Source organism: Saccostrea echinata, unplaced genomic scaffold (genome assembly GCF_033153115.1).
Source record: "Saccostrea echinata isolate AGI-Se365-2 ecotype Australia unplaced genomic scaffold, CSIRO_AGI_Sech_v1 ptg000005l, whole genome shotgun sequence".
Lineage (NCBI taxonomy): Eukaryota > Metazoa > Mollusca > Bivalvia > Ostreida > Ostreidae > Saccostrea > Saccostrea echinata.
The window spans coordinates 17,664,511-17,736,599 of NW_026889754.1; the positions used below are offsets into that span (position 1 = coordinate 17,664,511).

General features: G+C 32.8%; 1 protein-coding gene across 1 annotated transcript; it reads right to left on the reverse strand.

Moving 5' to 3' along the window:
• Positions 1 to 20,199: 20,199 nt before the first annotated feature.
• LOC133179747 (receptor-type tyrosine-protein phosphatase mu-like) lies at positions 20,200 to 47,243 on the reverse strand. The gene is made up of 19 exons (XM_061314442.1): positions 47,147 to 47,243; positions 44,772 to 44,903; positions 44,339 to 44,444; positions 41,418 to 41,524; positions 40,096 to 40,205; positions 32,397 to 32,484; positions 31,476 to 31,552; positions 31,098 to 31,134; positions 30,792 to 30,889; positions 30,543 to 30,671; positions 29,872 to 30,014; positions 29,332 to 29,467; positions 29,012 to 29,161; positions 27,426 to 27,525; positions 27,230 to 27,303; positions 26,972 to 27,097; positions 25,707 to 25,831; positions 24,851 to 24,986; positions 20,200 to 20,271 (listed from the first exon to the last, which is right to left on the reverse strand). Exons 1-19 carry the CDS (start codon positions 47,241 to 47,243, stop codon positions 20,200 to 20,202), a joined length of 2,043 nt encoding a protein of 680 aa, XP_061170426.1.
• Between the last annotated feature and the right edge of the window lie 24,846 nt (positions 47,244 to 72,089).

Consider the following 72,089-nt stretch of genomic DNA (forward strand, 5'->3'; position numbering starts at 1 on the left):
ATCATTGAGTCAAATGCTGACTGACATTTTTCATACTAATTGTTAGGCCATTATGTACACACTGAATTGTCGACGGATTTTTCCGTTATTTCCCGATCATGACAAGGAGCACACGGCAGGTGTGGCCGGTAGACATGGGATGCTCACTCCTCCATGGCACCTGATCCCACCTCTGATGTTTTGGAGGTCCGTGTTTGCTCTGCACCTATTTTGTATTGTTTAATGAATACTGCTTGAATACTGTTCGCTATCTCATATATTTCATTCATATCACTGTTGCCATTGAAAAGATAATTTTCAAAGTTTTATCTAGTAAATTTAATTAATTACTAAAGCTTCTCCCATACAAAGCCAGGTTGTGATGGTTATTCTAAGGAGTTGCATATTTTTTTCAACAAGACATGTACTATGGGATAAAATCCATTCTAAAGATAAAATGAAATATTATTAAAGTGCACTGATTCAATAATACGGATTTAGAAATGCTAAGAATTATTTTACAATATGAAACAATAGCTGTTGAAAATTAAAACTTTGAGCAAAATGAGCAAAATTAGCTTGACTGCTTTCTGAGGATTTATTGTTTTTCTCTTTAACGCCTGATCACATGATTCTGATTTTGTGTTTTCATGCCAACTCACTGTCCAATGCCCTGCATCTATTTCTCCCCTCAAAGAGTTGTGGTCCTAGCTGGTCCGTAGGAAGCAATTTCACTTTAGGTTGGGGGGACGGGGGGGGCACAGCAATAGATTTTATTTCAAGTTTGAGGAGGACTATCAACTACCAAAAATTCCTTGAGAAGCAAAATAGAAGGTTATCAGACGTTTTTATTGAGGGGGGGGGGGTCACAAGCATATAGTATCTATGATTTCTATAGTAATCTATATATCAGCAAAATTATCCCCTCCCCCCCCCCCCCCGGTTCCTATGGCCATGCTCAGCCATCACTTTTACCATCTGAAAATGAATTTTCGCACCGTCCTTGATTAGTTGTGAATAATGAATTGTATAAGATTTGTACAAAAACTGTCCCTTTCATCTATTAAATTTCAGACTTCATATTATTGATTCAGTGCTGTCTGTAAAACTTTTTCAAGCTAATGAAGCCTGATTTGGTTTTCGGGAGCAACGACATGTGCACATATACCTTGACATTGTTTTATTTATTTAATTACGATACTTTTTGAAAATCATTTATGTTTGACTCATATTGAATTGTGGGTTAAAATGAATCCCGAATGGTTTCTAGTTTCCTTGATTGTCCTTAAAGATAGGTGCTTATATTTTGGAAAGAAGGATAAAATTTTTTACTGGCTATACTTTATATTGATTTGAATTCCATTCAGCACTGAGTTCATGGCAGTATTCGTATTACTAATATTAGGACTAGTGGTGTAAGGTGTACAAATGAGTTTATTTTGTTTTATTTATTTATACTTTTTACATTTTGATATAAAGCTGCGCATATTATATCTAATACATATTCAAATCCAAAAGCATACAACATGCATCTATTTGAATTCCCAGTTTCAATTTCAGTTCATTCCGCGACAGTTTAGGCTAGTATTTCACTATTTAGGGTAACATTTACTAAAATAACCAAAACAAAATTGACTTCACGGCACAGTTAAGACTACAATAAGGAGGCATCGCCTAATTTATACGGGAAATGCTTACTATGACATCACACAAAAATATATGTTCTTCAACTTACTGCTAAATGAAATGATTTGCTATTTTTAACTGTTAGATAGCTTTAAACTACATCAATATACTGACTATTTCATGTATTTTTGTCGTTGGTTAAATCCCACACAGCAATATATAAACAATTCACTGATTGCAATGCACTTGTCGATTTGGCGTCATATCATAAAATTTGACGCAGTTTGTATGCAGTGAGAGGCGGATCAAGTTATATTGTATACAATGAAAAATGTATTTTGTAATTAAAAAAAAATATTATTTGCAGACATATAAGAGGCCATTAACTTGGATGCGATGTATTTATATACTTCCCGTACATTCCCTAGACAAGCGATACTGCCGTATATTTGTATGCAGATTCATTGAAGGGTAATAGAACGGTCGTAATAAATCGAGATATTGCAAAGGCATATCCTCAATGAATTATGACAACCTTTTACACATAAACTCAAGAGGTATGAAGATATTTGAAAAGTGCTGCGAACCTAATGAAATCTTCCAAATAAATTTATTATATCTATATTTAATGCACTTGACCAGCAAAATATTGAACATAGGGTCTAACAAATGTAATTTTAGCAATTAGAGAATAGAATCTATATAGGTTCGCAGCACTTTTCAAAAACTACAAAGAGTGTAGAAAATAATTATAAATTGAAACTTGCTTATGCCCTTGCATCATTATTTAATGGTATTTATAGATGACCTCAATTATGCAGGTATATTTTCTATATTTTCTAAAATCACGTGACTGCTACATTACGTGACAAGTCTAAATAAGAAATCCAATCGTCCTCAACATGTAGTCATATTACATTTGTCCGATAATAGTAAAGTCCTAAAAAGAATGACCAATCCTTGTAAAGAATGTATTTTCTATCTAAAAAATTCGCCGAAATTTCCATTTGGCACCATAACTGTATTGCGTTATGAATGAAAATCCATTTATTGCACAATGCAGACCTATGATCGTAATGTTTTAGTCATCTTTCCAGTAACTAGGTCAATGACCTCCTTTTCATACTAGTGGTCCCTGAGTATATCTTATTGTTTTACATTATGAACAACATTGTTTTTTAGTTTAAGAAAAACAATAACAAAAGTATTTGGATAGTAAATTTGATGGATATGGAATAGTGTCGTTTGAATAAATAAATAGAAAAAAAAAATGAAAAAAAAATGTCCAATTCAAATTTCTTCTTTTGATTTTCTAAAATTTATCCATTTTTCTTTTTATAACAAAAGCTAAAAATAATAGGAACACTAAGCTACATGTATTAATTCCTCAATTTATTTGTATTGCCATTATTCTTCAAGTATCAAAATTATATGAGGTAATTGATCAAATTCTTGTGAAATATTGTATGGAAAGGTTCTATTTTCTTTTTATTTTCGAGACTGCTATTCAATTATAAAGGAAGAGGAAAAATAAAACAAACATGATTTTAAACACGTTTATTTAAATATTGACGATTATTGGTCGGGTTGTTCGGGCCCCGATTACAACAACCAGCAGGTACATACAACACAAAAGTATATACCTTTACTATTAATAAGCAAAATATGGCCGTTTCAAGATATACCACAAACAGTAATTAACCTTACAATTGTTTAAAAAAAATATGTGAATGAAATATATCTTTACATAAATCTGTCTGCTACACAATTTGTATACCTTTCGTTTTGGATCCAGGACAAAGAGGAGAAATTTGAAAGATTCTAGTCCTGACCTAATTTACATCTAGCTGACCCTACTCAAATATCAGTATCTAAGTTTTCCTCAGAAAAGAACATTTATTCTTAATATTAATAGCTGGGATTTTTTTAAAACAATACATGAGTTTACTGATATAGATATAGCTACAAAGTTGATTTACTTCAGGCACATTCAAAATACAAGTACACAAACACTTTAAGCAACAACAATATTTCCAATCTTAATCTCTAGAAGTAATTATATTCTTATATATATATATATATATATATATATATATATATATATATATATATATATATATATATATATATATATATATATATATATATATATATATATATATATATATATATAATTAAGTTAAACCACATGAGGTTTTTTTTTTATCAGAGAACATCCAATAATTCCCTTGCCCCCTTCCCTTCTCCCCTGCAGAAACTTTCACTTCAAAAATTTTCGGATATTCAACGTATCTTCAGAGGCTGAGTTGATAAACTATGTAAGATATACTAAAATGTTTGAAAAATGTTTGGTTGTAAGGTCTGATTGACACGTTTCACGATTATGTGTTCTGGTACATATATATCTTCGTTACATGCCAAAGATTTAAAAAAAAATCTTGTGAATTGTAAATTATTTCAAAACGTCTTATAAATGTATACCAAAAATTGTGATATTGGCAATTCCAGTGATTTCCAATAGGATTATGGTGTTTATTGCAAAAATACCTTGAAATGTACCCTATTTTGGTGAAGAAATTTGTTAAGGTAGCAATAATTAAATAATGAATTCTTTTGAAAAATAAATATTGAGAAGCTTGTGCTCTGACCTTAAAAAAATGATGATTTGCGACATAATATAATTTTTTTGACCGGACAATCTGGCATAAGGCATTTTAAACTATCTTGATATTATGCTTACTATTCTTTTTAATTTTATAATAGGAGAATGATATCAAGTAATTCATTTTTTTTATTGTCTGAAATAAGATTTCTTAGCTTTGCATATGTAATAAGTATACTTAAAAGGTAATGGATTCTTAGGACAAACTTTTTTTTATTTAGAATAAGAGCTAGCTACGGTGGCACTCCCCTTGTCATTCTTTGATTTATAGAATGGGTCTATTAACAACCATACTTTGATATTCCCATGCTAAAAATAAACAGATTATTTTTTTATGTTTGTTATTTTACTGAACATATAATTACTATTTTATTAATTAACCGTTGAAAATAAAAGCAAACAGAAGTGAATTGCCTGAGCATTGAGCATTACATCACAAAAGTCATTTTTCTTAAATGGTATGGCCACTCATAATACCAAGCAATGCTGCTAGACAAAGAAACATTTTCAGCAACAAATAATTTTTGATAAATAGAAGAAATGAACTCTACAGTATCTTCATTATTGTCACCACCACCATCATCATCATCATAATCATCATCATCAACAACATCATCATCATCAACATCATCATTATCTCTCTCTCTCGAATATTGTTTCTAAATTTGTTGCTTATTTACTTCCTGTTTCTTCTATAAATGGATTTCCAGATAATCCGGGTCTTCCTCGACCGAATCAACCTCGCTATAGGTATTTCTAGATCTGTTGCTTCTTAATGTGGAATCAAAATCACCATGGGTATATCTGATATTTGCCACATTCATTCGATCGTAATCATGTATATTTCCTACCATAAATAAGGTCTTTCTGTTTATATATTTAACTTCACTCTTCCTCCTAGTGTATAAAATTCTCATGCATATAATTATAAGAGTTATAGCAAGAAGTGTCGAGATTCCGGAAATGATGAAAAATAGCGTCTTCCAAAAATCTAAAATACACAAGCATATAAAGGGATTTATAATCATCACTTTTCGACATGAAGTATAATTAATGACTTTTTCGTTTGATGGTCTGCAAATAGTCCAAAGCTTTAATTTAGCTTGACCAAATAAAAGCAGAATCGTGATTACATATTTATACTATCGGATAATCGTTTTTTCTCTACGGGATTCTCTGTTGAGAAATCTACAAGGATGATTTGGCCACAGGGTGCAAAATAAGTTGTTTGGCTGAAATTTGCTTCATCATAGAGAGCGACCCCCTTTCCCCCTTTCCCCACCATATCGCTATACATTGCATTTATTTGCTTCATCAGATGTATTAACCTTACATTTCTTATTCAAAGATGCTTTGATGTCCTCCTTATTTAATAAAAGATATTATATGTAATTCAAATTTTAATATTTTCTACTTGAAGAACAAAGCGAAAAAAAAAAAAACCCTTCGTATTTGTTATGCTAGATTTAACCTTCCTTTCATACACATTATCATTTATAGAACACCAATTACCGCTTTTCATCACTGAAATATGTTAGTACAAGAAAAATCTCTTTATACGTTGCTCGTCAATAAAAGGTCCAATGGTTTTTAATAATTTTCCTAAAGAAACCATTTAACCTACCGAAATGAATACTAGGGTAGCAAAAGGTTATCACACAATTCCACTTGGAGCAGATCAAATCTGGGTTTTATGGAGGAACCATTTTCCTGTTAAATCAGATGAGGAATTTGGTACAGAAGTAGAAAAATCATATTCCTTTCGATATCTTAATATCTCACCACTATGAACTTTCGAGGACCAGATATAACTCTGAAATAATATGACCTTCTACTTGTTGTCACTTTAATAGGGTTTAGTGACCTACAACTGGACCCCACAACCCCTTCCAGACCCACATTAACAAGATAACGAGTATTGTTATAAACAAAAACGTTGACTAAAAATGAAAGTTTGAAAATTTTTATTTGCATGAATATCGGATTAAGATAAAATTTTAAAATAAAATGAACAGTTAATATCCTGAAAAAAAGTCATGATAACTAGACCCTCCTTACCTGCATGTGATACAGATCCATCAGCGGACGAAGTTACTGAAAGAAAATGTAATTCTTAAAAATTATTCTATGACATTTACATAATTGCATGACATTTTTTATAACAAAAAATTTGTTTTGACCAGATGTTCTGAACTCTACCATTCAAACAAAGGGGACCTTCCCATCCAAGTTCACATCCCTGTTCACAGATTCCTTGGATCTTTGAGCAGGATGTACCATTTTTACAATGGCCACAGTCAGATGAACAGTTTGATCCGTACTTGTATTCCAGACATTCTGAAAGTCACAAAAATGTTCTCATAACTTAAGGATGTTTAAATCAAAGATTTTATGTCAGATAAGCTTAATATAAGCTTTTGTGTCAATGTTAAAAAAATCCAGTGACAGCTGCATTTCCAGTTTGAAGGAAGTTTGCCTGAGTTTCTCCACAGGAGTCTATTCTTCTTTTTTAATGATGTTGTCATAAAAAAGCTTTCCATTTTTGGGGGATTTCTTTTTTTTTTTTTATTTTCTTGATATATTAATATGACATATTTGTTGTCTTTCTTAGTTTTATATAAATGAGTTCCTTGTTTTTGTCTTACTTGAAATGGTTAATGAATGTACATAAAGTCGAATTCTTTCAGAAAGGAAACGTATGCAGCTTTTTTTTTTTTTTTTTTTAAATTTCTTATGATATTTCTAGAAATTTAGTTGAAAGCTCAACTAATGTATATGTTAAGAATGGATAGAAAAATAACGAATTATGTTAGCTTAGCAAATGTAAAACACTTAAATTAAACTTTTAAACGCAATCAGGTGATTGTTGAGAAACTGAGTAAATAAACATTTATTGGCATAAAAAACGGATTAGAAGTAATGGACAGGATTTTATTCTTCATTAATTTCTTGTATGATTTTTATACACACTGCCTGAGGATGGTGGAACTTAAATTTCACAGTTTGTACATTTTTTTACGAAAAACAGATAAATGAATCTCTCAATATTTGAAAATCATTGGCCATAAATTGAAGAATCTTGAAACGTCAATGTTCCAACAGATTTACTTGTTTTCTCATCCTCTCCACGTATAATAAGTTAATTAAAACAAATTGATATACCCGATACAGAAATAAATTTTTTACATGTAGGTATATGGTTGAAATTTGTACTGTGGGTTTGGAGAATGAATAAGAAATGTGATCAAAAACACACCCTTTTCACCTCAGGAAACACGACAGGCGAAACTGGATTTTAAAAAATTATTACACCAGTGAAACAGATTCTATAAAATAATTTACCATCACATTTCGAACCACTCCACCCTTCTTCACATCCTTGAGGACAGAGCCCGGTCAATTTGTCACAATGTGTCCTATTTAAACAATTTCCACAGCTTTCCTCACAGAATTCTCCGTAATACCCATTTACACATGCTGTTATGAAAAATAGAGTGATTTTTTTTAGTTTGTATCTTTTTCTTGTTGTCGAAAGAAAAGTCAATTGTTTTCCTTTAGATAATTTTGCAAAGAGTTAATGTATAGGTCGACTCTAATTGTCAAAGTTGATCAAATTGGCAATAAATGTATCCCTTCCCTCAAACGGTTTTTAAAAATAATTTTTTTTTTTATCTTATTCGATTTCTTACAACAATGAGGTTGTTCCATAGAGGTGTTGTTGCACCCATATATACAAGAACCATTGAAAGCGTCGCATTGTCCATTGTGGCATCTTGGATTGCATGATGTACAGTTTTCTCCATAATGTTGGGATGGACATCCTTAAAATAAATTCAGATCAAGCAAACGAGTTAATTCCTTTGGATGACAGTACAAAATGATGAGCAAAATCAACATTGTGTGTCTAGTATGTCTTCACCTGCTTTGTCGTTTTTAAGAAAACATTTTTCGCGTGTTTTTTTTAAAGATTGATATTGATTTAAACTGATTTTACAGAATGTTATCCAAGTCAACATACCTATCACATTAACTTCACATATCTCAATAGTAGCGAATGAAGGTTCATATCCTGTACAACTTGTTTTTAGGGGAGGATCCTTAGAGTTGTACAAAGCTATGCCCTGAGTCACTTTATTGACGGTGATGTTCATAACACGGCTGGGACAGGTTGAATGATCCTGAGTGAACACTCTTTCTCCAACACAATACGGTGGAATAAAGGAAGACTCATTGAACACAAATACCGAGAATCCTGTGTTCCTGTTTATAGCTGAAATTTTAGAATATACAAAATAACATTCCTTCTATATTGATTTTATTCAGTACTTGAAAGAAACACAGATAGTGATTTGATTTATTGCAAACATTTATAGCAGGAGAAATGTTAGGGACGGAGGAGGGTAAATAACGGTGGAAAGTATTCATGCGATCACCATTTTGTTTTCTTATATTTATCAATATCACATTGATTTCTAAAATGCATGTTCATGCAATTCTTCAACCAAATAAAAATATTTCTATGCCTTCAGGTTTTGATATAGCAAGGATGTGTTTTGAGCAATAGTATCCCTTGACCATGCCTTTGACTTTGCCAATCCACCAATAATTTTACATTTATAAAAAAAAACAAATAGTAAAATATTAACATTCAGTGTAATTTTCTTTATGAATTCCATTTCCAATCGACGAAGTTCAAATCTCTAAAACATACGCGAAATCTTGTCACCGAGCGGTAGAATACACAGTAGGAAATATATGCATTTTCAATACTCTTGGAACACCAAAATGTATATTGTTTTGGCTCAATTTAATTAAAAAAAATACCCTCGTAAATTATCGTAAAATTATAACAACTGTGCGTTTAAAATTAATTTGTCATCGTTTTTTCTCGAAATGTTCATTTGCGTTATTTAGCTTTCCAACGTCACAAACGGCTCTTACGTCTATTAAGCACACCAGTTCTAAAAAGGCGATAAATTCATATAAAAGATAAAGGCAACAAACAATTATGAAGAGAGAAAATTTGTGAATGTATAATTATATAATAACGCGCGGTATTCACGACCGACGATATAAAAAAAAATGCAATGCTTAATTAAATCACAATTCTTAAATGACATTTGTATAGGAAAACGAAAAACTTACTTGAATTTCGGAAAAAGATTTCCAAATAAGCTACATTAGACATGAGTTTTAGCGATAATTTCCACCAAGCCTCTCTGTAATGATCCTTAGCAAGGGTTAAGCTACACGTGCTTTCACCACGCTCCTCTTCAAGATATCCGTCAACTGCTTTGTCTGCTAAGTTAGTTACGTAAGAGTGACTCTGTGATGCCACACCGGAATAAGCGTTTTCTTGACTAAGATTTTCTGCAAGGAATTCACACATCTCTTACAATATATTTCATTACAAAGATATAATTTTAGGCTTCTTTTTAAATAATTTATTATTAGCAGGTATTTGATTTATAATATGTTTTATTCATTCATCACATGTAATTCTGAATGCTCAAAAAATAACAAAAATATGCACGAAAGTTTTTTTTTATATGTGTTAGTTTCCAAAGTATGCTATGGGCCGATTTTCCCCGAACCTTGAAATATATATTGATGTTTACCTGACGCACAAGTAGAGAACTGTACGCGCTTCATGAAATATGCCTGTGTGACAAGTCTGTGTGATTTACACACCAATAACTCACACAAAACTTAAAAACATTCCTTAATTGAGGGTATGCCCTTGCAATATAACGATTTATTACGACACTTCTATTACCCTTCAATGAATCTGCATACAAAGATACGGCAGTATCGCTTGTCTAGAGAATGTACGGGAAGTATATGAATAAAATCATAAAATAGACATCGCATCCAAGTTGATGGCCTCTTATATATCTGCAAATAATATTTTATTCAATTACAAAATACATTTTTCATTGTATAAAATATAACTTAATCCGCCTCTCACTGCTTACAAACTGCGTCAAAGAGCAAGGGCCATTCAGGTCTTTTTTGGCCCCATTAATTTCTGAAAAATTAAAACTGCGTACTTTTAGTCGACAAGGCAATAAATATCACTTAAACACTTGATGACTGAATTTCTACTAAAATTGACGTAATTTTTTTTTGCTAGTCAATGCATTATGACGTCATGAATTGCTTCATTATTCATATATTCCGAATATTTCCTTAAAAATGGCCAAAATATGATGCTATTTCAATATTTTGTATAAATCACAACCTCCGATCCATAATGTGCAAATATATTATGAAAGAACTGCTTATTAAGATTACAAAACATCCTTTAATTTTTGGATCAAGCAGCGTGCTCATATTTTAATTCTTTGTTGAAGGTTCTAAAATTCACCTGTTTTCTGCAAAATTCAAGAACATTGCAATTTCACACAACCTGTTTTCCAGTACCTGGACTCTTTAGAAGAAACCTTTATATACAAACTGAAAGTGCAAAGTCTCTTCTTTATATATTGATGTTGAAAAAGGGACACAATGTGTAAGTGGATAAATTGGTTTATCTACAGGGCCATTTTATGCATAAAGTGAACCTAGCTCTTTTACGATATGACGTCACATTGACAAGTGCATTGCGATCAATGAATCGTTTATATATTGCTGTGTGGGATTTAACCAACGACAAAAATACATGCAATAGTACGTACTGACGTAGTTTAAAGCTATCCTACAGATTAAAATAGCAAATCATTTCATTTTGTGGTAATTTGAAGAACATATACTTTTGTGTGATGTCATAGTAAGCATTTCCCGTATCACTCGGCACACCTCGGTCGATTCGAACCTCAATCTATCCTCGGCTGTATCATGTAAACTTCCATTGAACCGGAGCTACTTTATACGCAAGATGGCTGCGCCCTACATTAACACGTGCACAGTGTGCTGAATTCGATCCGTTAACAAACATGTGATTATGTAAAGATACTAAGTACATTTTTCTTGGTAAATGTTATTCTTAGTGTTACCTAAATGCTTTTGAAAATTTTTATTGTACATCATATGCATGTTTATTATCGTTTTCAAAGCGTTACGTTTTCCCTAAGCGGTAAACTTGCAGCCTTATCACAAATGTTAAGCGGAAACGCATATCATGTTTCCTCGTACAGCCGAGGTTTGATGAAGGTGACGAATCAGCCGAGGTTTGCCAAATGTTCCCGTATAAATTCGGCCCCGCCTCCTTATTGTAGCCTTAACTGTGCTGCGTACGGCCAAATGCAGAACCACGGGGTCTGGAGGAAACTAGGCCCCTAAATGCAAGGCATGCATGACCCACCGGTGAGTGGATATGCCCTTGTGTCTGCAAACCTAGCCCCTAGCTATGGGTCAAATAGCCTCACTGCCTTGTAGGAAGGCTTAGGAAAGTCAAAGGCTATGGAAGAAAATCCAGACAGAAAATTCGTGTACATGGGCAGGAAAGCAATTAAACACAATCTTCTAAGGGAAGGACAACCCTGAAAGAAAACCACTGGCCCTCCGAGTTCAGAGGGTTATGCTAAGGGCCAGCAACCCTAACATGGAAGTCTCTGGGGACGGCCTAATATGCTGACCAGCACGAAGAGGACTAAGTAAAGTAAGTAATACAAATAGCAGAAATTTCAGAAACAGCCAACATTCATTCTTCCGTGGGACTCCGATTCATCCACAATACGTGCAACATCGTCGAGATGGTCCGCCGTTTCCAATTTATAATTATTTCGATAAGTATTTAGAAGATACAATGGGACTTGGTACTCATCTCTAACCAGTATTTAATTTAGTGACACTAACAAAGTTTACCGATGGTGTGTCAATTATTTCATCATTTAATTATTTATAAATTATTATTATTATTTTTTTTTTATAGTTTATTGTTTTATCTTTTCATTATCATTTTTTTTCTTTATTTTTATTTTATTTTTTTTTTATTATTATTTACTTTCTACTGTCGAATAAATAAATTTTATGCACACACTAGTCGAAAGTAAATTTTACACACACTTCCATTATTTCTATGAAATAAAACTTTCAGGTCATGAACCACGCAATAGGAATAAACACCCATTCTATATTGTGAGCAGCCTCCCTTTAAGACTAGTTTTCTGCTGTTAATTTAATACAAAATTTTTCATCCAAAAGCTCTCCTGCCCTACTTTATGTGTTGCATTACGATTTATCCTCCCCTCCCCCTCCACGTGTTGCATTACGATTTATCCTCCCCTCCCCCTCCACGTGTTGCATTACGATTTATCCTCCCCTCCCCCTCCACGTGTTGCATTACAATTTATCCTCCTTTCCCCCTCCACCGTTTTATATATACACAAGCTTGAAATCTGACGTTGAAAAACTGCTTTGCTGCGATGAGACAGGCGGCGCATTGGACTATGCTCAAATGTTCTATACTTGAATCCACTCCTTTCAAGGCCGTAACTTTGCTCAAATTTTAGTGAGGCAAGGGATCTGAGACCACTCGAGTCCCAAATGAGTCCAAGATAGTGTCCTGAAAGGTGTTCGTAGTGGGTGGGTGAGTTACCGAAAGCTGGGTTTTAGTCAATTAAGAACTTAATCTTTGAAGTTTTTCTGTTTTTATTTATTTACATGCGTTCTAAACGATAATGAAGCACCTGGTGGGATGATCAATTTACTGAAATTGAAAAAAAAAATTGAGGTTTTAATTTACTACGAAGACACACATAATTAATTAAAGTTAAAAGTAAAACTTTCTTCACTTTTCAGAAAACTTCAGAATTTTAGTGAGGCATTTACCTCACTTGCCTCAATGGTAGTTACGGCCTTGCCTTTAGAAACGCATGAGTAATTAATGTCTACACCGTAGCAAGCCACGGGTTTTGTGCCTATTCTTTTCCACTTCGGAAATCAAATGAACCCAAAATCCATGACTTGCGACGGTGAAAAGTCTGGTACCATATGGATATCTTTCCCGGTCTTCAGTATATTAAAACGACAGAAGCGGTTTTTTTTCTAAGTATGTTGAGAAGTGAACTAAAAAATCGGGCAGAAAACGTTGTCAAGTGAGACTGTGCTACTCCATTTGAGAGGGCAGACGAAAAACAAATCCATAGAAATATAGGACTGGTGATATTTAATCATTATTATTGGATACTTGTACGTGTCTGATTTTATGCGCATATTTTGATAATAAATCCTATTATGAAAATAATATTTTTCACAGTTATATCTTCAATGCTACAGATGAATCAATTTGATTATGGTAATTAGGGTATTTCCCACAGGCACTTGTTTGGTATATAGGGCACCCCCTCCTTTCTCTTTTCACAAGATGTAACTCAATTTCAGCTCAACTCAATTTCACCCCCCCCCCTCTTCCTTCCACACACACATACACTTCAAGCTTGTATTTTATTAATTATCAATTATTAACCTTATTTAACATGAAATTGTTCGCTTTGAGAGACTTTTTTCCTTTTCTAATAAATCGCTCCAGACGTCCATCGTCGAGTGTCTATTTCAAACTACTCATTTATTCCTCGATTATTACCTCAATACATTTTAAGGACTTTACAGAAGATACATCAACTTCTGGTAAGAGTTATAATATACGATAAAATAAGAGTCTTCGAACTTTTCATTCTGAGCCAAAAAAAAAAAAAAAAAAGAAAAAAAAAAAGAAAAAAAAAACTTAACCCTTGAAGAAAGATGGGAGAGGAGGGGGTGGTTAAGGCAAGGCAGTTTCCTTATTCAATTTTCTTCAGATACATGATTCTTCTTACCATTTTACAAGGGGTCCGTTTTCTTAAAAAGGGGTGTTTTCCAAGGTCAATTTTTCGTTACTTAACGTCAGAAAGTTATTACGCTAAAAAATCAACAAGGGGGAGGGGGCCTCTAGACCTCTCAAAATTTGATATATGAGGCGGATCTAAGTTAAGAAAACTTATATAAAGGTGTATGATGGTATATTTCACACCACTGGTATTTGAATATAGGCAATGTTACGGAAATATATCTTACATATAATAAACTTATGTGCACAGTGCTCATAATGTACACATGTGATTCGAAATACCCTAATCTGTAGAGAGCTACATAAGTATGTTCATAATTATTTTTTTTTCATTTTTGCCGTGCAATTGCAGTTTAATTAAAAGCAATTTACATTTAAGGTTTTTTTAAGCTTGCTACATTGTTATTATATAATATTTTATGTTTCATATATCAACGACATAAGACAACTTGTCATAAAAGCTTCTTAAACGGTTATTCATCGGCAAGGATAGGATCGTAAGTTTATTGATTAGGCCGGTGTAAAGACGAATAATGAACCCCATAGAATAATGACCGGGGTCATTTTTTAACGACAAAAAATGATCCCCCAGCCGTAGAAAAAAAATAATTTTTTGAAGAAAAAGAGCCCTAGGGGTCATAATTTTATATGTGCGTCCTATTCAAAATTGCCCCCCCCCCATTGGAAAAGAACCCCTTTTCCAAAAGAGTGAAACACAATTTATAACAGGTGATTGATGCCAAGATTTGAACCTTAGTGTTTAATACTTCTAAAGTTATACCCTTTTTGATCAAAACTGGACGAAAGCGCATTTAAAATGCAGTAAAACAGCATTGCATTTACATGCATATTTCTATCTTTTAAGCCTACTGTGTTCTCAGCAAATCGCAAAATGGCTAATATTGGTTATAACTCTTAAGGTAATCTCCTTTTATGACTGTCTTCCATTTGTTTCATATTTGGATATTTGACTGATTATAGACATTCATATCTAAATAATAGACAAGCGGGATGTTCTAGGTTCTCAATAGTAATTCAGCATGCTTTGAGTACGATCAACTTTTTTTTAAAAAAGTGAATAAAAAAATGAATGAGATAAGTTTTTGGAAATAAATGTGCAATGTAATATGAAAAAAAAATATTTTGAATGACATAAAAAGCTGTGCAAATGAGGTAGAACATCGCAAATGACATAATATCACGTGCGAACGACATACTGTGGATATATTTCCTAACGATAAAAAAAAGGTGAAGATAACGAACAAGGATGATTTTAAAATATCCATAAACTATACAATTCTGTTTATAGGGCATAAAAAAGGACCCCTGAAAATTTCAGAGGTACATGTAGGAACAGGTGCCTAGAAAGAGTAAACATCCCCTGTTGACCCGTCACACCCGCCGTTAGCCCTATGAATAAATCAGGGGACATTCCGTTGTCGAATTTAGTATAGAAAAAAAAAAAGCCAAGCAGGTGACCCACTTATAAGTTATATTTGTTAACAGGGTCATTGATACGACGATTGAATTTAGGAAATGCTGACTTAAAACGAGGTTGTTTAAACACCTGTAACATCACGTTACATGTATCTGTCAGTAGCCTGCCTCGATTTAAAATTAACCGTGTTCTTGGGTATCGAATAATTTGGTAGACGTTAACATCATATGCAAATGATTGCGGAATATTACTACATAAAGAAGGAAAGCTGAGGATGGAAAAACCTGAAGTCATCCCGCTTGTCAGACAATTTAGTTGTTATTTGGTCTTTTCGTCTATAGTCAGTAGGACGTCCAAATATTAAGCAGACGTTGCAGACATAAAAAGGACATGAAATTTCTGCATGTCTGAAATATATACAACCGTATAATATGCATTCAATTTTATTTATAAACAGTGGTCTGTGGTAATTTCTTTTCAAATACTATAGGAATAATAAAGAAGAATCCCAGTAATAAACATATTGCTACGCCTGACATTTTTATTTTCTACATTGCACAAAAACTAGATTTCAAATGCAAAATTAACACTGTTTATGCTTATGATAACTCCGATTCCATCACAAATGTAAATGTAAACAAGAAACTTGACATGTTTGCTTGAAGACCTTACTGTTATTCTTAGGTTTCTTTTCCACTATTTTTATTATTGTTTTTTTCCTACCAATTTTGTGCACGCGAGCTCTCGGAAACGGCTCATTTGATTTTCATGAAACTTTCAGGTCTGGTAGAACATCAAAAAATCTAGATATATATATTTTTTCATTTTGATGACGTCACTTCTTGTCCGGAGATTTCTGCGATTCAGTGATATTTAGAGGGTCACTTTGTCCGCTCGTTTTCTAAAGAAACACTTATAATAGGAACTTGATATTTTCAGTGATGATAGAGCAATGTTTATAAATGTGTACTTAGTAGTTCATCTTCCCGGAAGTGCCGCACGTTGGCGCTCGGTATGCTCTGAAAATAGTCATATTGAGATTATCAAATTTTTTAGCATTTTTTCAAGAATATCTCTTTACTTGTAAATATTTTGTTAAAACCTATTGAACAAAAGTTGTGCAGAATGAGAAGCTCTTTCATTTGATATCAACAAATAGGGGCTGGCCCCTAAAATAAGGGATCTACAAGGGCTAAAATATTTTTCTTAATATCTCAAAAACTATTGAGAATTTGTGATACATCAAAGAAGCAAAATTGTTCAAAATGACAAGTAGAAGCGAATAAGATTGTCGAAAGTCGTCAAATGACGTCACTTCCGGCCAAAACGGAAGTAGTTAGAAAATGAATATTTTTACTGTATTCGACATATTATTGGTTAATTTATGTAAGCAGAAGCGTCCAACCAAATTTTTCATCCCTCGACATCACTTCCGGTCAAACCGGGAGTAGCCAGAAATAGCTTATTTTGCAGGTTTTGATGCAAAACTGAAATTTTAAAGTCACTGGAGACGTCTTAACTCATTCCTTTCTTTTGTTGACGTCCCTTCCAGTCAAAACAGGACGGAAGACTCGTTGCTTTGCAACGAGCTTTGTTCAAGCTATCTTTTTATTTTTGTTTGTAATAGTTGCTAATTGAGTCATCTCCAGTGCAGAGTTGTGCAAAGTACAGCGGTAAGGTAAATTAAGGAAACGCGGGGTGATTCGACACAGTGTAAATGGTATTTTTCCAACAACCACTTGGACTACTGTCACAAAGTAAATGGTGATATATACATGTGGCTACTTGAAATATAAACGTTTTTGTACTTTTGAATGCATGATAACATAAAAAAGATATTTGAAAGATTTATTTATCACTTACATGTATCAGGACAAGATATATTGAGGAATGATAAACTTGTACGTAGTGCATTCTGAACCATGCAACCATTGAAATTCCCGACAAGGTAATGGTTCATTCTTAATTATAAACTATAGACAAATGATTACAAAATGTGCTACAAATGCAATCTTTATATTTTTAACTTATGAACAGATTGTATCCCGTACGAATTTGTTTGTGTTCGCATTTGAAAAATAAAAGGTGATATATACTTTTCCTACGAAAATGCTGTGTATAATCATGTACGCTAACGTATTTTTATTTCCGGACTTATTATTTATAAAAAAAAAAAATTAATACTGTTCCCACTCAATAACCGTTAAGCCAATAATTTTATACACAAAATATTAAAGTGATTATGCATGGGAAAATATTTAATTTGATCAAAGTTTACTGATTTTCAATAAAAAATAGTCGCCCGCGTGGGGCAGTGGTTAGGGCGTTTGCTCTAGTGTCGCGGTGTAAGATGATCTTTCGGACGAGATAGTATAAACGGATGTTCCGTGTCGCAATAGGTGCTGGCACGAAAAAGATCTCTGCTCAATGGCCCTGAGTGCCAATTTGCAGCCCTCCACCGGCAAGTGGTGGCGTCTCCATAAGAGTAAAAAATTCTCGAAAGGGACGATAATAAACAAACAAACAATCAAACAAACAAAACAATGAAAAAGATTTCGCTGAGCAGCTGGTGTTTAGCGTAGTTGTGTGACGTCACCATTGCATATTACTTCATTTTTGCATAATTATAAGTAGCTTTGATCTCATTGTAAACAAAACATAAAGGACTTCCAAAAAAACATTGTTCAAAAATCGTAAAATTTCTCGGTCGTTTATAGCAGAGAATAACGTACTTTGTTCTTTATGTTTGCTTTGGACTATTCTTTGAATTTCATGATTATATCACCGAGCAAAATTAACATTTTTGAAATAAATAACTTCAAACTTCTTATTATATTATACTAAATTTGGGCGTTTATCTGTTAAATTCTCTATCTATTATTATTGTGTGTCCACTGTTTAATTGATTGTGTCTCATTCTCTTTGAAGCAGGATTAAGACATTCCAGTTGACTTTGAGTGACTGTCAAAAGAATTGATACTCGTTAGGTGTAAATGCCTCAGGACCTGTTAATCTTATATCAAAAACTTTGTTTATATAATTAATTAGCATTTTTTTATGTCCATTCTATCAAAGAAACACACCTGTCCATCAATTAATTCAGCCAGTGTCATAATTCAGTTACTGTTTACTCTCTATCTAGCAAAAATCTATTTCCATTATACCTTCTTCAGTTTGGAGGCCCGATGCTCGAACGGCCACATCCTACTTGATGGGATAAAACTTGTAAACTATTGTTGAAATTCATGTTGATTGTTATTTACCATCTTCTATAGTAAATTCGGAAATCTGATTTTACCAGTTCTTGGACTTTATATTGGAAGACCAAAAGGAATACGGCACCTTTCTTATTTCCATTATAGTATGACCCACAGCGCTGCTACATATTACCCGCCAACATTCCCTTTTCCCAGTTTGTGCTTAAAATGCGAATATAGTCCACGAATTGCTTTTATAACTTTATAAACAAAATCTACCTGGTTATAATTACATTAATCTACAAAAACGCACTTTTGCTTGAAATGTTAAAGCGCGTGTGATACAGAAGTGAATGTCTTTAACCAGAATAAATACATATTTTTTTTCAATGCCTTGCAACAAAATACATTACCCAGACATTTTGCTCCGCCAAGAAAAAGAAATGCAAGATAAAATGACGTAATGGATTTCTCCATTTTGCGGCTCTTTTAATCCACAGAAACGTTCCACTGTGAAATGACTAACGAAAAATGAGGAAGTATATTTTTTTAATTGTATATTGACACTAGGCATGTAAATTCGATTAATTAATTACATGTAACAATAGAAAATATAAACATTTACCTGAGGTCAAGTAATTTCTTCCTCAAACTACACATGCATTTGTATATTTTGCTCAGCCTGATCTCTCGAGTTTCATTATTTGAAAAGGACACATGCAAATGAATCTGAAAGACAGGACTTCGGAAACCGAAACATATTAAAAACGAAACTGTAATAGGAAATATTTACTTCTACTGTAGTAGGGGATCAGATTTTATATATCATTTGATATAATGTGTGACATAAAAAGGAAATACAGTAATTGATCCGTGCATTTGATAGAAACACAATTATAGGATTGATAGTCTCTTAAAAATATTGTCACGTTCTACATATGTACGAGTTCTACAGTGCATATAGTAATGCTTGTTCGATAACAGTAGAAATGCTTACCAAAGGATTTCAATTCTAACAAAATTATATTTATATTTCTGGCATTAATATATTATAAATGGCCTCTACATATATAAATATTATGTATTCTGAATGTGACCGAATAAAAATGATGTAAAATGAGTTAACTGATAAGCTGTGAATAAATTTTCAAAACTATGTTATGCATATATATGAAACATATTTCATACAAGAAAAAAAAAGAAAACACGAAAAATATTCAAAGAATCTTGAAGCAAGTATACCAGTAGAATTTCCAGAAGACATTTAAAAAATGTTTATTGCATTATTTGGTCGTGATGAACTTAAGAAGCATTTTGAACAAATGTTATACAATCTACTATTCAGATCTTTTTGTTAAGAATTTATAACCAATATTATTATTATTAGTCTCATTGTAAAGAAATTTTTATACAATGACAGCTGAAATATTACAAAGTTCAAGACTGTTTATGGAATTTTTTAATAATGGTAATCTGTGTTCCAAACATCTGAACATTTTTTAAAATGACAGACACGATTTCGAGCACTTCACATATTGGCGTATGTTCCGCTTGTTGAAACGGATCGGGATACTAATTGGTAGCATTTTCTATAATCTTCCTGAAACCAGAAATAAAGAAGAAAAATGATTTAAATGATACACAGAATGTCATACAAATAACATATTTTGTTAAGAAATAAATAACAAATTTAAAAACTTTTCTGATAAATGAAGTGGGTCGGTCACGTGATCAAATCCTTTGAAGGCCGAAGGTCTTCTCAGAAGATTTGATCACGTACCGACCCACTTCATTTCCCAGTGAAATTTTTAAACTTGTTATTTATTACTTATATATACATTTGAGACGGACAATCGAATATAAATATTGCACGAACTGTTCGTTGTAGATTTTGACAAATTAAACAAGGTGTAAATCGGCTTGAAAAGCGGCTACGCTTCAAATTCATCTGGCAAAGGATTCTGTTTTTAAGGGAATATTTTGTGCATGGCTACTTGTGATCAATTTTTGTGAGTATATTGGTGTCTTGGAATTTTTGAATTCATGGGAACCCATATTCGATGTTTAAACAAGAGGCCCATGGGCCACATCGCTCACCTGAGCACATTGGCTAGGCAAAAGCACAAATCAGTTCAGTATTGAAAAGACCGGGGGGGGGGGGGGCTTGAATTTTAAATTACCTGATGATGCTTCCATGTCAATGTAACAAATGGCTTCGTTGTACTTGAGAAGATTTTAAAAAAAAATTCCCATATATTCCTTTGTAAAAATTTGATCCCCCATTGTGGCTCCTCCCTATCCCAGGGGTCATCATTTGAACAAACTTGAATCTACACTACCTGGGGATGCTTCCATATCAATATGACTAAACATAGCTTTTCTGTTCTTGAGAAGAAATATTTCTTCTTTATGTTCTTATGTTAAACTTTCCATTCCCCATTGGGCCCCACCCTACCCCTGGGGGTCATTATTTGAACAAAATTGAATCTACACTACCTGAGGATGCTTCCATACCAAAATGACTAATCATGGTTTGCAGTTCTTCAGAAGAAGATATTTTCCTTTATATTTCTATGTAGAACTTTGATCCTCCATTGTGGCCCCGCCCTACCCCCGGGGGTCATGGTTTGAACAAACTTGAATCTATACTACCTGAGGATGCTTCCATAATATGACTCATCATGGCTTTGCTGTTCTTGAGAAGAAAATTTTTAAAGATTTTTCCTATATATTTCTATGTAAAACTTTGATCCTCCATTGTGGCCCCGCCCTACCCCCGGGGGTCATGGTTTTAACAAACTTGAATCTACAATACCTGAGGATGCTTCCATATGAATATGACTCATCATGGCTTTGCTGTTCTTGAGAAGAAGATTTTCAAAGATTTTTCCTATATATTTCTATGTAAAACTTTGATCCTCCATTGCGGCCCCGCCCTACCCCCGGGGGTCATGGTTTTAACAAACTTGAATCTACACTACCTGAGGATGCTTCTACATAAATATGACTCATCATGGCTTTGCTGTTCTTGAGAAGAAGATTTTTAAAGATTTTTCCTATATATTTCTATGTAAAACTTTGATCCTCCATTGTGGCCCCGCCCTACCCCCGGGGGTCATGGTTTTAACAAACTTGAATCTACACTACCTGAGGATGCTTCCATGTAAATATGACTCATCATGGTTTTGCTGTTCTTGAGAAGAAGATTTTTAAAGATTTTTCCTATATATTTCTATGTAAAACTTTGATCCTCCATTGTGGCCCCGCCCTACCCCCGGGGGTCATGATTTGAACAAACTTAAATTTACACTACCTGAGCATGCTTCCACATGAGTTTCATCTTTCCTGGCCCTATGGCTCTTGAGAAGAAGATTTTTAAATGATGCCATTATTTTTGCAGTAATTCCTAATTATCTCCCCTTGAAAGAGGGCGTGGCCCTTCATTTGAACAAACTTGAATCCCCTTTACCCAAAGATACTTTGTGGCAAGTTTGGTTGAAATTGGCCCAGTGGTTCTTGAGAAGAAGTCGAAAATGTGAAAAGTTTACAGACAGACAGACGGATAGACAGACGGACAGACAGACGGACAGACGGACGCCGGACAAAATGTGATCAGAAAAGCTCACTTGAGCTTTCAGCTCAGGTGAGCTAAAAACACAAGAAACACGTCCGATGTTTGATAATAAAAAGTTGGAGGAATTTCTGTCCGAAAGGGATGGATGGAGACACTTGTCCGGACCATGACCAGTTAACTTGAAATCAAGTATAAAATGATCAGAACATAAAATCTACGATTTCAGTAAGGCGTATTTATTATGATGTTGACATGGAGGAACTGGCGACAACTTACATTGCTAAGACAACGATCTCGATGATGGAGGTGTGCCTACCGAACTTTCGAAGTGCAGTGTTTGTCAGCTGTTTGTGGCGTGATTGCATTACATTGATATTTTCCATAAGATTTTCAAATTTATTGTGAGTAAAGTTTAATGAATTTTTTTCATAGCATTCAGAGGTCTACAAGAAAAATAAGGGTACAAACATTGAGACTATGCAGTTCAGACATGAGACTTATAACACGTAGTTTTCTATTATCTATGTAAAATCGATCAAGAAATGTATTGAATACATACTCGTCTACATTGTAAATAAAATGATTATTATTTTACTTGCGTATTTTTGTACATTTTTATGAATGAAAAACATGCTATATTGCTAAGTAGAGTAATTCTTTTTATGTAGATATAACTACGCTGTGTGATTAGGTCAGGTAATGACCTATGACCTTCGAAAAACTTCATACAGGTATGAAGATATTTGCTCTCTGTATGTTTATATAATAGAGAGATACCACAAATGTATATATTTGTTTTTGGAGGTTCGGGAAAAATATCTTAATAATTAGTAGGGATGTCAATTTTATTCGGACAGCTTAGTCGAATAGTCGGAGGATATCAAATACTGGCATTTGTCCTTTCTTTTCATAAGGCTGGTACATGTACCCGTTAATTGAAGTCATTCGTACGTGTTTTGTCAGAGACCTATGACTGGTAAACAATTTAAGCGTGCCTCTTATAAAAACAAAGAGAACTCACGATCAATTTTAATTATGAGATTTTGTACAAACAATCAATACAATCTTAAAATGACTGTATGATATTAATATCAGAAAGAAACACCGTTTAATTACGTTAATTGTCCCCCAATTTACATGTATTTACAATTTTGTAACTGCTGTTTAATCATTCTTTATGAATAGTTGCATTTCGTCAAATCTTATGGAATTGCAGGTTGAAACTATAATTTAAATCAAAACCAAACAATTCTAGAACGCCCTCTCCATTTACAACAAAAGGAGGTACATTGCAGACAATCCTTGATAATCATGTTTGTGTTAGCAACATTTTTCTTTCCGGCTCTTTTTTTTGGTCCTTTTTGCGGAGAACTTACTAGGAAAGTTTTATCTGAAGACTCTATATGTTTGACGGATTCGGCATAGATACATAATATTTGATGTTCCACTGCAGAATACAAGTTCAGTTTCACATAAACTTGATAACGTACTTTTCACTGTTTTTCCACCCTGACATCTTTTAAAGTATGCCAAAACTGTAGATTTTGGAGGCGTGTTTGCCGAACATAAATCGACATATACATAATTTCCTTTGAACAGTTAAACCTTATCCTGAGTTTTACTTACGAGAACATTGATCTGTAAATAAATGAAATGAGCGGATCCAAGTTTATTTCCTTGAATTTAAAATTACTATTAGGTAACACATTTTTAACGAATAACCGACTAAAGAAATTTTAGTCGATAGTCGGTATGACCGAACGATAGTCGAGTACTCGAATATTCGTTGACATCCCTAATAATTAGTATTACAATTACCTCGCCGTTATCTACCTTATTGTCGTTCTTTTCGGGACAGAAGGGAGATCGGGATGACAATCGCAAGATTCGAACAATGAGTACCATACAAATACAACTTATTTGCGAGGACTGTACTTCAGATTATATGTCTTCGAATTTGGAATATTTATAGTAGTTGACTGACTTTCAAAAATAATAGGTGTCAGAATGAAGTGCTTGAAATTAATTAGACGAGTCGGCTTGAAAATGTAACACAAGAGGACCAGTTCCTTCTAATTTTTGTTCATAGAATGGTGCATGGAATGTTTGGCAAGATATTTCACCAGCATCTCTTTCTTAGGTGTCCTTAAGTAGTGTAGAGTAACAGATCTCCCGTTCAAAGCACATTTTCCACATCCCCCGAGAAATAGTTTCGCTTAGTTAACGTATTCGCTATATCAATTATTGCTTTATCTATTCTTTACTTTTTTTATTTGTGTGTGACCGGTTGGCAGGGGATGCTCACTCCTCCATGGCACCTGATCCCACCTCTGATGTTTGGAGGTCCGTGTTTGCTCTGCTCCTGTTTTGTATTGTTTGATGGCCTTTTGAGCCTGAAAACTATTCATTATCTTCATATATTTCATTTACAAGGCATTTTTAGGTTTAAGGAATCTTTCTTCTGTCGCAGACACATTTGGTGATTGCGAAGAACGTCATATCAATCGCATACTATTGATATTTTTAAAGAAGGGGTGAGCAATTGCCTATCCTATCGTAATCTAAACTTGTTATGTATAAGGATATTTCTTTCCGCCTCACTCACCAGCTTGTTGATTACTTCCGGTCTTCTAGTTTGCAGTTGCCGGACAATAGTAAATATATCAACCTCTCCATCCATACGAAGTTGTTGTAGAGCATTATGTAAAACACAGAACAGTCCTGTTACACCGGCACCATCTCTATATAAGAGATATACATTGAGAATACACGATTCACTAATATATTCTTGTTTGTGTTTAAGTGGTGGATTAAATAATTATCTCATTAGAGGAACCAGGGACGTATACTAACGGGATAACGGGATGATCAACTCTCGCAAGTCTTGCTTTATCTCATAAGTTGCAGAATATCGTAATTCACTTTTAGTTAAATATATCTCTAATGCTATCGAATATTTCAGGAATATTTCAGGACAAAAACTTAATTTATCCATCAATATATTATTTAAGATTTGATGGGGGAACTCTTTATACTCCTTATCTTAGTATAATTACGGTTTATTTCAAAATCAACATATGCCCCTGATCTGCCTTAATTCAAGAAATTCGCCGAATTTGGTGGTTTATCTATATTATTTTTTTCATTTTAGAGCAAATATGAATCCAATGTCAGAAGAAAATCATCTATTGAGCTAAACCAATCAGTTTATGGGTATATAGCAAGTGTTTTTGTCTCGCAGGGATATTATTATTGTCAAATTCTACATTTGTTCATACTCCAAGAGCTAATGGAAACGATGCCATGCACGGGAAACAAGTTTTAGTGTAATTCCCTTTGCTTTTTATGTAATACTTCCTTACTTGTGAAATTTTAAAGTATTGTTCATTCGCTATTAATTCGTTGCATAATTATCCAACGACCGGTTTGCAAAAATATAAATACAAAACCATTGTACATACTTGCTAATAACAATAGAAGTCATAGTAGATTCCTTTTCTTTTTCTAGCAACATTTCAACCACCTTTATTACTTCGTCATCATTCTTGGAATATATCTGGAAGACGTCCATGCTTTGTGTCTTGCCCTGAGGATACAATATTTATATGTTTTATGTAATTGACACTAAAGTACAACTTAATTTATAGTGCAAGAATTATTTTCCATAATTATTATATTTAAAGTCATATTGTAATGTTATTTTCACAATTGATATGTATTTTTCTTAAAACAACATATAAACTGTGTTGAAAACTTTAAGCATTTAATTTTCAAATATACAGATGGGAATTATATCAGACATTTAAGACGGATAATGGGTCATTTTTATTGTTTTCACGTTTTTCGTCCATATTTTTTTTTTTATTTGCTTGTAACTGTAATAAGGGTAAAATTAAGAATGACAATATATACATTTCCTCTACTTTTTAGTTAAAAAAAAGGGGGGACGTGCACTATATTTTCATGCTCTAGCACAAATTTGCTCTGCTATGACGTTATATTCCGTTATTAATCCATTACTATAGGAGGTTAGCACTATTCTTGGCTGTTCTACACATTTTGCATATGATTTTAAAAGAAGTAAAACAAGTAAAGATAAACTTGAACCATTAAAATGTTACCTGAGAATATAAATATAAGCACTGAATTAATATTTTTGACATGCATTGTTTCATAACACGAAAGTCTGTGCCAAAAATGTTTCATTACGAGCTAACGCACGTTTCTCAATTTATCAGCACAGCTGTCCATGTTATGAAACAATATAAAGAAACAATCGAAAGATATTAATTTAATGCTTAAATGTGTTTTTTAACAGATAGGTCAGTAAATCAACAAACATCACGTAAAACAAGTAAGCTGCATTGATCGACTCCGTAAATGTTCATCCCCGTCCTCCTGGCTGTTATCACATATGGTGGACAAGATCGATTCCCCCCTCTTGCAGGTAACCATTGGTTATCCTTATTAAGACAGAATCATGAAGGAAATAATTCGTGGTGATAATAATCAAGATAATAATAATACATATGAGTGATTATTTTCCACAATCTAATAAGAAAAAAAATCTAGAAATAGATTTTAAAAAATAGGAAAATGATTAGTTGGATTTAGATAGATAATAACCAAAACCAAAACCAAAAAAAAAACCCCCCCCCCCCCCCAAATTAAAGAAATCCAACGAACTAATGATCAATTCCATTATTAGGAATTTGATTAATTGTACCTCATCAAAGCCATTGAGGACCACCATTTCCCCCACTTGGTAGTCCATGCACAATCTCCAGAGATCTATTTCTGTATCAGGGAGAGGTTTCTGAGTTAGAATAAACCCAGCTGGATGAGTAAATGACTAAAATAAAAACGTTCATGTAATATACTAATTGATGAGGGGAATTTTCTTTGTTGTGAAGGTATAATCTACCTTAAGATTAACAGGAATGCGGCACAAGTTTTACAAGAATATAATATAACTCTTACATACGGGAACAATCACTGCATTTATATACTCATTTCTTCCCTTTGCATTTGCTGCTAGAAATGGTCGATATTTTGACACTAAAAAAAATAGAACAATTAGAACAATTTCAATATTGAAAGGATTACCAAGTCGTTTAATTAGAAGAAAGTCCTCTAATCTAAAATAAAGACATCAATATTTTCTAACGTTGATAGTTTACCTGGTAATATACCCATGTCAACATTTTTTGATCTGTTCTCTGAGCTCAAAGCGTCCTCTTTACATTCCATCTCGAGAATTGGAATTATGGTTTCTAAGAACTAAAATAGTAAAATAGTAAATAATAAAAATGTAATTTTCAGTGGTATTATTATTATTATTGTTTTTTGAATTCTGATAGAAATGAAAACAAGAGGCCCATGGGCCACAACGCTCACCTGACTCAATATGGCCCTGTTGTTCTTCGTCAGCAGATTTTCCTCCTATATATTCATATGTAAAGCTTTGATCGCCTGTCACCAAACTTGAATCTATACTACCTGAGGATGCTTCCATATCAATATGACTCATCATGGCTATGTTGTTCTTGAGAAGAAAATTTTTTAAAGATATTTCCTATACATGTTCTTTTGTAAAACTTTGATCCCCCATCATGGCCCCAACCTACTACTGGAGGATGCCTTGAACTAACTTGAATCTACAATACCTGGATGCTTCCATATCAATATGACTAATCATGGCTTCCTGTTCTTGAAAAGATTTTTAAAGATTTTTACTATATATTCCTAGTATGTAAAACTTTGATCCCCCATTGTTGCCTCACCCTACCCTCAGGGGTCATGATTTGAAAAAAAATTGAATCTACACTACCTAAGGATTATTCCAAATTCAATATAACTAATCGTAGCTTAGTTGTTCTGTAGAAAACGATTTTAAAGACTTTTTTCTATATATTCCATTGTAAAACTTTGATCACCCATTGTGGCTCCATCCTACCCAAGGGGGTCATGATTTGAACAAACTTGAATCTATACTACCTGAGGATGATTCCGTATCAATATGACTAATTATGGCTTTGCTGTTCTTGAGAAGAAGATTTTAAAAGTTTTTTCCTATATATTACTATGTATTAAAAACTTTGATTCCCCATTGTGGCCCCACCCTAGCCCCGGGGGTCATGATTTGAACAAACTTAAATCTACACTACCTGAGGATGATTCTATATCAATATGACTAATTGTGGCTTTGTTGTTCTTGAGAAGAAGATTTTTAAAGATTTTTCCTATATATTCCTATGTAAAACTTTGATTCCCCATTGTGGCCCCACCCTAGCCCTGGGGGTCATGATTTGAACAAACCTGAATCTACACTATGTAATGAAGGACTCACATAACTTTCAACTTTTCTGGCCCGATGGTTCTTGAGAAGAAGATTTTTAAAAGATGACACCAAATTTTCACCAATTCTTAATTATCTCCCTTTGAAAGAGGGTGTGGCCCTTCATTTGAACATACTTGAATCCCCTTTACCCAAGGATGCTTTGTGGCAAGTTTGGGTGAAATTGGCCCAGTGGTTCTAGAGAAGAAGTCGAAAATGTGAAAAGTTTACAGACAGACGGACGGACAGACAGACAGACAGACAGACGGACAGACAGACAGACAGACGGACGACGGACAAAATGTGATCAGAAAAGCTCACTTGAGCCTTCGGCTCAGGTGAGCTAAAAAAGGATACACTAAATGTTAAACTGCTACTTATGATTGTTAATCTGATAGATAAAACATTTCAAATACTATAATACGTTACTTTGAACTCCTTGTATAATTGTTGTTGATTCAATGGTGATGTGTCATTAAGCAGTAAATTAAGTTTTGATTCAAGATTCAATTCCGATATGACTGTCTCTCTTTCTTGGAATCCACAGAGTAATGCTTTGTGTAGGAACACATACTGTTCCTGAAATATGAATAAAACTGTATATCTTTATACACTTTTCATCTTTATATGTATGATTTTGGATAACGCGCTTAGAAAGTATGATTGATGCTTAGAAGCCTTGTAGGGAAAGAACGGTATATGAATAAGTTAAATATCGAGAATATTGTCTTAATAATTGGTAATCTTACAACAGTTTGAACCATAGTCATACGATCCTCTCTCATTTGCTTCACAAACTCAAATATGTTTATCCGCCCCGTTTCCCTTCCTTGTTTCAGTAAGGTATCGAGGCCTATAAAAGTACCCGTTCTACCAACTCCTGCACTGAAATTTGAAAAGACGCAAGTGTCTTGATTATACGAAAATCATATAACACCTGAATAAATTATCCTGGTCACCAGGATTATACGATAACTTATCTTAATTATCCTAGTTATGTATCTACAATGGAAGGGTAATAGTTTTTATATAAATCATATTTGGGAACGACTTTTATAATTTAACATTTTGTGAATACTGCACTGCTTCTTTTATCTTTTCTCTCTATGGAGTACAAAACATTGCGAGTATATGTTGTAGAGAAATAATACCTTTTCATGTCTAAAAATCTTAAGAATTAAATGGATTTCCATCAGGAAGCTTTACAATCTGCTTAACTTTCTAGAACTTTTGTTAAAAATATTATTTTGTTGCAAAGAATTCTAGCAATACAGGTGTGGCTGGCAAACCTGCAGTGAACAAGTAAGGGAGATTCAGACTTCCATTTTTTGGTAACAGCTCTATGAAACTGAACAAGTGCTATCTCTTCTGGGGTATCATGATCTGGCCAAGCCGTGTAGTGGAAATGGGTTATAATCCTTAGGTCATGTAGCTGTTGCCCAAAAAGAGTTGTTAATATGATATTGTTATATACTTGATGTATTTAAACTGACCACATGAAATTACTTACAGCAGATTAATGTAATGAAAATATTAATATTATCTTATTTATATAGCCTAGGTATTAATACTGTGAAATAACATATTTTCGCGGGGTTAAAAGAAAAACATTATTGGTTCGTGGTTAAAAGAAGAGAAAAAAAAAATATTGGTTCGTGGGGATTTGATTTCGTGGTTGAATAATTGTTATGTTATCAGATATTTAAAAGTTTTACATTTCTTTGGGGACTTGAATTCCTTTATATCACGAAAATTACCCCCCCCCCCCCCCCGGAAAAAATACTGATTTCACAGTAGATAATGATTTTGTTTATCTATTTATGGTATCTTTTTTAGTTTTATTTTCATAAAAAAAATTGAAAGTTTCTTTCTCAAATGCAATTGCTGATTAAAAAATTAGTATATTCTTCATTCAACAGAATCTTAATTGTTAAGGAAAACGTATGAAAAAAGGGCTTACGTTTCTTCTTTGAAGTGAGAACATTCGAAATGTATAGAAAGCATATACTGTTTCTTCTAATAGACTTAGGGTACACTGTCCAATATTTTTGGACATATCAATATCCGGCCAGTACTTAGCGCATTTTTTCTGAAAATAGAAAAAAATAACACAAATTTCATTGCCCTTCCATAACATATATGCAAACTACCATGTAACAGACAAAAAGAAAAAAATTGCACAATTCTAAGGGTGACAGATTTATCTTACCTTTCCATCTTCAACCAGATTAGTCAACATAACAATGCATTGTATGTTTTCCTGCCATATCATTTTCAAGAAGTCTGTCACAGTATTCTCCCGTGGACCTAAGTACAAAAGGTAATTTAGATTTCACTTTTATTCTAAATTTTAAAGTTTATTTTTAACTATATTAATTATGACAAAAGAAATTAACTATTACTTATATAATTTAACTAGATAAATCAGCTTTAAATGTATATTACATATATACATAAATCCATAGTAACCAGAGGAAAAAACAGAAAGTTTTTTTTTTCTCTGCCTCTTTTGTACCTTGAGCGGCAATGTAACGTCTTTCGCCTTTAAAATCCTAAAACAATGAAACCGAGATGTAGTTTATTAGATGAAGTAAATTTAAAATATATACTATTTATAGACATAATAACAAAATCAAGCCACCCTCTCTTCTCTTCAGACATGTCCTAATGTGAGCAGACTTTCCAATTAAACCAAATGTTCTTATTGGCGAAATAGGATGAGTTTTATCAAAACATACAGAAAATACATCACAAAAAAATATTTTGATTCTGCATCTAACAGAGAATTTTTTAAACGCATCAAATGGTCAGTAAAACGAAAAAAAAAAAAATTTGAATTATTCAAATGAACAGTATAGTGAAACATAAGAAATACGATGGTTTTATACAATACCTTAATGTAATTTGCGTTGATGTAATCGTTGTCATCTAGGTCCCATTTCTCTCCAAGTACAACCCTCGAATATTCATCTATGCCAAGCAAAGCGGGCAGATGGCATGTCATAATTATATTTAAAATAAATATGTATGTAATCAATGTACTGTAACTTATTGTTTTCCTAGAAAGTCATAATTTGAATGATCCTAACAAAAACGTTACTTTTAGTGAATTTACTCAGATTTTGGTTACAATAATAGTACATCAAAAAGAATTATCCTTTTAGTGACACTTAAAAGTTCAGTATATTCAAGTATATGTGGCTTATCATGTATACATACAAGGACAGTATAGCAATTTAATTTTAAAATGATTAATTTCCACGCAAGAATCAATTCAAACCTTTATAGAGAGAATTCATTCATCTCGTACTGGTCGTTCATTGATCATTCTGACATGCAGAAAGGGCTTCAGAGTTAAAAAACATGGAAACCAATCAATGTTTTATATTGACTGATTGTATGTTGTTTTACGTCCCATTCGAGAATTTTTCACTTATATAGAGACGTAACCATACACAGGTGAAGGGCTTCAAATGTTGACCTTTACTCGGCACTCAGGGCCATTGAGCAGTGAGGGATCTTTATCGAACCAACGTCTGCCGTGACACGGTGCCTTGTTTTTTACGGTCTCATCCGCAGGTTCGAATCCCAATGCGGAACTTGGAGACAGGTCCTTTTGGCGAGACGGTTAAATCGAGGCCCCCTATACATGTAGCAGTGAGTGTTGGCAGGAAAAGATCCCTCACTGCTCAAAGGCCCTTAGTGCTGAGTATAGGTTTAAATTTGCAGCCCTCCAACGGCAAGTGGTGGCATCGTAATATGAATAACAAATTCTGCAAAGGGATTAAACAGACAAACTAACAAACATTCTTACAAGGAAATGTTGTTTTAAATCTGTTCTTGGTGACGTTATCTTTCTTCTGAGCCGTTGAACATTTGCTTACATCTCCGGGAGGTAACCTCTAAATAAAAAGTATTTTACTTTAAGCAAACTATAATGGACGACTGAACATGGGAAGACTAAGTGTGGATCAAGAAAGAAACGTTTTCAGAATTTGCTAATGTTTATTCATATCCGTGAGAGATACTATGTCTTTGAGATACATGTATGAGTACATATACAGACATGGTACGAGCTTATAACTTGTGCCAGTTGTGTTCATTGCAGAGTTTACATTTTTGCCTAATTCTTTTAAAAATTAAATTTCAATGCTATCATTTCCAGTTTTTTATCATGAAGGAAAATTCCATGCGATATGTTTTTTTTTAAATGCAAAATTTTAAAAATTGTGTCGATCTTAGATTTTTTTCTTACAAATTCGCTTGAATACCAGCCTCTAGAAAATCCACTAATGTGACACCGTTATATTAGGACAAGTATTCATTTAGGTACTAGAAAGACACAAGATGTAAAAATAAATTTCTGCTTTTTGTTTTCAAGTATGTCAAATAAAGTAAACAAAATGCTCATTTTCATTTTTTTCCTGTTTTACATTTTTGATGACTGACACTGTAAAAGCGGTGATTGGTTTTTAATTTGTAGTCACATTTTCATATCGCACAAATGCAAAATATAAAAGAAATATAAATAAAAAAGTTCCAAAAGAAGAAGACTTTTTTTTTCAAAGAGCTAAATCCACGAAGGGGCTAAATCGGCCCAGTCATCAAAATAAATGAAACTTTCTCACATAGAACTCTAAGATTTGTATGCTGTAAAACAATTTATTTTTTTTTACAATATCTTTACTGGTTTTATTTTTACATTCGTTTAAATTTGGTAATGTTTTCCTTATTAATACTATCACGTCATTACGTTGATGTTACATACTTTAACGTCGTGATGTTGACATTTTGTATAAGACAGTTACATATGTACGTTAATGAAATAAAAATAATCAATATAGCCTCTTCTTTAAAATTTTGTAAAATTTTACTATGAATTTTTCAAGAAGTTCTGAAAACTTTTGGTTTATTTTTTTAATCAAAGCTATTTGTACTCTGAAGAAATGCCAAATATTTGTTATATACAACGGTTGTCTGGTATAATGGTTGATACATGTAACCGTTTTAAATGATAATAAGAGACACTTTAAGCTGAAAACAAACACAAAGTGTTAATCCATCATATCTGAGTAAAACTGAATTAATGTAGTAAAATATATACCATAGTAGCCATGGATAAGGATTTTATCATTCATAAATGTGTTATTGTATGGACATACGGCGTACAAACAAAAAAATACCCCCCCCCCCAGAAAATACAACAGTACTCTTTATTAATGAAAACATAAAATTGAAATGAAAAGTTGCATTAAAAATGAATACGGTTGAAGTTACTATATATTTTATTGTCATTTTGAGAATTTTTTTGCACTTCCGAAAGAGCTAGGTCCGCTTTATGCATAAAATGGCCCTGTCCTTATATCAATTAATTGACTTTCACCCTCTGCCCCATTTCATATATCAAAATAAAGTAAAGACTTAGTACTTTCATTTCCTATAACAAAATTTCTTTTTGAGAATCCAGGTATTGGAAAGCAGGCTTAGTGAAAATGGAATGTTATTGAATATTGCGAAAAATGGCGCATTTGACTTATTTCAGCAAAGAATTAAAATATGAGCACAGCTCTCGATCCAAAAATTAAAACATGTTTTATGATCTTCAGAAGCAGATCTTTCATTATGTTATTGCATATTTTGGATCAGAGGTTGTGCTCTATATGAAATATTGAAAAAATACTTTAACTTTTGGCCATTAAAGGAATGTACAGGATATGGTAAAAATGACGCATTTCATGACGTCATAATGCATTGACTAGAGAGAAAATTACGTCATGTTCAGTAGAAAAATTGTCACCAAGGATCCAAGTGATGAATACTGCATTGTCAGCCAAAACTAAGCAGTTTCGATTTTTCAGAAATTTACAGGGCCAAAAAGGGCCCTAAGTGGCCCTAGCTCTTTATGGCATTTCCCGGACATTTGAAATGAAATTGTAGTTCATACATGTAATTCACGTAAAATAGTGACGTTTGACGACAATCCTGCGCACCACAAATTGTCAGGAAAGAAGCCACTACAGACTTTTAAACATGAGTGATGCAAAGCATCAAATCGGCCGCAAAAAAATATTTTCCAATGAAAACACAAGATTCCCAAAGTATTTGAATTTCGAAACGGAACCTGAAGTTTAAAAAAAACAACAAGATAAACGGAAATGCACATATACCACTTTATTCAGTGTAAATTATTTTATCGAAATAAAGTTCACTAATTATGATAAATGTTATATCATCAAAGAGGAACTTTTTTATATACCCACAATAGATATGAAAAGAGATTTCAGATGATAAAAACGATCGAATGAATTATTGCTAATTAATCGTTTTGTTATCATATTATCATATCTTACACACTCCCATGTTGGGGAGTACCTATAATAAACCCTTTTAATAAAATCATAAAGTAATGATTATCTGGTGAGAAGTGAAAATTACATTGAAACATAACAACATCTCGGACTTTCATATAGTTCAAAACCAGTTTTAACATTTTGCTCATAATTGTCATATATTTAAAATAACGTTCGTTTCTCCATGTGCAATTTCTAACACTACTACAAATAGATAGGCGATAATGAGTACAGAAGACGATAAAATAATTATAATATCGTATACATATTGCATATGAGGTTTTTAACTTTATCGGATAGTTACTATTTGTAATTAAACAAAAATATACGAAAAACAGCTACTGGCAGTAGTAAATGGCTATCATTACAGACCGTCGAAAATAAAATATTATAGACCACATGTCGAACGACATATTACCATACCCCCCCCCCCCCCCCCCAAATACCATGTTCAAATGCCCGATCTATGAAGTTATACTTTATATAGATATCCTTTCAAAAAACAAATATGATAAACAGGAAAAATTACCGGTAGCAGTTATATCCGTTAATAATAATAATAATAATAACTAGAAACTCATTGCGAGCAATGAGAGGTCTTCCGCCCGATTCTGAAAATAAAAACGAGAATTCAAGCTGAAAAAGTGATAAAAGAAATTCAGACACTCTGGAAGTTTAACCCTGGTCGTCAGCGTGAAAATCCAACGTGCTATTTCCTTAAACCGGAAGTTGACGTTTTCAAAGTTACTCTAGACATTTGCACTCTGAATAACATATTTAAAATTCATTTCAAATACTTTATCTATAAAGAATATTTATGGGAAAGTAAAATGCTCAAATTATTTAGTTTATCTCATATAACCGGAAATTGTAGATTTTGTTTCCGGTGGGACCAACATCTTTCGAATCTGCGAAAAAGATGCAATAAAGTGATGCAATTTTTAATTAAAAAAAGAAAAGTTGAAATTTTCTATTTCTTTTATCACTTCCTGTGACGACTGGAAGTGACGGCTGACGCTCTGAACCCAAATGGTTTTGCCTTCATCTTAAGGACTGTTGCTCATATAAGTTTGGTGTCTTACCGTTTTCGAGTTCTTGCTTAGACAACTTCTCGTATAGAATTTTTCAAGAACTCTTGAGAGTAGTTTAAAATTGTAATAAACAGGTATATTCTGGATTGTTTAACCTACCAAGCCAACCTTCTTTTATTTCTTTTTTTTTTTTTTTTTTTTTAGATTTTGTCAAATCAGTGTTTTTGCAATTCTCAATGCATTTCCTATGTAAAATGTTGATAAAAGGGACCTACATAATTTTTCGCCATAATATTTCTCCAAAACTCACTTATTTCATATGGTTTTTGTTTTATATATATTATATATTTTCATTTCCTATGACTTCTAGATATTTTAGCTAAAAATGTAAATATAGAAACAAGACAAGGACATACCGGCACCGATTTCTATTTTTGAATTACTTCCCTTAACAGCTATAATTACATATTATCCATGAGGGTCAAGAGAGTCAGACTGGTTGATTGATTCTATCATGTAATTGACTGAATTGATTGAAACACATTGTCATAAAAATATTGGCATGGATTTATTTCAATTTTTATTAGTAGTTACTAAATGCTGCTTCCTTCATACAACCTAGAAACTGATCTCAGTCGGTCTACCTTTCAGCATATGTCAAATCTTTGCCCTTCCCAGCATACTGAGCATAACTATGGTAAATGACGACCTGTTGGCTCTTTGTCTCCTGAATACAATGTACAACAAAGTCATTACTACTTTTCTTTTTTGCTGTATAGATGATTCTACCCGTTGAAGGAAATACACGTGCTTTTTGTTTAACTTGCCAATGTCCGTAAAATATAACATAGTCCTTCAAAAATGCAAGGATTTTGCAGGATTTATTTAAAACAAATGCAAATAGCGCAGGATTCACACAGAAAAAAAATCATTTATAAAGATGAAAACGTAAATTAAAGGTAAAAAATGAGAAAGAAAATTCAAACATAATCGGGATTAAACCCGAAATAATAGAACACCGTTGACGTTTGAGGTTAGTGTGCGAGGTACCAGCCACCCGAGGAGCTCCGAGTACCGACCTGCTCGTCGGAGTTTACGGAGACAGCCGCCATTTTGGACCCGCTTCAAATTTTAAAATGCGAATATCTAGAGTTTGGATTTATCATTTTTAAACAAATTATATATTAAGCCTTTTTGGAAATGCCTCTATTAACTCTACTAATATCAAAGAAAAATATTGAAAAACAAAAAAGTTAGAAAATTCAATTTTTTTAAATTCGCATACGGTAACGACCGGAAGTACCGACGACGAACGAAAGGTCATGTCCCGGCTAGGTTTTATCACGATCTATAATCCCTGAAAGTTTCACATTGATATCTTTTACCGTTCTTGAGATTAGTTGCGGACAAAATGTCTTTTTAAAATTCAGAAAATGGTTGGTAACTTGGCACCGGAAGTGATTTTCCAAAAAATCTCTCGGATAAAATAACTTCAGATTAAAACACATTGTTCCTGCAAATTTCATTAAATTTCATAGAGTAGTCTTTGAGAAATCAAAATTAGATGGGCGGAAAAATAATAATAATAATAATAAGAAGAAGAAACAGTAGAATCACTTATAAGGTCTTCCGTGAAGACGGAAGACCTTAATAATACATTCAGGATACATAGCTGTAGGAACCGGGGGGGGGGGGCATGCCGCCCCCCCCTCCCCCCCAATAATTTTGCTGATATATAGAATACTATATAAAACAAAGCTACTATATGCTTGTGTCCCGTCAATAAAAACGTCTGATGCCCCCCCTCCCTTTTTTTGCTTGTCAAGGAATTGTGGTAGTTGATAGTGTTCCGAACTGAAAATGTATTACTGTGCCTCCCCCTCCCCCCAACTGAAATTGCTACCTACGGGCCTTGGATCTATAATAAATGTATGCAATGACCGAGTCACGAAAAATCAATCGTTTTTTAAATAAATTTTTATCAAGGAGATTGAAAAAAATGAAAACTGCTATTGAATTTATTTTTTATACTATATATACAAGAACTCATATAATTGGCATTCTTATTTATTCACTTTACTACTTTCTTGTTTAAATGGCAGAAGTAATTGGTCGAACTCTCCCACGTATTTAATGAGTGAGGGTGGGAATCCCGAAACCCCCTTCCCCCAATAACCCCTGTCTTTTTTTCTATTTTTGTAAATGTAATATTTTTTTTTTGGCTTCTTATCTTATATCAATGCTCGAATCCCCCCTTTCTGAGTGTACACTACTACATGTATAAACATGCTTGCTAATCTTGGTTGCCCTCTCTCCCTTGGGCCTGTTACATTTAAGCGGAGTAACTCAAAATAAAAAGAGATAGCAAGTAGCCTCCCTTTGACAATTTTTTTTTTCATGCATTGGCTAGGTCACAGCATGCATGCGATACTGAAATTACTTAAAACCTTAAAGAGTCGTCACCGCCTTGGTAGTAAGTTATTCGTTTATACAATATATTACATTTTTCTTATAGAGGCCTATCACAAAAATTACACGCGATCTGTAAAATCAATCTATTGTTTATTTGATTTGTCAACTCGAATTTTCTAGGTTCAGTACTTCGTAACATAATTTATGTTAAGAGGTCTCGGATCAGTAAAGGTTTTCACTAATATATATTAATTAATCTTTTGTCTTAAAATGGCACTAGCGATTTCTGAAACGCATGTTGGGTATCATGGGTATGGGTTATAATTATAATACATGTAATTATAATAGACTCTCTTGCGTAACATTAACCATTTGTATGCTGTCGATGCAGACTTCACGACATTTATGTTTTGTAAGGTGGCAAAACAATCATAATAAATACGTCTTGGTAGTTGCATCCGATGTAACTTCTTTAATATTCTAGGCTACTCCGACACGGCCACTCAGGAGAAAATAAAGATGAAGCCTACATGTTTTTCGGGTGATCTCCCTTTGATTAGATGGTGAACATGGTGACAAGGAGCCGGGAGTTGGAAAACAAATTCAAAGCATAAATAAATAGGCTGTCAGAGGAAAAGAGAACACATTATTTTTTTTAACATTTCAGCATAAAGACGAGTTAAATATAGATCAGCTACTTGAAGGAAAAGTCTTGAGTCAGGACTGAGGCACGTAGTACACAAAATGTCGACATTAAATTGCATCTACATGCAGTCATGCTTAGAGAGAGTTTTTCGTACTTTTTTGCACCACAACACAAAATAACTTATAATAAATATAACAATTGCATTTCGAAACTTTTCAATATTTACAAAAACAATATAGAAATTTTTCTTTTTTATTAATGTAGGGTAGTCCCCGCTATTTTCACTGTGTAAGTCGGTGCTAAGATATTTGAATCGAACGAAAAGTATTAATTTCGATGTGACCTCACCCCTCGAACAAAATAAAAATATACTTTATTTATTCATATTTTAATCCTCTTATCAATGGTATAAATTTAATTTTGTTCCAAGGGTGTGGCCACAGCAAAAATTTGAACCAAAGACGAAAAAATTCTTTATTTTGATAAAAACTAGCAAAGTGCACGTGTTTAGACGTTTTCTGTACAAATATGACGTCATCAAATAAAAAAGTTGGCATAAACTATTTAGGTTTGATACCCAAGGATAATATTTCTATTGTTAATTTTCTTCTTCCTCTCAGTTTAATTTTCCTGAAAAAAATAGGTCGATTTAGGCCCTTCGTGGATTTAGCTCTTTAGCTTAAGATGAGATGGCGCGTGCCTCAATATTGCACAAATTTTCTCAACAGTTTGTGATTGAAGTATTGCAACTTTAAAAGTTAATGTTCATTGCCAGGTACTTGAGCAAAACGTAAAAAGATATTATCGTGTATATAAGCCTACTGGAAATCACTTGAATTGTTGCTATCACACATTTTGGCTTATGTTATTTTTAATTATTTTGAAAACAGTTTGGAAATTTGAAGATTTTAATAACCATAAATACTTTGGTATATTACAATGACATGCAGAAATATAAATTCAAGGAGCTAGTTCTCGGACCTGGAGTTGGATGATTGATAAATTTTACAAAAGTTAGAAAGAAATATTGAGATGTTTATAAAAAAGTTTTCAGTTAATCCGCTCTGATAATACCTTGTATTCCATAATAAATGGGTGTTGCTTTTCGCTACCTTTAAAAGCAATTATGTCTTGCAAATCCTGCGTCCGTATAACAGTGCTTATATGACCTAGATTATAGTATTCTGCATTGGAAAAGGCACTCTGCAAACTTATATCAGGAGCTGCATGGAGAGGGATCGTAAAAAAAAAAATACATATATTTGAATGTATCGTTAAATATGTTTGTAATAAGTGGTGTTTTTATTCCATAATAAATATTTACTCAAATATATATGAAAATTATTTTTTTCCCTTTTTTTGGCATTCAATTTTTTTAAGGTTTAAGGTATGCCACTCGTGAAATTATTTATATCAATTTATTTTAGATATATATGTTAGATAAGTATTCATATAGCACGATTCACAAAGACAATGGGGGGTCAGTGTGCATCTTACTGAGCTATGGTACAATTAAGTTGACCTTTTTGCATTTAAATTGTAACTCTTTGGTTAATCACTTTAATCTTCATCATATTTTTTCAGATGTAATTATGGCGAAAAATATCATGTTTTACGTAAAATAGTTTCAATTATATTTATCATTGAATAAACCATGCGTATTAATGTGTATAAATTATTGAGTGACATTTCTGCACTAAAAAGTATCATATTTGGGGTATTATAAAAATCCAAATAGGCAATTAAATATTTTCTTGTATCATTTTTTTTATGACGGAAGTGCTGGTCAGTTAAAAGTATCGTGTTGATCAAAAGGATGAAAAAAAGTTGGGATCAGTAATCCAAATTTTGAGATATTGGTTAAAATGTGCGATTTTTAGGCAAAAAAGGTGTAATTTCATCTTGATTTCTTTAATATATTTTCATTTCTTGGCGAAGTATGTTGATTGAATGTGTAAAATTTGTTCTAAAAATATAAATTGAGACCTATATTTTACATCCCTAGCATATCATCAGGGAAAATATTCAGAAAGTAAAAATATGTTGAGCTAAAGTCCCAAGATATTAAATTTAACAAATGTTTAGATCTGAAGTATTTTCTTCCAAATACCCTTCCATCACAAGAAATAGTCACTTCTGCTTCTTTATGAATTTGTGAGCAGTTTTTTAATTGATTGTTGAATCATTTGCATTGGTTCATTTTAAGATATTATAAGAATTGAATTTTAATAAATAGTTTTGAAATTAGAGGTTATGACTGAACGTTTCATAAAAGCTGAGGAGTGACATACCTTAATTAATATAAACAACTGGAATGCGGATGAAGAGTACAATATATCGAAAATAATGTTTGTTCCATTTTATTTAAATATCATATGTGTGTAGATAGGTCTTACCAGCGATATTCGCATATTTCTTTCTTCCGTGGTTGATCTTTGAATCATACTCAACACACCTGAATACGTTTCCCGTGTTTTCTCGTTCTTTTTCCGCATACTGTCGCCTGTATAATAAATGTATTTCCTGAATTTGCATTAAGGCTGACATGATTAACTTTTAATTAAAGATACATGTAGTAAATTAGTAACTTAAAAGCGTTTAGATGGAAAGTTATGAAAGATTTTGTAGTCGTCATGCTGAAAAAGATGCAGTAAAAATATAATATTAAAAAAAATACGATTAAAAAAATAATCCTGAACAAGATGTGTTTAAAAATATCAATGTCCCAATCTTACAGCTCATGACTAAGTTAAAGTTCTTCGACAGTGAGTCAAACATCCAGGCCATATGGTTAAAATGTGTTGATGCCAAAGGAAAGGTTTTGTCAGTTGGATACACATGTTAAATATACAAGCACTGGCACCAACCATTCCAACATCATGACGAAGTAAGTTTTCTTAAGTTAGTCAAACTCCAAGGAGTTGGGTTCAAAAAAATGTCGGTACCAAATGAAAAGTTTTGTGACAAGGAATACACATTTGGAATATAAAAGCCCTAGTTCCAACTATTCAAAAGTTCTGACCGAGGTCAATGATTTCCCTAGTAAATCAAACACAAAGGTCAAGTACATAAGGGCAAAATCTTGGTAACCAAAGAAAGTATTTTTTACAAGAAATATACATGTCAGATATGAATCCCTAACAACAACCGTTCAAAAGTTATTTTGGAGCAAAATGATTTTGCGGAAAAACAGATAGAGGGACAGACATAAATGAAATATGGAGATAGCGAACAGTCATCAAGCTCAAAAGTCGATTGAAACAATACAAATCCGAAGCAGAACAAACATGGACCTGTAAAAACCACCAGGGGCCTGATCAGGTACAATGTAGGAGTGAGTATCCTCTGTCGACCGGAGTCATGATGGAGCGAACAGAAAAAAATCCGTTTACAACTCAGTGATTAAAAAGTAGCCAAACTATTAGTATGAAAATCGTCAATCAGCATTCTACTTGATGATAAATTGTATTTGCTGATAAGGCCATTGTATCGACCATAGAACTTGCCAAATATTGACTTTAAACGAGACTGTTGACACCCTTGTTTCATCAACTTGTTTGTGTGTCCCCGAATTTTAAATGGGAGGGAGCATTAAAATTAAGGACCCTTATGAATGTTTCCCATCCAAGGCTCTCCTGAAAAGTTTCTCACATATTGTAATTATTTCATCAACACTACCACCAGACTGTTCACGGTAGCTCAGTTCGGTAAAGTGCTCTCTCCGTGATCGGGAGGTCGAGAGTTCGAATCTCGGCCGCTACTGACCTAAGTCGATAAAAAATGGGTAGCAACTGTTCCTTCGCCATGCGCTCGGCACTTTGAAGTGAAAGTTGCGGGTCCTTCGGATGAGACCTTAAAAACCGAGGCCCCGTGTCACGGCAGGCGTTGGTCCTCACTGCTCAATGGCCCTGAGTGCCGAGTAAAGGTCAAAATTTGAAGCCCTTCACCGGTATATGGTGACGTCTCTATATGAGTGAAAAATTCTCAAATGGGACGTAAAACATCATTCAGTCAATCAAACCACTACCACCACCACCATAATAATAATAATGATAAAGTTATTGATTTTGTCAGAGTATTAAGGAATCAGATGAAAAACGTGAATGGAAAAAATGCGTAGCCTGTATTATATATATATATATATATATATATATATATATATATATATATATATATATATATATATATATATATATATATATATATATATATATATATATATAAAGCACAGAGAAATTCACTTTTAAAAGGATACCCACTTCCGCCCCAGCCTGGGGATGAACTCTCGACCTACGGAATCTGTGTCCTAGCAGTACAGGAACAGCGTGCTAGACCGCTCGGCTATGTAGGCAAGTCAAAAAACTTGCTTTCGATGCCGATGGAATTCTCGCGGCGCTGTCCTACAGTACACGGTCATTGAGAATGGAAGTGAGATACAGATATTTGGACATTAGTTTTATCAGAGGATCGTTACCAATACGCGTTGTAAAGAAATTAAGTTTATTTATAAAGCACATTTTACAACAACTCTTAAACTAAAATAACTGCCCTAAGTGAAGAAATATTAATATAGAAAGCACAAAGAAATTCACTTTTATAAGGATACCCACTTCCGCCCCAGCCTGGGGTTGAACTCTCGACCTACGGAATCTGTGTCCTAGCAGTACAGGAACAGCGTGCTAGACCGCTCGGCTATGTAGGCAAGTCAAAAAACTTGCTTTCGATGCCGATGGAATTCTCGCGGCGCTGTCCTACAGTACACGGTCATTGAGAATGGAAGTGAGATACAGATATTTGGACATTAGTTTTTTAGAGGATCGTTACCAATACACGTTGTAATGAAATTAATTTAATAGCCGAGCGGTCTAGCACGCTGTTCCTATATATATATATATATATATATATATATATATATATATATATATATATATATATATATATATATATATATATATATATATATATCGAATTTTGAATATTCCGAAATTTTGCCTAATACGATGTTTACATTAAGTCCCTTTTGTGGTGTTTCAATTGTCTTAAAATGTCTTATCCACAATATTTGCTAATCTGGCCAATTTCTTTGAAACCAGTGATGTCCCAATTAGACAAGGTTTACCGTATATCCTTCAAAACTATGCGTTTATTTCTAAGATTGTGAATAAAACAGTGCGCTTATAATGTTGGCGTGATAAAGTGAAATTTAACATACTAACAAAGATTTACACACACCGAGGAATGTTACATTTCCCCTTAATTTGGTTTTACATGTGTCAATTCCGATAAATAAATAATGATCATAATAATTGAAAGATACCTTAGAACTGCTATGACGATGATGACTGCAAATGTTAAGAGGATAAATACAGTCATGAGCCCACCGACTATTGCACCTGTATTTGGCTCCGTGGATAGAAGAATGGCTTGAATGGTAGAAAATTAATAATTGTAAAGTCTATTAAATCATACATTACTTTTTTGTCCTGAAATAAGGGTTATATGAAACATTATCATTTTATAAAGGGTGACCTGCTAAAGAAGATTTGGGTTACAAATTTAGAAATGATTTTTTATTGTGAAGTACTTGGTACGTGGCATTGAAAAGGAATTCACATTAATATGCATAGTTTTATAAATTTTACAAAAAAAAAAAAAGAAAAAAAAAAAAGAAAAAAAAAAGAAAACCAGGAACCTCACTTCATGAAATCCATACTAATAAAATCATGAAGATGAAACGCCAATATACATACTATCACAGTTGGCACCTGTCCATCTCTCCTTACACCCATTTGAACAGATTCCATTGTCTTGGTAACAATTATTTCCAATACAATTCCTACATGCACGATCACAGTTCAGTCCGAAATATCCATCTTCACATGCTAGAATAAAAACAGCATACACTGAACATTTTTTTAAACACAGAAACGTAGAAAAAATAAGCTAATGTTCAAGCAAGTTTTCATGAGTGAGGATAAGCAAAGAAAAATTATGTTTATTGCAGGTAACTTATTTTTGACAATACTGCACTAAAAATAGTAAATACCAAAATACCTATGGCAATGTCCAATTGAATTATTATTTTTCCCACATACTTTATAAAAGATTAATTTTACTAAGAGTTATTTCCCGTTCGTTCCTATATTCGGAAGTCACCATGCTCATATTCTTTCATTTTTAACTATATTTGCAATCCTGGAAATTGAGGTGGAGAAAATCCCATTTTTAAAGGCCTTTTTAAATTCAAAATGAATTCCCATTTCTCCCACAAACAATGTTGTGGTAGTAAATCATTGATTTTGGTAGATATGATTTTAGCGAGAGGTATTTACCCTTTTTTGCCATATTGAGATCAACATCCTCATAGCCCTTTAAATCTTAAATGCTCTTTAAATCAAAGCCGTATAAAGTAATGAGATAACAATTTCTTCAGTGCCATGTTGTATTCCCCAAAATAACACACACAGTCTAACAAGTTTTCTCAAACTACGTTCATTCCAAGTTCACGATCTAGTTTCCCCAAAAAATGTAGTCAGGTCTTCTTGTTTATGGAAATGAATTTTAATACTTTTAAAATATCAATGTATGCATGTTAAAGTAATTTCAAAATAAGCAAATAATTGCCCAAATTCGAGAAATATCGGAGTACGGCCGACCGGGGGCATTTGTTGATTTTCAAAATAAAACATAGTTCTGCTAAGTTAGGGAGTATATTAAAAAAAATTCTTTTTTTTAGAGAATTAAAAGCAAAAATTGATCTGATATATTTTATAAACTGAGAGAAAAAAAATAAGGAGGTTTGATTTTTGCTTCTAAGCAGAGTTTTGTCTGAACCTACATTTCTAGAATTCTGCATCATATTTTAATTTTTACAATAAATATGAATTCCAATCCCACTTAAACTAAATTTAAATCGACTCCCGAATAACTTTCACACAAAAAGCATTAAGGTAGAGACTATATTTTGTGGCGGAAGTTTCTTTCTTTCTTTTTTTTTTCTTTTTGAAAGAAAAATGATCAATTTTTTCTCATGTAAAGTATTTACAGTGCTGTTAAGTTTGGATGCCTTTTTTTCCATGCAGGCTTCACACAGTTTTTTTTTCTTTGCAGTGAGATATTATTTGCCAATCTGGAATTATATACATGCATTGATCTAACCTATGTGATCTATATTATCTTATTGTGACAAATATAGCAAACATATAATGAAAGTCCAGAAAAATAACCTAAGATTTAAGTTATTACAAATATATCCCCCGAAAGGTGGGAAGTATATAAGTTTGTTAATCTCTAAGTCATACATGAAAGGTGAAGATTACAAAACAGCTTTAAATTAATACTTTGTAGTAATACCTAAGTATTTAAATCATAGACACTCATTTTTAATTTTCTTACCAAAATATTACAGATAACCCTGACAACTATGATTTTATGAAGGAAAATATGAAGACTTTTGAATAATAACTTTTTTTTTGCTAAGTTTTTAATGCAAGGAAAAATGATATTCTGTGAGTGCAGAACGGTCTAATAATTAATCATGCGATACTCATTAGATGTTTTTCTTTGTCATAACGTCTTATTTGTCTATTGAAGCTAGAATAAGACTGTATTTTGTCTAATGATTAAAGTGCATTACAAAAAGGGAAGTCTTGAGTGATTTATATGTAAAAGAATAATATAAGACAATATTATAGATGCAGAAAAGGGTATATTAAGTGAACGTAGAGCCTAAACAAGCATATTGACCTCCATATTTGTGTTGATTTTCAATTCAACTATGAGTGTAGATACTAAATATATACTTGTCAAAAATTCTTTAGACTGATAGCAGGATCCAAACTCCTCAAATTTGATATATGAAATCCAGTTATGCGTAAATCACGAGAGTTGCTTATCCCTTAAGTATATTCATCACTGTTTCAACTAATACACTGGTCATTTGCAAATAAAAATATTCATGTTATCAAGATTATTTTCCTTTATGTTCCTGTCGCAGTGTTTTACTTTTGTCAATTAAGGATAAAAATATTCACCAGGATAACCTCCAAGATCATAGACATGGGAAGGAGAGAAAAAATACTCATAGGAAAACTATTTATGCAAAAGGCTACCCTATTAATTTTACCGTCGCACTTGGATCCATTCCAGTGAACCTGACATTCAGCAGGACAAGTTCCGTTCTCCTTATTACAGTATGTTCCATTTCCACAGTTCCCACACATGCCCTCGCATATTAATCCATAATATCCGTTTTTGCATTCTTTGTAAGAAAATAAAGTCAGATTGATTTCTCGTCAAATATGGCCATTTCTTATATTCTTCTTTATTTGTTAGATTTATCTTGTTATCTTTGCCCATTATTTTTAATAAACCAAATAAAAATATATATTAGTGATATTTTGATCTTATACACAGGTTAACATTATGCTTAACCCAAGTCACTATACTTTCTTTGCAATTGTTTTCTGAAGGTAAAAAGTTCGCCGTTAAAGAGTAATAATTAATTAAGAAAACTCTAGAATAAAGTTGTTGGTAATATAAAATGAGCTATTAACATTAGAAGTAATTTCTTGTTCACAGTTTCAAAGACGGTGAAAATATAGAAATCTATACAGAAATCTATACAGATATAGTTAATTTTAAATTGCATTTGTATGTCGTAGCATCTTTGCCATTCAATATGGTAGATAAAGCAGGATTCTGGCATAGCTTGTAAAATCCATTGATGCATTTCCTCTCTTAATTCATTTTAGTAAAACAGCTGAGAAAAAACCCTACCTTTACACATTAGTCCATCCCAACGATCCTCACAACCATCTGAACATATTCCGGAGGACGTATTACAGTATGTCCCATTTCTACAGTTTCCACAGGAATATTCACATGTCTGCCCATAAAACCCTGCTTCACAATCTATGTAAAGGGTGAGAAAATAAATTGGAAATAAACATATGAAAAAAGTTCTTTTTTGATTTAGGGGATTATTGTAACCTGTTAATAACTCAATGGTACATATGTACGTCCTTGTATAACAGAAGAAAGATTCTGCTACAGGTGCCAGTTTCGATAACTGCAATTATATTAATTGAAGCTTGAACAATATAAAAATTAATGTGCATTTGTAAAATCTTAACTATTCTGGTATGACAGAAACACTTATTTTACTTTTATTTTACTCAATAAAACATGCTACACAGGTTGACCTTCAAGGTCACTGCCATGGGAAGAAGCGATAAAAAATACTTAGCTTTTTATCGTTACCCATTATTTGCGATAAATCAAACAAAAATATATGTTTGTGATATTTACACCCTAAACACAGGTTAATCTAAACATTAATATTAACATTATGGTGAACCTAAGTCACCAAATTTTCTTTGCAATTGATTTCTGAGAAAAAATGTTAATAGTTAAAGAGTTGTAGTAAATAAGGAAATTTTAGAATAAGGTTGTTGGTAATATGAAATGTGAAAGCAACAGTCTATGATATCAAAAAGCCTGGACTTCAATTTATCATGGGGAATGGTTGTCTAAACTTTTTTGATGTTACTGATTTTATATTATTTTGTGATTTCAAATTTTCTAAAATTTTCTTGGATTGTTCAAATATCCACGTATCTGCATTACACATTTTCTGGAATATACTGTTGTACAGAACTCCCGAAGTTTCTCTTTCACTGCCTTAAATATTTTAGTGAGGCGTAAAGATGAGCCTTGGTAGAATATTTACTGGAAGCCGCTACGTATGTTTGTTTGCAAAGATTTGTAAAGTGTTAAAAGGATTCTTTACATGCACGGTAATGCAGAGATGTAACATTTCTTTCAAAATGCAATTCTTCTTTACCTCTCAAACATTGTTTTGAAAAAGAAGAAAAACAGTTACAAATGACAGACCTTTGCACATTACTCCAACCCAATGATTCTCACAGCCATTTGGACATATTCCGGTGGATGTATTACAGTAGGTTCCAGTTCTGCAGCTTCCACAGGGTTTTTCACATGTTTGCCCATAAAACCCAACCTCACATGCTTATATTTAAGAAAAACAAATAATAAACGCTGATAAAAAGTTCATTTTTTTGATATTTGGAGAGTTTTTCTCGAATATTGTACATATTTCAATGAATGCGTACTTGTATTTCAGACAATAAAAATAGCTTTACAACCCAGTTTTAATACGTAAAATGATTAAGAAACATGGTATGTTAAAAATAAAAAAAATCTGGCATCTTACAGAAAAAAATATCTACTTTTTTCGAAAAACAAAAAAAATCATATTTGAAATAAAAGGTACTGAAATTATTCCAGAATAAACATTAAAAATTTACGATAGGTTTAACTAATTCGAAGACATTTTGAACACTATTTTAAATTAATAAAACCAATGTTTTTACTGTCACAAAGAGGAGCAGCCCAATGATCCTGACATCCCTCTGGACATATCCCCGTTATAGTATTACAAAATGTTTCAATGCTACATTTGCCGCAGTTTAATTCACACTTTAGTCCATAATATCCTTCTTTGCAAACTGAAATGAAGAATAATGAGTTCAAATGCTGACTGACTTTTTTTTCATACTTATTGTTAGGCTATTTATTATTTTTATTATTTATTATGTTATTTACACATTGTATTGTCTATATTTCTGTTTTCCGAGTCATGAGAAGGATTAAACCCCGGGTTTGACCGGTCGACAGGGGATGTTTACTCCTCCATGACACATGATCCAACCTCATATTTTTAGAAGTCCGTGTTTGCTCTGCTCCGGATTGGCATTGTTTCAATGGACTTTTGAGCTTGATTACTGTTCGTTATCTCCTTATATCACTATGTAAAATATCTCTGGGGCATGATCAGTACTGCTAGAATCCCACTCTTCTGTCATAGAAATAATTTTTCCACATTTTCCCATAAAACCTTTCCAACATTTTTACATTTTGTACATGCGATCGACGAATTTTCATCGAGTCATGTTAACCACACGATTGTAGAAGCACCTCCTTAATACTATAAAATACAAGTTTTCGATATAAACGAGAATTATGTTTCAAAGTATGCTGTTTAGTGTTGTATATTTTCATCTTTGTTGTTAAAAACAACAGAGGAATGGCTGATCGATATTTCCAACCATTGGCTGTCTTCAATATAAGAAAAAAAATTATCAAAAGAAATCAGCGTACTTGATTCTTAATCTTTAATTCCATGTGAATCATACACGTTTTTACTTTATGTACTTCTTAACGCCCAGTTTATGTATTTGTTTACATGAATTCTCGTTTCCCCTTCATTCGGCCAATGTTTGATCAACAGGTATGACACCATGGGTTCGATATATATACATGGAGACAACGAACAGTATTCAAGATCAGAAGTCCTTTAAATGTTACAAATTTTAGAGCAGAGCAAACACGGACCCCTTAAACATCAGAAGTGGGATCAGGTGCCATGGAGGAGTGAGCATCCCCTGCCGACCGGTCACATCCGTCGTGTGCTCCTTGTCATGATCAGGAAATAACGGAAAAATCCGGCAACAATTCATTTATTAACAACTGTGACGAATACTTCACTATTCATACCATCCCAAAAAATTTGGTTAATATTATATTTTGCATGTTTTCAATTATTTATAGCATCCTAAATAAATCTTTAAATATAGATTTTAAGAAACCGTTCACGTCATTTAGCTTACTATGACGTCATACTGTATACGCAAATGGAATATCTGATTGTAGCCTTAAAAACCCAGCAGAACAGCTGAAAACGTCCTACCATTACACATATGTCCATCCCAATGATCCTCACAACTGTCTGGACATACTCCGGAGGATGTGTCACAATATGTCCCATTTCTACAGCTTCCACAGAAGTTTTCACATGTCGGCCCATAAAAACCTTCTTCACAATCTACGTAAAAGGTGAAAAAAATAAATTAGGAACAAACATTTGTAAAAAAAAAAAAAAAAAAAAATTCTTTCATTGAGATTTAAGGATTTTTGTAACCTGTAAATAATTATATAGGTACATTCTTGCATTTCAGAAGCAACACACTGCTACAGGGCTCAGTTTTAATAACTGCAATTATATTATGAAAGCCTTTGCAATATAAAAAGACATGTACATGTGTATTTGTATAATCTTAACTATATTGGGAATGACAGAAACATTTATTTTTCAGTAAAACACTTAGGTTAAACATCGATTTTTCAAGATCATATAAATAAACAATTTTGAAGAATCTTTTGAATGAATGATTACAAAGGGTTATATCAGTCAGTTACCAACACCTAAGGAACCATTGCAATAACCCTGTTACGATTCGGGACATATCCGTGTTATATTATCACAAACGTTTCCGAAACTTCATTTGCAGCAGTTGAATTCACAGGCTGCTCTATGAAATCAATCTGGGCATGTTGATTTGCAGCAGTTTAATTCACAGACTGCTCTATGAAATCAATCTGGGCATGTTGACATGAAGAAGTATCGCATTCATTCAACATCTGCTTTTGTAGGATAGATGAAATCCACCCAATATAGTATATTTTTGAGGCGTGGCTCTTACAAGATTGTAAATGTAATCCCCTCCATGTCATTTTCTATCCCGCGTCCTTCTTATTTGATATGTATATATTTCCACCACTACATTATTTTTTCATTTCCAAAAGTAGGTGTAAAGACGAAGAATGACCCCCTTTGCAAAAATGTCCCACCAGTCGTAGAAATTTTTTTTTATGTAGGAAAAGAACACCTACGGTCAGTTTTCTACTGATAAGACATTACCCCTCTGTTGGAAAATGACTCCCATCCCAAAAGAGGAATAAAAAGTTAAAAAAAAAAGAAAAAAAAAAGAGGTGATTATTTCCAAGATTTTGGCTAAAAGTTTAATTCTGGTGCGTTTTTCTGTCGAACAGTGGACGAAAACACAGTTAAAATATACTATGACTGCATTGCATGTGTTTCAATCTATTACACCTATTATTTCGTAGCACAGTTTTTTTCTGTCGAACAGTGGACGAAAACGCAGTTAAAATGTACTATGACTGCATGACATGTGTTTCTATCTATTACACCTATTATTTCGTAGCACACGATTAAACTTGAACAAAGGATACGTCACAGTAGCCATTGGTTAAAAAGTATTAACTTCATTTTTTATTTATCATTTGTTTCTTATTTGGATATTGTACCGATTTTAGACGTTTATAGCCAGTTAATTCTTAAAGTATATGAAAAACGGGATGACTTCTGAACCGGCTTTTCCATCCCCATCGAAAATTTCTGGGTCAACGAAATATGAAGATAACGAACAGTATTCAATCTCGAAAATCCAATGAAACAATACAAATTTGGAGCAGAACAATCACGGACCTCAAAATTTAGAGGTGGGATCAGGTGCCATGACGGAAGGAGCATCCCCTGCCGACCGGTCACACCTGCCGTGTGCTCCTTGTCATGATCGAAAAAAAAACCCAGAAAAATCCGTAGACAGATCAGTGTCTAAATAATGGCCAAACAATTAGTATGAAAAACTTCAGTCAGCATTTGACATAATGATAAGTTGTATGTGCGGACAAGGTCATTGTATCTACCGTGAAACTTGCAGAAAGATGAATTAAAACGAGACTGTTGATATCTTGTTTCATCAACTTGTTTGTCAATAGCTTGCCTCGTTTTAGAAATTGTTCATACGTAGAGCACACGATATAAGGTTATATATTTTCCAACTTTAGAATCTTGCTAAGTTTAGGTAATTTTCGAAAAACCATAAAGGCCTTTACATTTATAAATACAGTATATAATCCGAATTGTTCAAACGAATTGGATATTTGCTTGTACGAATTGGATATTTGCTTGTACAAATTAAATATTTGTTCAAACAGATTTGATGTTTCTACGAATTCTTTGCACACATTTTATTATTCCTCTGATAAAAGAGAGTATAAATGAAATCAAAGAAGGTAAAAATGCACTCAAATGCAACTTGATTAACAGGTAAATAAACATTCTCTCTCTCTCGGATTAATTAGGGAAAATTTAAAGAGAACTTCTTTAAAACAATGAAACATTTGTCAAATCAATATGGTAGCATTTCCACATAACGGAGAATGACATCGATTAATGCAGTTAATTACTCATGAAAAAACAGATCATTTCATTCGAAAAGTTTAATTAGACCAATATATCTTCGCTTTTAGTTGCATTTGTATAATCTTAAATGGCTTATTTGCCTAGACGGTAATGCAGACATGTCGCATTTATTTTCAAAATGCAATCCTTCAATACTTCTCAAACATTGTTTTGAAAAAAAAAAGATGAAAAACAGTTACAAATGACAAACCTTTGCACATCGCTCCAACCCAATGAATCTGACAACCATTTGGACATTCTCCGGTAGATGTATTACAGTATGTTTCAGTTCTGCAGCTTCCACATGGTTTTTCACATGTTTGCCCATAAAACCCAGCTTCACATGCTTATGTTTAATAAAAACAACTAGTTAATACTACCAAAAAAAGATCATTTTTTTGGTGATATTTGGATACTTTTTCTCGAATATTGTTCATAATTCAGTGAATGCGTACTGTTTTTCAGACAATAAAAATAGCTTTAACAACCCGGTTTTAATTGGTAGAATGATTAAGATATACTGTATGTTTTTAAAAATAAAATATCTGGCATCTTACAGAAAACAAAAATTCACGTTTTACAAAAAAAAAAAAAAAAAAAAAAAAAAAAAAAAGTCCTATATGAAATAGAAGGTATTGAATTATTCCAAAATAAACATTCAATATTTAAGATAGGTTTAACTAATTCGAAGAAAATTTTTGAACACAATTACAAATAAATAAAACCAATCATTTTACTGTCACAGAGAAGACCAGCCCAATGATCCTGACATCCCTCTGGACATATCCCCGTGATGGTATCACAGAATGTTCCAATGCTACATTTCCCGCAATTTAATTCACAGCTTTGTCCATAATATCCCTCTTTGCAAACTGAAACGAAGAATAATGAGTTCAAATGCTGACTGACTTTTTGCATACTTACTGTTAGGCTATTGATTTTTTTACTGACTGAATTGTCTACGGATTTTTCTGTTTTTCTAATCATGACAAGGAGCAAACGGCGGTTTGTATCGGTCGACAGGGGATGCTAACACCTCCATGGCACATTATCCCACCTCTGACATTTTTAGAGGTCAGTGTTTGCTTTGCTCGAAATTGGCATTGTTGCAATGGACTATTGAGCCTGATAACTGTTCGTTATATCCTTATATCACTACGTAAAACATCTCTGGGGCATGAACAGCGATGCTAGAATCCCACTCTTCTGTCAGGGAAATAATTTTCCCACATTTTTCCATTAAACCTTACCAAGATTTTTACATTCTGTACATGTGATCATCCAGTCATGTTAACCACACGATTGTAGGAGCACTTTCCAAGTACTATAGAATACAAGCTTTCGATATAAACAAGAATTATGTTTCAAAGTATGCGGCTTAGTGTTGAACTTTTGCATCTTTGTTGCTAAACACGGCAGAGGAATTGCTGATGGAGATTTCATATCGTTATCTGTCCTCAATATAAGAAGAAAAAAAAATCAAAAAAAAAAATCAGCGTACAAGATTCTTTATCTTTGATTCCTTGTGAATCATACACACTATTCAAGGAATATACTACTTAACTCCCATTTTATACATTTGTTTACATTAATTCTATAAGTTTCCCTTTCACTCGGCCAATATTTGTTTGACAGGTATGGCGTCATGGGTTTGGCATTTTAAAACCCCTGTTACAAATACTCCACTATTTATACCATCCAAAATTGACAAGATTAGGTTTATATTATGTTTTGCATGTTTTCGTTTATTTCCAGCATCTGAAATAAATCTTTAAACATAGATATTAAGATATCGTAATCTCTAAAGTTCATGTCATTTAGCTTACTATGACGTTACACTGAATATATGTGGAATATCTGAGAGTAGCATCAATAAAGAGACAAATAGAGAAATGCGCATCTGGTGCATCAAAATTGGTACCGTATGAGATTTACTTTGTAGCGTTAACAGACGCTCAAAACAGCTGAAAACCAGTCTAACCATTGCACATTTGTCCATCCCAATGATCCTCACAACTGTCTGGACATACTCCGGAGGAAGTGTCACAGTATGTCCCATTTCTACAGCTTCCACAGAAGTTTTCACATGTCGGCCCATAAAATCCTTCTTCACAATCTATGTAAAAGGTGAAAAAATAAATTGGGAACAAACATTTTAATTTTCTTTTATTGAGTTTTAGGGGATAATTGTAATCTTTCAATAATTTAATAGGTACATGCTTGTATTACAGAAGCAACACACTGCTAAATGATCCACTTTCGATAACTGCAATTATATTATGAAAGCATGAACAATATAAAAATTCATATATGTGTATTTTTAAGTCTCAACTTTATATTGTGTATGGCAAAAAAAGTATTTTCCAATAAAACACTTAGGCTACACATCAAACATCATATCATTTTAACAAATTTGGAAGAGCTTTTTTAAATGAATGATTACAACTGGTTAAATCAGTCAGTCACCAATATCCAATTCAAGGAACAATTACCAGGACCCTGACCCGATTCGGGACATATTCGATGCTTCATTTACAGCAGTTGAATTCACAGGCTGCTCTATGAAATCAATCTGGGTACGCTGATATGAAGAAGTATCGCATTCATCTAATATCTACTATTGTAGGATAGATGAAATCCACCCAACATAGTATATTTCGAGGCGTGGCTCTTACAGATTGCAAATGTAATCCCCTTCATATCTGATATATCCCGCATCCTTCATGATAGGTATACGCTTCTACCACTGCATTTTTTTCTTTTCCGATCGCTGATGTAAAGACGAATAATGACCTCCGTAGAAAAATTACCCATCAGCCGTAGAAAAATGTATTTGTATTGGGGTCAGTTTTCTACATGTCCAAGATATAAGACATCCCCCGTAGAGAAATGACCCCTATCCCAAAAGAAGAATACAAAGTTTAAAAAAGAGGTGATTGATTCCAGGTTTTTTGGTCTCAATGTCTAATTCCCTAGCACTTTTCTGTCGAACAGTTGACGAACACGCAGTAAAAATGTAATATAACATCATTACATGTGTTTCTATCTATAACACCTATTACTTCTCAGCACACAATTAAAATGGCAAAAAGGATACCTCACAGTGGTAATTGGTTAGAATTATTCATTTTTCTTTATCATTTGCTTCTTATTTGGATATTGTACCGATTTCAGACGTTTATAGTCAAATAATACCTTAAGTATATGAAAAACGGAATGGCTTCTGAATCGGCTTTTCCATCGCCATCTTATTAAATGCATTTATGTAGTAATACTAGAAATCCACTATCGTCTGAAAATGTGTTAAATATTACAGATGCTCTGAATACAATCAAGTTTTAAACAGAGGCAGGATACTGAAAAACATGGATATTATAGGTTTTCAACAGTTTCAATCAAAGTTAGGGATTCAAGCTTGTACAGCTAAGCGAATTACATATTTGTTCAAACAGATTTGATGTTTCTAAGAATTCTCTGCACAAGATTTATCATTCCTCTGATTAAAGAGAGCATCCAGAAAATCAAAGCAAGTATAAAGCACATGGATCAGGTAAATTTTGGAGGAGATAAGGAAATCTGATCGAGTAAACTTGCTGTATAGGTTAAAAAATTTCTTGCAATTCCCCTTTTGTTTGCCACATAAGTTGAATAGATATTGTTACCTGTTTTTTCCTATTTTTATGAAAATTTACCAAAAGTATCAGTAACATCACGTAATTCTTATTCAGATTAAAAGAAACATTTGCTATATGTCCGAAAATTATATATATGTAGACTGTTAGAATCATTGAAAAATGCACTTAAACGCAACTTGATTAACAGGTAAACACACATTGTATATATCTCCCTCTCTCTCTCTCTCTCTGTGGAATAATAAGGGAAAATTTAAAAGAGAACTTCTTTAAAACAATCATTATGATATATTTGTCAAATCAATATGGAGATATATCCACATAATGCAGAATGATCGAATAATGCCGTCAATTACTCAGTGAAAAAACATCATTCCTTCGAAAAATTTAATTAGACCAAAATATCATCGCTGTTAGTTACATTTGTATAACCTGAAATGGCATATTTGCATGCACGGTAATGCAGACATGTCGCATTTCTTTCAAACTGCAATCCTTCAGTACTTCTCAAACATTGTTTTGAAAAGTAACATGAAAAACAGTTACAAATGACAAACCTTTGCACATCACTCCAACCCAATGATTCTGACAACCATTTGGACATATTCCGGTGGATGTATTACAGAACGTTCCAGTTTTGCAGCTTCCACATGAGTTTTTACATGTTTGCCCCAAAAACCCAGCTTCACATGCTTATGTTTAAGAAAAAAAAAAAATTAACGCTGACAAAAAGATCATTTTTGTGATATTTGGATACTTTTTCTCGAAATCTGTTCATAATGCAGTGAATGTGTACTTGTATTTCAGGCATTATAAGAAAAGCTTTACCAACCAAGTTTCCATTGGTAGAGTGATTAAGATGTACTATCGCTAGTCTGGAAATTTTTACGTCGATTTATTTTTGCGAAACTGGTTCAAAAAAACCTGTTGATTAATTTTAACGTTTCAAAATTTTGCAAATTGACATTGGTGCTAAAATCAAAAAGCGCTTAAAAATTTTATAGCAGTTTATAAGTCACGCATGTTGTACATACAATAAAATACGCATGTACATATAATATTAAACGTTGCCAACATTTAATAATCGGATTATAAATTACGCACTTAAAATAAATTACACATGTACATAGAATACTAAGCAATGCCAATGTTCAATGATCAGATAAAAATATTAGAATTTAAGAGATAAAACATCTAAACTATTTAAAGTTTTCATAACATTTTAATAAATCACGCATTTAAAAATTTAAAAATATATGAAACGATGTCAGCTTTAACTAACTTTCAGATAAAACCATTGTTCTTAGATAAAACAACTGGCTTCTCTTTCTTAGAGAAATAATTTAAAAGAGACATAGTGCCTGTCAAACCATCGGACGATGTTGAATGTACTGAAGGCAGACTTACGCATGGATTGTCATGGGTAATTACCTTGTAGTATAAACAGATTTCTTAAAATGACCACTGTTTACGAACACCTGTTCATCTTGTTAAAAAATAGCAAAAAATTATGTTTTTCATTTTTTTGTTGTTGATTTATTTTTAAGAAATATATTTCTGCGAATGCAATGTACGCGCAAACTTGCTAAAAATTTATCTACAACAAAAATTTCCAGATTTACGGGTATATATAAATATCATAATATAACTGCAACTTACAGAAGGAAATGAAGTCGTTTTACGGAAAAAATCCATTTGAAATAAAAGGTACTGAATTATTCCAGAATAAACATTCAAAATTTAAGATAGGTTGTACTAATTCGAAGAAAATTTTTGAACACATTAAGAAATTGATAAAACCAATGATTTTACTGTCACAGAGAGGACCAGCCCAATGATCCTGACATCCCTCTGGACATATCCCCGTTATGGTATCACAGAATGTTCCAATGCTACATTTGCCGCAGTTGAATTCACAGCTTTGTCCATAATATCCTTTTTTGCAAACTGATATGAAGAATAATGAGATTCAAATGCTGTCTAAACTTTTTCATATTTATTGTTAGGCCATTATTTACACACTGAATTGTCTACGAATTTTCCGTTTACCGGGTGGGACCAGTCGACTGGGGTTGATCACTCATTCAAGGCACCTTATCTCACCTCTGATGTTTTAGAGGTCCGTGTTTGCTCTGCTCCTGATTTGCATTGTTTGAATGGATTTTTGAGCTTGAATACTGTTCGTTATCTCCATATTTAATTTATTAATTGTTTTAATGGATATAAATAACTTTTAGCTGATATTGTCATGTTTTGATGGTCCAAAGAAGACAAGCACTTAATTTTCTCAGAAGTGATATTTATCTTTTCAAGAAGTGTGGGTTTTCCAATTTTCTTTGCATAAGATTCTGATTTCTTATGTCTAAACGTCTGTAAAGTGAAGAAAAGAAGGACCTCTCCCAAACTTTTAACTCCAAAACAGTAACCAGCTAGAATAAAAAAAATCCCTTGTTCAAATAATTTTGAACAATGATTTGAATAAACCTGAATGTACACTACCTGGAAAGTATGTACATACGTTTCAGCTTTTATTTAAAAAAATCTGTCAAGTGAACAAAAAGGATTTTCCCCCAAAATTTTGATCCCAAAACAGTAACTAGCCAGAATTGAAGAAAAGGGTCCTTTGATCAAATGATTTTTAACAATGATTTGAATAAACCTGAATTAACACTTCCTGCGGATGTTTCTATATATGTTTCATCTTTTTTCGTTGAGTGGTTCTTGCAAAGTTTTTCTTTTTAAATGTCATTAATTTTTCCTAATTCGTTATTTCCCATCGGAAGAAGGCCGGTCCTTCATTTGAAAAAAACTTGAGTCAAGTTTACTTCGAGATACTTTTTTGTCTTTGGTTGAAATTGGTCCAGTGGTTCTTGAGAAGAAGTCCTATGATGACAAAATTCTCCTATACACTCATTTGAGAGATAACAATTTTTTTCAAGACAAAGAACTAAGAAAAGTAAGCGACACCAATTGTATTTTTACTTATTTCTTAAAAACTGACAAAGTTAGATAGGCCACTTAGGGTTGTCATTCAAATAGCACTGTACTTAGTAAATTAATGTTTAAAACAAAATATAACACAAATGGATGGTAAAATGGAAAAAAAAAATCACTCTCATGTGTTAGAATTATTATTTGTTTTAAAATTGCACATGCATTCAAAAAGGCGTACCGCAAGATAGAGAACTTTTTTCTGATCACAGAATTGTGAGCAATATTTCCCGAAAAATTCAATTCCTTCCTTATAAAATGTAACCTTGTTACAATTTAAACTGTTTGCACTATCTTATGGTCAACTTGTTATATTTTTTAATGGGTAAGAAGGAAACTCTTTTGAGCTATCTTGAAACGTCAAATAAACACTCAACATACATGCAGTCGTATGCAAAGAGAGAGTTATGCGATATGTTTTGACCCAAAACAAGATCATAAATATTTTCCTTTAAATGATAAATTTTTCTTACAGTTGTGTATAAATGTACAAAATTTAAAAACGTTACTACTAATGTATCATTTGATATAACAGACAAAACAAAATGGTCGCCCGAGTGGCGCGGTGGTTAGATCGCCAGCTTAAGAGTTGCGGAGTAAGGGGTTGATCCGCATGTCGTGGATTCGAACCCCTCTGAAGGACGTGGGGACCAGTCCTTCCAATGATACAGTATAAACCGAGGTCCCGTCTCGCAGTAGGTTCTGGCACCAAAAATTTCACTCACTGCTCAATGGCCCCGAGTGCCGAGTATATGTCTAAATTTACAGCCCTCCACGGGCACGTGTTTGTGTTCCACATGACTCAAGTCATTGTGGCGCAGACAACACAATTTATACGATATAAAGTAAAATTTCTATTCAATCAAATGGTGCGTTACAACTAGAATTGAATAATATATAAATACAATGAAAACATAATTAAAAAAACAACAATATATGTTACACTATGAAATAACTTTATCAAGTGAACTTTTAGTGCGAATCTTTGAATATACGAGTCTCTTTCTTGATGCTTTTATCCTTAAAACTGAAATATGTTATAACTTTCCTTTTAAAGGTGTACGATAAATTTGTTTTATATTTTGGTTTCTTACACTGTGTAATAACGTTCTTTATTATCTATTTTTATTCACCTAGTATTTAACCTCAAATCTTGCCTTTCCAAAAATTTTAGGGTAAGGTGTATATATATTTTCAAATATACAATGTTATTGTTAATTGAAAAAAGGTATATATGACTTTAATAGTGAAGATATATAAGTATTATTGTCGTAGACTTACATCCTTATCAATAGTAATTGTTTTCGAATCGGCGTGTGTGTGTGTTTTAATTCGTATGTTCATTATTTTAGCACACATACCTGTACATCTTAAGTAATTCCAGTTACCCTGACACCCCTCAGGGCAGATTCCGCTTGTTTTGTTACAAACTGTACCGTTTTTGCAAAAACCACATTTTTGTATACAATCCTTTCCATAATAGCCATCTATACATTCTACAATAAACGTGCAGATTATAATTATTTCAACTTAGGGTATACATCATAGATATAAATAATAAAAACAGTATAATCGAAGTTCCACTGCATTTTTTACATCACATTTTACATCACATTTTAATATCATAAAATTACAACAGTGTAATACATATATTTTTGACTGATGTGATGCGCGCCTGTTGACGCTAGATTGAATTTATGTCAGATCATAACATGAAAAAAACTTAAACACAGAGAAAAGAAAGAGTATTTATTATTTAAATTAGTTATAATCACAACATAAAATTTAAAAATATATATATATGGAGTATATGAAAATAAAATTTAGTGTCATACCTATTAAATTTATATTTGAAAACATAACAGAGCTCTGCTTCCTAAGTCAGAATATCACAATGTTCAACTTGATTTAAGTGTTTTTAATAAAATAATATGAATAGTGTAGGCAAAGGAAATAAAAGGTAATGTTTCCATCATATGTTAGGCTTGTTCGAATTGACTACTCAAAGGTCTCGATAACCAAACTCTAAGAAATATTAGTATATTTTAATTGGAAAGTTATCTCCCTTATCAGAGAGTCGGTCCCTTTGAAAAAAAGTCAATACTATTAACAAAACCCTTCAAAATTCTTTGAGGCGGATCAATATTTCTAACCTTTAAGTTTTGAAGGAAAAAAATGAGAGGGTTTATGCAGTTCGAATTATTTCAGTGATCTATTGTGATACTTCGGAGTGAAAAGTGATTCAAATACTTGATTCTTTAAACTTTTGCATCTTTCGTGGGAGTACAAGATAATTCATTCCATGGAAATATTTCTATCTTGCCTGAACAATCAGGTGTTTCTATAACGGTACCACTGCATCCATAGATACAAGCCCCATTAAAAGCATCACACTGCCTGTAACGACATTTTTGATCGCAGGAAGTGCAGTTTTCTCCGTAATGTTGAGATGGACAACCTAAATCAAAACATAAAATATTAAAGGATATACATTAGTTTGGTTGCAATAATGCCGTATCAAAGCATCAAGTTAACACTCAGGTATATGATTTCTTTCCCAAAATCATTTTTCATCCTCAATTATTTTGTTCAATCATATAAATAAATATGAAATAAGACATACCCATAACTTTTACTTCACAGATTTCAATGGTTGCGAAGGTAGGTTCATACGCTACACATGTTGTGCTGACAGGGGGGTCCTTTGAGTTATACAAAGCTATCCCTTGAATCTCTTTATTGATAGTAACAGTTGTCACACGATCAGGACAGGTAGAGATATTGTGAGTGAACACTTTATGTTGAGATGGGCTTGATGGAGGAATATATGATGAGTTGTTGAAAACAAAAACAGAAAATCCCACATGTCGATTAACAGCTGAAATAAATGTAATAATCAAAAACCAATTGTATATACATTCCTGGAAGTCAATTCAATATATTAAACAATAGTTAAAAACATGAAATAGAAACCTCTTTTTGTCTTTGTGATATGATTATTTATTCTTATGAGGTAAAAAAAGTTCATCTTTCAGGCAAAGAAAATTGTTCTCTAACACAGTTTGATTTTGAGGGTTCGGGTAGATAACGATCATTACAGAATAAAGTCCTCTGCGTAGAAGGTCTGTTGTATATACAAGAATTGTACAGTCTAATTTCAACTATTTTTGGAACACGTTTATTATGTAACCATGTAAATGTCAAAGCTTAAGAAAAAAAACCCCTACCAAATATATCCTTCGAGTGGAGGGACAATTGCATATACATGAATTACAAAATCTCATTTCTTGTATTTTTGTACACGTTTATTGTGTAACTTTGTAAAACTTTACAGCTTAACGCAAAAAATGGCCTCTCAATAGAAGAGTGCTTTTTTACAATAATTTACTTTTTTGTGTGTGAGCACGGAAATTACCCAATACTAAAATGTCCAGTTATGGTGTCATATCACTGCCACCACTTGTCAGATTGTTGTGTCGACTTATCAGATGTTTATGTTGACTTGTCAAATATTCATGTCAACTTGTCAGATAATTATATCTACTTGTCAGATAAAAATCATCACTACCATGAAGTCGGTATCTTGTTATTACAACATGTAAAAGCCATTGATTTCTAGTTGTCAACCAGCATATCCGACAAGTCGACATAATTTTCTGACGAGTAAATATATTTTTTACAGACAAGTCGACATAATTTTTTGACAAGTCTACATAATTTTCGGCCATGTCGACATAATTTTCTGATAAGTCGGCTTGTCCGATGTTATGTCAACTTGTCAGATAATGATGTTGACTTGTAGAATATGTATTTTGTCGACTTGTCGACATATAAAATTATGTTGCCATGTCAGATAATATATCGACTTGTCAGATCTTTATGTTGACTTGTCAGATCTCTATGCTGACTTGTCAGATCTTTATGTCGATTTGTCAATAAAGTATGTTGTCAACTGATGGCCTAAACTGGGCAGGAACGCATTTTCATGTTGAGTTTTAAACATGTGAATAAATGACAAGTTATCAAAAAGATCTGACAAGTCGACATAATTAACTGACAAAACAGCAAAAAGTTATGAGGAGTCGACATAATTATCTGACAAGTCGGGGGCAGAAACATGCCACCATATCTAGTTGAATATCAACTAGTCCTCAACTAGCAGTTTAGTCGTCAAGTGGATACTCGAAAAAAATTGACAACTAGCTTTTGTGAAAGGTTTTTAACTGTTTTGCATAAAATGGTCACGTTACCGTAAATTGACTGCTTTTCATCGTGCAGAATTTACAACAGTTGACCACTCACAGTAGAAAAGCTCTTAGACTCTATTCATGTTGAGTTTAAAATTTCATTACTCTAATGCAATGTATACTTGAATTCCAGAAAATTTGCCGATGTGTTTTTTTTTTTTTTTTTGTTAGAAAGGGGAGAATAATGAATTGAAAATTAAATGAATATTGTTCTTTCATGAATGAATCTCCTGGTGCAGTCAATTTAAGTATAAAATTCAAAGATTTTTCTTCGTTTATATATATTTTTTTTAACATTTTAGCTAGTATATGTCCTACTTTTGTGTTCCAGTTAACAACTTTTTTCCCATCGAAATTAAAGTAAAAGGGGCAAGTTTATGCATCTTATATACTTATATGCATATATAGCTTTTACATATCTCCATTGTTCTGAATTTTCCTTTCCTCTGGATTCCAATAAAATGGCAGCCTTTTCAGAGAAAACATCTTGCCTTGATTTTTAAAAAACTCCAAAAAAAAAAATAATTTTTTTCTATTTGGAAAAGCAAAATAAACTGACAAAAGGAGTATTCAACAGTGGTCAACTGCAAAGAAAATAGAGGAGCTTTCACAAGTGGTCAACTGCACAAAATATATCGGAGCATTCAACATTGGTCAACTGCAAAGGAAATATAGGAGCGTTTTACAATTGTCAAGTGCACAGAAAATATCGGAGAATTCAACAGTGGTCAACTGCTAAGAAAAAATAGGAGCATTTATCAGTGGTCAACTCCACAAAAATATGAATATTCCATAAATCGTCAATTACATCTGTACAGAAGATATGTGTGTCAACTACACATATATGAGCATTTAACAGTTGTCAACAGCAAAGAATATATTTGGGTCAACTATAAGCAAATGAGTTGAACACTACCGTAGTTCAAAGGTTTAACTAATGGAAAATGACAGTCTCATTTAAGGTAAAAAAAAAAGTGCATGAAAAATCTACACAAGTTGCTTGAAAAAAAAAGAACTGGCTCTAACCGGCGTTTACTGGTTAATGAGTAAAGTGGATTTCAAAAATCTTCAGTGGATGTAGATATTTTACAGGGAATCATTTTTACATTAGCAAAATTTGCTTGATTCTGTTCTTGTCTCTACATTGATTATGTATTGTACTGTTCTAGATAAACAAGCACATATATATAGAACTATTCATTTGGATTTCAGTGTATATAAATGGATTTGTATGTACTATTATAAACTGAGTATTTTTATTAAATCACGAGTTCCATTATTTGTTATCGCAACAATTTATTTCACCAGAGTTATTAAGACCCTCCCTCCCACCCCCACCCCCTTCTCATGCATGTTTTACCCATGTAAGAAAGTTTAAGGATTTTTTAAAGAGACTTACTTGAACTTCGAAAATAAATTTCTAAATACGCTATATTAGACATGCGTTTCAGTGAAAATTTCCACCAAGCAACCTTAACGTTAGAATTAGCCAACGTAAAACTGCATGTGCTTTCACCGCGGTCCTCCTGGAGGTAGCCATCTACAGCTCTGTCTGCCGGTGCGTTATAACCGCTGTATGTTCTACTCTGAGAAGCCTCTCCTTTATATGCTGGTAGTGAGCTAAGATTAACTTCAAACAAGAGAAAATTAAGTTTACTATAAATGGTACAATGTGAAGAAAAAAAATTGACTATGCTTAGAAGAAAAAGGTATTCATTGAGAATCTGTGCATTTATCGAAAAAGTTAACATTGTCGAAAATCATATATATTTTTGAACAATATGTAAGTTACCAAATCCTTCAACTGCATGGATAGCATTCCAAAGAAATACGAGGTACATTAATTTTTTAAACTCCTCCATAAATGTCAATGTTTATCCAATTGCATTGACATTCGTCAAAATTTACACGATTTTGAAAGTCAAATAGAAAAAAATACAGATATCAACACACTGTTATTTGGTGATCTTTGAAGGTGTAAAACGCCGACGATAAAGATTTCCTATTAGGAAAAAAAATGAATTCCACATTAGAAAAGATTAAAATAAAAACTTCCTTAGTTTGTAGTAACAGATTCATTCTATTGTGAACGTTTTATGCATGGCGATTGAAAATGCATAAAAATATTTATCGAAACAGTGTGATACAGGGTCTAGAATTGTGAGGAAATTTCCTTATTTCTATTTATTTTCTTTTTCATACTTTCATTAACTTTTCTTCATAACTACGTTAATAAAAAATTCCCCATCTGATTTGATGTGACTGTTATTAATCAATTTGTACTAAATAAACCGAGGCCCCCGTGTTGCAGAAGGCGCGGCACTAAAAGGAACCCTTACTCCTCAAAACCCATAACTGAGGAATACATGTCTAAATTTAAAGCCTTCCACCAGCAAATGGTGGCTTTTTCTTTAGTGGAAAATTCTCGAAAGGACGTCAAACATCTTATATATAGGGAATAATTCCTTACATATTAATTTTTTTTAATTTTTGAACAAGATTTTCCTAAAAATTGCCTCATGTTTTAGAAGGAGAATTATTTCATATGTGTTAAACATTGGAATTGCAGGATGCGTAATGAATGAAAAATTAGAGGGAAACAACTATCAAGCATCTGGTTTGACATGTTGTCCTAAAATCTTGAATAATGAACGGTGGTCGTAGAATTTTAGAATTAAGGAAGTGTCTAACCTTTTCCTATGTAGAAGGTAATTCTATCAAAAACACCATAGCTGAACCATTTAGCACATAATATTCCATATGAGTAGACAGATTTGTTCCTGCCCATGACTAGTTGTAATTGTGGTTACAGGAGTACTTTTTGCATTTATACAAGTGTGTTTATACAGCGAAAATATACATACATGAGTATATTTATGCAATTTAATTACATGTGAGTAAAGCTCATCGTATAAACGGAGTATCTTGACGACGTCTTTTCAATACACAGTGGTATTACATTGAGTTTATTATTAAGTAGTGTTTTCCAATGCGTGGTGAATTATGTTCGATTAGAAAGTCACTATTGCTAGATTTGTAAACTGTTATTTTTTAAAGTTAAGTGACATGGTTAAAGAGCCTGCTCACAAAGGATATCATGGCATCGTCCCAATGAAAACACTGCTAAGAGGCAAAGTATGGATTGTCAGAGTTTAAACTAGAGTCTTTACGGATGTCGGTTGTCAAGTCAACTGAGTAAACCCGAACCAATGAAGCGCACCGTTTGTCTTCTGCACTATGGCAACACCGTAGATCTTGAAGGCCCATTGCCGATAAAAAGAACACATTTATGCGAATATATTAATACAGCATATATTTTTAAAAAATCATCAGAGATCGTTAAAGGTTAGATCCCCTTTTTGTCTCTGATTTTGCCCTTTTGAATATGCACTGACAGTGGCCTTCACTTTGTAAGTAAACATTTTATCAATTTTAAGTTGAACAATGGTCTAACTCATCAGAAAACAATATTTTATACCCGCAAACAAACGGCGAGGTGGTGCGACAAAATATTTCAATTAAGATATGGCAGAGAATTGTTTTTGCTGAAGGTCAAAACTGAAATTTGAAAGTGAAACATTTTTTCTGATGTATCATTAAACTGAATATCGGACGATTAGAGGTGATCAATCTAAGATACTTTTTGGTCGTGAATTTCTCATGAAGGTATGAAAGCTTTTCGGCTATAATGATGCTGAGCTTGAAGTACGCCACCCTAATGCGGAAAGAGAGAAAAAAGAGCAAATTGTATTCAGAAAACAGCCCTAGGGCAACTGAAACCGATAATGGTACAGGTGAACAAGTTCACAAACTCGTAAAATGACATTAGAAATAAGTTATCCACACTACTGAATAAATTTCCTCCTTAATTTTTTTAAAAAAAATGACTACAGTGTATTGTTGAATCACATCAGGGGAAAAATACTTATACATTTAATGGGTAAAAAACTTTTTTTATAATCATTCTGTTATTGTTAAAAATCCTGAAACAAAACTTAATTGAGAAGTTGAATGTTAACCAGAAATGTTAACATTACATAAATAAGAAACTCTCTTCAAGATTTAAGAGATTTTCAAAATAATAATTATTCGAAGAGTGAATTATCTCATATTCTATATGTTATGCTTTATCATTTTTATGCAGGTTCTTTAATATCAGTTGTTGACTGCACAATGCACCATAATACTTGAGCAATATATTGCCATGTTTTATTCTCAAAATAGACGTACGATTTATAAATACTCAATTACAAAGTACACAGCCTTAAAATGCTGCTACACCTCAAAATGAACTGAACAGTTCAAGAAACTGTGTAGTGCAAGAAGATTTCCCCATTGAATTATGAAAACAAAGACCCTCAAATTCAAACCAACAGACCATTAGGTAAATTGTTATTTTTATCTATTTTCTCATTGATGCCCGCTAAATGAGGATAGATATTTACATAGAAATTGATGTGAACATGGTGTATGTATATGTATAATAAGATTCAGAAATGATTTATGGTGTCCCGTCATTTAAAAAAAAATCCCTATTACCAGAAAGCTGAATTTGCCTCAAAAATAATGTATCTTACATTTCCTCTTTTATGCATGCACACAATATATTTACATTAACATGCAATATCCATGTATATATCCTAAATTTTCTACATTCTCAGACAGTAAAGATCACATAACTGAAAACGGAATTGTCTTCAATATTGTCTTTAGTCATTTTTAAAAAAAACATCGGGCTGAAATCGGCATGTTGAAATGAGAAACATTCACAGCTAAATTAAAAAGAATTTTTTTTTAAATTTACCTGAGCTGAGAAGATTAGTGAAATTTTCTGGCCATCCGATGTCCATCTTTGTATTTACCCAATTGATCGTAAGACTGTCTCTCAGTCCTTCTGTAAACTATTTTCTAATCCTTTTAGAGAACCATGCAAGCTTCGTCCAAAGTTGACATAAATCAGCCTTGGGAAAAGGGAATTCAAGTTTGATCTAATGGGCGGCAAACATTCCTTTCTATGAAAATAAAATCAAGAAATGGCAACATATGGAACATATAAAATGAAATTTTTGAGGTATGTAAGTTCTTAATATTAGTCCCCAGGGATAGAGTAGGACCACAAGAAAGTATCAAACTTGGATATTGGAATAGATAGCAAAAAACCTGATAACGAAAAAACTAGACTAGAAAATATTACACTAATATATAGGCTTCCAAAAATAATGTTTATTCTAAATTGATCAAATCATAGCCCCTGTTGTAGGGTGTGGTAAAATATGGTATTAAAATGTTCTTTGGAATACATCGAAAAAAATATAAATGTTCTTCTTAAGGGAAAAATTGGACCAGAAAGCATGAAACTAACAAGTATACTTCAAGGCATTGTGTAGGAATTGTGTAGACTCTATTTTTTTTTTTCAAATCTAATCATTGCGCACAGTAGTAGCCTGAGGCCACAGTATGATCAAAGTTTTACATTGGAATAAATCCTTAAAAAAAAACTTGACCAAAACAACGTTTTTTTTTTTTTTTCTAGAACATTCTTAAATCTTGATTTTTTTTATGTTCAGATTGTTTCGGTAAGATCTTGTATTTACAATTTGTAGAATTTTCTAGATTCAAGTTAATGTATATATACCCTGTCGATTGTATGCATAAATAAGACTAGAGTACAAAAAGACTGGCGTACAAAAAGACAGGAGGAAAAAGAGGACTAGAGGTCAAAGAGACTTGGATAAGATAGGTGTCGGATACTCTCACTTGGACATTCTGTGTACAATAACGGACACTCTGTTGTACGTATGTTTGGATCCTTGATGTAAGTTTGTACTTCTTGAATTTTATATTTTATTGTTAATAAATTGCTGTTAAGTTTAAACTGTGTCTTTGAATTTTGCTGGCATTTTGAGTTATTCTGACCCATAACAACTATAATACAATATAAGAAATATTTTCAAAAATCATCTCAAGATAACAATAGAACTTCAATTTGCAAACATTTCCAAGTTGTGAGTATTATTTTTTTAATCATAGACACAGGGTTAGAATTGATTTAAGGGGAAGAAGGACCTTTAGCTGAAAAAATACTTGTCATTCAATTTTTTTTTAAATTTTGTATATTTCGAATTAAGAATGTCCCACATATCTTAAAGCAGTTATATCATTAGCTTTCTTACCTTATTTTAGATATATTGATTGACAAATATTATGCCCTACAGTATCTAAGTGGAGTTTTAATTCTCCATGTTTCCGGGCTCATTACTCCGTCCATAATTGGATTTTTAAAGCATATATAAAAAATATGTAAGTGAACATGTATCTTTTAAAATATTTCAGAGTATGAACTGGGTTTAAAATTCGAAAAAGCAAGTTTCATCTATCACATTGCATCTGGATAGGGAAAATTACGAACTTTTTAAGACAACTTAAACAACAAAAAACGTAATTTACAAAAAATCCTATCATTCAATATTTTTAAATTTACGTTGAAATGCAAGTCCTTCAAATTATTGATTAACTGTAAAAATTTCGAATGGTGAAGCTGACCTCAATATCGCTCAGGACATCGTTAAAGACGACATAAGCAGGACAAAAACTTGTCATGTTTACATTTCTCGAGTACAAGAAAAACCAACTATGACGTCACACGTAAGCTAAATAAGCGAAATAAGATATACCTACACAAGATTTCCGTCATCAGCCATGCAAAAATAATTTTCGTGTTCCCCGTTTCTCAAAATACTTCATCATATACTGATTATAACCTTGTTTTACATAATAATACCGCCCTTGTATTCACCGAGTATGATCTTGCTGTACTAGCAAATCGTGTATGACGTCACCGACTTTTTGGATGCGCAGTTTAAAGAAACAGGGGAGTGGATCAATCTTTTTTCATAATTTGTTAATGTTTACAAGAATGTTAAACTTTTTATTTTTTTGATATCAGATGGTAATTAAAGAAAAGAAATTGTCAAAAATTTATACAAGAACTGATGCTTTACACGTTTTGCACTTATATAAATGGAGACTATGACGTAGTTTAACAAAGTCATATGACCATGTGTCCTTCATCCCCTTAAGTCAGGATCAAATTTTACACAATGTATATTTACATGATGATGATAAAGAAATATAAATAAATAACTTAATCTCCATAACTGCAAAGACACATTAGTCATATTGATATTGAAGGACACCCCTGTTGTGTAGATTCAAATACCGCTTAAAGTTAGGGTGGGGCAATGATATGGGGTCGCAATTTGTAAATATATTTAATAAAAATCTAAAGAAAATCGGGGTTAGCCAGGTAACCTTGAGACCAATTAGCCTCATGTTTATATTAGAATAATCTTTTCCAAATATTAAGAATTGTGTCCCCAAACAAGATCATTAAAGCCATGGACTGCTTTTGAATGATTTCTAATTGAATTGTTTAATAAATCATAACGCTGAATAAAGTTGTGTTTATCTACAGGTTAAAATATAATTATGTGGAAATATTTAATACACAAGGAAATATGTTATTTAGCTACTGAAATAGATACAGTGAAACACGCTGATAGCGAACACTCTTAAAGAATTGACGCTTATAGCGAAGTGATTTTCATTCCCCTTGACTTTAAAATTTGTTGTAAACTTTACGGATATAACGAATTACGCTTAAAACGTCCACCCCTAGAACTTCAATATAAGCCTGTTTTTCTGTATCACACTGTACTTGCGGGATTAAAAAAAAATGGTATATATAAAAATGAATAGGTAACTTGCTAATACTTTCTAGGTTCTACATGTGCATTTCTTGATAAACAGAAAGATTCACTGCAAGAGTAATTTTATTATACACGTTTTTTTTTTTTTTTCCTCTTGTGTCTTTTTAATTTTGTCATAGAAATGTAAGTTTCCAGCTGGCTCGGTATCTTCCTGCTTTCTCTCTTTGTGACCAAGTTTTTGTTTTCCTTTGTAGTGAACTCTAGGGGCTATGGTCATTATAGATACTACTACAAGTGTGGAAACAATGACGAGGAACAACGTGGAAGTTTTCGGTGTCTGCCACCTTCCATCATCTACAGG

Bases quoted from the DNA above. Each gene is read 5' to 3' on its own strand.
- LOC133179747 (XM_061314442.1), bottom strand. From the start codon at position 47,243: ATGTGTGGGAACTGTGGAAATGGAACATACTGTAATAAGGAGAACGGA. The intron at 30,672-30,791 runs GTAAGATAAATC...TTCTATTTTCAG, and splicing joins ATCTGGTTGAAGATGGAAAG to AAAAAATGCGCTAAGTACTG. The intron at 30,015-30,542 runs GTAAGCCCTTTT...TTTGGGCAACAG, and splicing joins TCTCACTTCAAAGAAGAAAC to CTACATGACCTAAGGATTAT.